At 37.7% G+C, this 72,089-nt stretch overlaps 1 protein-coding gene and 2 long non-coding RNA genes across 3 annotated transcripts; 1 reads left to right on the forward strand and 2 right to left on the reverse strand.

Moving 5' to 3' along the window:
• Positions 1–5,928: 5,928 nt before the first annotated feature.
• LOC110059465 (uncharacterized) lies at positions 5,929–22,913 on the forward strand. The gene is made up of 4 exons (XR_002297767.2): positions 5,929–6,016; positions 6,126–6,185; positions 9,447–9,544; positions 16,327–22,913. It is a non-coding gene; the product is annotated as an uncharacterized LOC110059465 (long non-coding RNA).
• Positions 22,848–30,503, reverse strand: LOC110059429 (uncharacterized). Its single transcript, XR_016202374.1, has 3 exons — positions 30,348–30,503; positions 29,148–29,223; positions 22,848–28,574 (listed from the first exon to the last, which is right to left on the reverse strand). It is a non-coding gene; the product is annotated as an uncharacterized LOC110059429 (long non-coding RNA).
• A 2,133-nt stretch (positions 30,504–32,636) lies between these two features.
• Positions 32,637–56,560, reverse strand: LOC110059445 (golgin subfamily A member 2-like). The gene is made up of 36 exons (XM_089274885.1): positions 56,454–56,560; positions 56,226–56,363; positions 53,846–53,892; positions 53,409–53,463; positions 52,168–52,220; positions 52,003–52,036; positions 50,896–50,928; positions 49,741–49,794; positions 49,532–49,612; positions 49,372–49,410; positions 48,269–48,331; positions 47,334–47,427; positions 46,052–46,158; positions 45,346–45,404; positions 45,152–45,212; positions 44,689–44,769; positions 43,270–43,359; positions 42,525–42,632; positions 41,908–41,995; positions 41,640–41,755; positions 41,266–41,291; positions 41,027–41,152; positions 40,788–40,854; positions 40,303–40,416; positions 39,608–39,682; positions 39,112–39,186; positions 38,700–38,774; positions 38,050–38,124; positions 37,780–37,863; positions 37,241–37,337; positions 36,813–37,090; positions 36,389–36,550; positions 35,830–36,021; positions 35,518–35,620; positions 35,204–35,310; positions 32,637–34,778 (listed from the first exon to the last, which is right to left on the reverse strand). Exons 1-36 carry the CDS (start codon positions 56,499–56,501, stop codon positions 34,329–34,331), a joined length of 3,555 nt encoding a protein of 1,184 aa, XP_089131011.1. The 5' UTR covers positions 56,502–56,560; the 3' UTR covers positions 32,637–34,328.
• Between the last annotated feature and the right edge of the window lie 15,529 nt (positions 56,561–72,089).

Raw genomic sequence — 72,089 nt, forward strand, 5'->3', positions numbered from 1 at the left:
AGGCTAATTTAACGGTTAAAGTTAATGGGGTCAACCAATGTGCCAAGATTAAATCAACCGGTAGTCTGGACATTGCGATGGATCACATTGTCATGCAGTCAGTTGGGTTCAGCCTTTGTTTTCCACAAGGTTGAAAGGTTAAAAGTTATTTATGTAATTGATTAGTTATTGCTGTCGGAATTATTTCTGGTATTGGGTTAACCTTTACTTAGGGCACTGGGTTTTGGGTTGTCAAAGTTATCTACCCTGGGTTTCAAATTATTAGAGGATCTGTTCTGTGGAACAAGATTCCATCGGAAATCAGACACCTATCTAGTTTAAAACTGTTTAAAACCTTACTGAAAGGGAAAGATTATTTTTAGTACATTGTAAATTAGAGAAAGTTTTATTACATAGTTTTTTTACTGTAGGCTAGTTAATTCAGTAGTTCGTTAGTTAATGTAATGTAATGTTAGTTAATCCATTCCTGTTAATATAATTAATTTATTCTTTGTAATTTTTTTCACGACTCCTAGGAAGACCATTTTTATGATAGGATTTTCGTGCTTAAATAAAGATTGACTGACTGATTGATTATGATCATCGCCGGACAATTCAGGTTGATTTCAAAGTTATTTGTGTCGCCAGATTCAATGTGACTGGTATTTGGCTGCTAGGTTTAAAATTGTTTGTTTCATAAGGCCAGCAATTTCATTCGAGTTCAAAATTATTTGTCTTTCTTGCTGGACCGTTAAGAATTGATTTCTTCATGTGGGCTTCAACTGACATCATTTTTTTTTTGTAGTTCTATGCATGTCCAATTTGACGAAATTTGAACGTAAAGTTAAAATCGTCTGTTTCAGTGTCTAGCAATCTTGTTTCTCGAACATGATTGGTGGAATCATGGACAATCTTAGATTCTTTTGTTTAAAATCGTGCTGCGATTGTTTGAAAACCCCCAGGTGGCCCTGTTGAAGTCGTTACACTGTAAAACGCTTTGAGATTTACTGAAGGAAAATCTGGGAAGTCAGTGTTCCTATTTCAAGTTTGCATTCTTTTGAGGATGCTATATTGTGCAAAGACTGTTCTCCAAAGCTTTTTCATTCTACTTGAATGTTGCTTTTTGTAACAAATTCTGATTTGTTGATTGTTTTAAATAAAATGGCATTAATTGCTGACCTACTATGTTTGCTGACCACTTGAATGATAAACATCTATGGAGTTTGCCTTCAGAGAAAGTTTTAGCAAGCAATTATCTAGCGGCCTAAAGTTGTCCAATATCTTGTAGCAGTGTTCTTGCTAAAAGTAGCTCAACTGTATAGTGTAGAGCTTAAAAGTGCTCAGTTTTGTGCTAAAAGCTTAGTCAAATCTTGCTACAATATGTGCAATTTTTCAGTCTAACTTGTACAAGCTCTAGCTGAAAGCTGCACAATTTGTGATGAAGTGCGCAATTACTTGCTAAGAACAGCGCAATTTCTCTCAGCTTGAAGTTAGCAATTGCTTAGTTACCATCTAAAAGCTGCGCAACTTTTTGCTATCCATTTCTAGGTACAATCTGGGCAATTCTGGCTTAAAGTGGCGCAGTTAACGCTGAAACGTGTGGAACGTCTTGCCAAAAAGTGCACTATTTTTTCAAAATAACACGCTCTTTCAGGCTAAGATCGTTTATTAAAAGCGACATGACATTCTATAAGTTGTCGCAGCGTAGCACTGCTCAACTCTAGCTAAGTACCAGCCAGTGCCTTTACAAGAGCGGCGCAATATCTTGCTCAAAGCTTTCCCAGTTCTAACCGAAAGATGCGCAATTTTCCTGCTAAGAACTGCGCAGTGTCAAGGTAAAAGCTGTTCAATTTCTTACTCAAGCTAAAAGATGCACAGTTTCGTAGCTAAAAGCTGTTTAACTGGTAATATATAATTTATTTATCTCTATTTATCTGCTAATGTTTGGATCTTCTTTCTTTTAGGCTATCATCATCTCGAAAGCTCGAGAAGACGACGTTAGAGAGAACCATTTGCGTCTCCTTTATTGGTGTTAAACTGTTAAACTTCGGCCCGTTATACATCAATTCTGTCAGTAGTTCAGCTTCCTGATTAAAAGTTTCTTTCACAATGTTGTAATTTATATAACGAAATACTGCAAGCGTAACTACAGTAAAGTAATTTTCTTGCAACTAGCGTTGCAATTTTAAATTGGAAAAGTGCGTGAATTTTGCTGCGACAGCCAACTCTCGTTATAGCGGACACCCTCGGCGGACACCCTCGGGACCGTCATTTGTTGTCCGTAATAGCGAGAGTCCGTGATAGCGGGGTGTGGTGAAAATGACTCAATATTTGGTTAAAAATATTGTCACGTAGTGCTATAGCCTTTTGCGATGTCCAATTACTTTTGATTTTTAGTACATGTTAACTTTGTGTAATAATCATACAATATAGGTAAAAAATATTGATTGTCCCTTACCTCTTGTGCTGGGTGCCCTTTATTGGTGTACTGCACAGAGGTGGCTTTATTTGTCATGTTAAAATAATAATAATAATAATAATAATAATAATGATAATAATAATAATAATATAAGAGTAATAATAATAATGATAATATCAATAATAATAATAATAATAATAATAAAAATACTAATAATAAAACAGGGAGCCCACTTTTGTCTTTGTTGGGTTTTGTGTGGGCAAGTTTTGGAAGGTAGGCGGGGTTCGATTCCCTGGCTAAGTTGGCGAGATGGCTACATTCAGTAGGAGCTCCCTACCTTAGGTGGACCCATTTGCGTTAGACTTGCACTGTATCCTCACGATGGATGACACTGTCAGTCGGCAGGCATTGCACCGCCCTCAAGGGAGTCTGGCCGTCTACTTTAAAAACTAAAAACTGTCCAAAGACTATATTTTTGTGTCCAAAAGACTGTATTTTTTGGTGGTAGTAGTTATAAAGTAGTAGTAGTGGTAAGGTAATTCCCTTGAAATTGTTCTGCTATCAAACTTTTTTTCAAACTTGGCATAATTAACATTTATGATATGAACATTAAAAAAATGCAATAAAAAAATGGGATCATCGTGCTTGTTAACGCGTCAGTAGGCTCTTAAAATGGGTGTATTTTTACTGGTTGCGCGTTTCAAATTCGAAACACCTTCATACTGAATTAAGTCTTGGTTACTTGAAAGATACAAAATTTTATCTTGAAAGTAAAGCTTTTTTTACTCACATAAGCAGTATTGCTTCATTTAAGCCGTTTTTGATTGTGTGATTGTGGGAGTATTGCACTTTTTCGGACAGTTCCGTGGTTAGCTTGGAGTCCTCGCCTTGGCCAAAATACGCGCAGTACGGAACTATTTTCCAAAAAAAAATCATGTTCTACTATCAAACTTTTTTTCTACTTCAAATATGTTCTTTATCAGACTGATGCGAAAATCGTGCGCAGTAGGGATGCGCAATGCATTACTAAGGAATAACCTTGTGATTCCTTAGTAATGCATTGCGCATCCCTACTGCGCAAGATTTTCGCGTCATTAGCGTGCGCACATGAGCGCGTGCGCGTACAAAACGTAAGAGATGTCCCTCAAACTAAGCTCGATAGCGAAATAAATGCTCCTTTTCTCTTAAACGAGCACGGTGACCCCCACTTTTTATTTCATAATTTCAATGAGAACAATATCCTCAATAACTGGGAAAAAAATTAGCAGAAATCTATGGCTACTTTTTTTGGCAAATGAAATAAATACTACAGAGGGAGACATAACGGGCCCAGCAGCGCATGTCCAAATTATGTTTCCTATAAAGGACAAAAAAATGCAGGGTATTTGAACACATTTTTTCTGGGACGTAGAGGAATAAACAATCAAAGAAAGTCAAACTCTGTGTAATATAACACGCGGCATTGGAAAATAATCGAGCTTATTTGTTGCACAAGGAGATTGCCAAAAGTCACCTAAATAACCGTATTTGTCAGCATTGTGGTGTGAAAACAAACACGTTGGCCCCCTCTTTTTGTTACATTTTTAATATCTCCTTGTCCTGTAATAACAGCATACCAAGTTTCATCGGAAATCTATGGCGGGTTCTTTTACTAGGGAATCACCTTAAGTTGCCAGTCCTTGTGGTACATAACGTATATTTGCGTATGCGTATCAGGTAAAAAGCAATATCCTTTATAGTTATTTAAGTTGGTGGCTCTTGTAGTACATTATACAGAAATACTTATTCCCAATAGATATGCATCACCGAAGATTTTCTTTTTTGCGAAATCGCATGCACATGCATCAGATTTACCCTATTTACAAAATCTTTCACGCTATAAGCGATAAAACACCTTAGCTTTTGTGACACTGTTTCATCTTTTTATTTTGGGTTTTGAATTTTCAAGGAGCCTGGAGTATGGCACTGGCCACTCTTATTTATTATTTGGCCATTTTGGTCATAAATAGAGTATGGTTTTTGCACTCTAGTCTTTTCAGCATTATCGAACAGAAAACCAACAAAAGCCCTTCACAAATTCTGATTACGGCAATTTAACTTTAATCTGAACTAGGGAACTCCGTAAAAACTAAAATCTTAATTTAAGATTTTTCGTCTTACCTCAGCACCAGTACAAAAGCTGCCGTAAGTTGTCAGCTATTGTTCAGGTTAAGGTAAGACGAAAAATCTTAAATTAAGATTTCAGTTTTTACGGAGTCGCTAACTCGAACCAAAATCGATTTCCCCTGGATTTCCGTCATACATTTACAGTAATTTTATCCTCAGGTAACTTCGAACACTCGATAATTAACTCGAACCTCCCGCTAACTCGAAGCAATTTTCGTTTCCCTTTAGGTCATTTTATTATTTAATTTTACCCTCAATGACTCGAACCATGTCTGTCAATACGTGACAAGTCAAAACAAACAGTGCACTGTAGTCCAAAACATTAAATTTATTTTGAAACAGCCGTGTGAACTTTTTTCTTTCTTTTACATTACACAAAACGTGTCAGTTCAGTTCAGGTTCCGCTGGTTTCACAAAGTGATGCTTCTTAACTCCTTTTCCAAAAAGTCAATAAATCTCTTGGCTCCCTTGAAGTGCAGTTAAATTTGATTCGTACACTGCATGAATAGAAAAACATTAAACACCGTTTTTTCCTTATTTCCGGTCATTTGTTCTCAACTCCGATAACTCGAACCCCTGAAAACTCGAACCTTTTTCAATTCCCCTTGAAGGTTCGAGTTATCGGGAGACGACAAGGCAAGTCTGAAACAGTGTTTTGATATAAGGGTCAGGTCATAAATAGGGGTCGAATTTTTGGTCAGGTCATAAATAGGGTAAGGAAAATCGCAGATTTTGGTCATAAATAGAGTGAAGGTTTTGGGAAGCGGACCTCACGCCCCCATCCAATTTTTCTGGGAGTAACCCCCCTCCCCCCTCCCCCCAACACACACCCGAGCAAAATACCGTAAGTCCTCGAATTAGCTCCCGGGGCGCTTATTTCAAATTTAGGAGAAGATGGGGGCGCTTATTCGAGGGGCGCTAAATTGAGGGGGGCGCTTATTTCATTTCTCCCAAATCGCGGCCTGACATGATCATTCTTTTAATACATCATCTGCGCGTAGGCAATAACATAAGCTGTTTATCGACACAAAAAGCTGATCCTAAAGTTTAAATCGTGGCGCCGTTAGTACTTAACGTGTTCAACGTGTTCACTTAACGTGTTCACAAACTGAAACAATGACGTACAAATCTAATACTACACACGAAAACCATGCATCCTTTATTGGCTCAGTACTCGTCCACAAAATGGGGGAAGGGGAGGGGGCGCTTATTTTAATTTTGGCCGATAGGAGGGGCGCTTGTTCGAAGGGGGCGCTTATTCGAGAGGCGGGGGGGGGAGGGGCGTTAATTCGAGGATTTTCGGTATGGGTTACGCGCGAATATTGTTACGACACCAACTCGCGCGGTTAACGCGCGAGAGAGTGAACGTTCCCAGCATTCTTTGCAACAACAGTTCGTCCATGTTGTTGAACCGCGAAAGTTGAACGAGGCTGAGAAAAGGCAGACTAAAAGGTTAATTTTTTCTTACTCACCGTGTATTTAGTGCTTTTCCTTGTAGTGCTTTCATGCTTTGTTTGTATGGAGGACTTTCTCCTTATCAGTGTACCTGTTGTATATTCAGGGAAGAACTTCGCTTGGAGCTGGAAAGCTTTGATGGCGAGCGATTGAACTCGGATTGCAGGTAAACGTCTTGGACAAACAGAATATATTTGATTTATTTACATTGTTAGCTGTAGTAATATGTATTTCTTCTCCTTTTGATCGGGTTCCAACTTGCTTCTAAGTTAGCTTCGTTGTACATGAAACAACATGTAGGTCCCCCCATCATAAGTGTATTTTCGTGAGTGTTGCCCCCCCTACCGGCGGTATCTTCAATATTGTCGCGAGTGTTGCCCCCCCCCCCACACATACACAGCAGACAAGATCAAATAAATAGAATGCCTATATCTGCCTTAGAAGGTGAATAATTTTATCTCAGATGAATTATTTGTCTTTGTTTAATCATAACCAGTGGTTTCATTAAGGGCTGGGCACCGGGAAAATTGACCGGCTGAGAGGGTGATTTTGGTTGCCTGGTTTGACCATGGAGAGGAAAGGTTTTCTTGTAAACAAGTTCAATTCAAAACGTTTTGCTGCCTGTGAAAACCAGTTGCCCTGTTGCTGCAAATATTAATGAAACCCCTGCATAACAAGATTTTTTTGGAGCAGTTTATCTGGAATGAGACAACACATGGCAATTAAGCTTATGTGTAAACTGTTATATGTTTTGGAAATTAATTTGTTTGATATGCTCATATTTGTATTGTACATATTTGTATCAGTCAATTTGAAACCACCAGATCCCCTCCCTATGCCCACAGGGGAGGGGGTACTCCCAGAAAAATTGGGTGGGGGCACTTCCGAAAACCCTTACCCTATTTAAGAGCAAAATTGACTTTTTTTGCTACGATTTTTCCTGCCCTATTAATGCCCTGACCAAAAATTTGATACCCTATAAATCAATACCCTAGCTGTTTCAGACCAAGCAACATTCAAGAATGTTTTGTATATGCAAGGTTAAGCTTGCAAGCGATGTTACCATTTCAGCCAATTTTTTTAACAAGATAGGTTAAATTAAAGTAAGAAATTTCGCCAACTACCACATGTATTCTACAACTTTTCTCTAAAATTTTTCTCGATGCTGATTTATTATCTGATATTTTGTTGGGTGTGTTGTCTGTAGTCACCAACTGCCAAATGCACGATTTCTTATCCAAAAAGAACATCTGCTTAAAATGATTGTTTGCAGTCTGATATGTATTTTCAATTACAGTAACTGATCTTAGAGACCAAAAGACAATTTTACTGGAAATTAGACCTACAGCCAAACATTTCTGGATCAATGTTGAAGATAATGATCACGGTGTGAAAGGTCAAAATGTCAGGCAATTAGCTCATGATAAGTGCCTAGTCTTCAAGATGCTTTCAATTTTTGTGTTTTATAATTTCACTTTTTGCTTTGCCAAAGCTAGATTTGCAATGAAAACTTAGATTGAGGGTTTCTTTTAACCAGGAAAATTGTTTTGGCAGGTACGTGTAAACCATGTACCACGAAATTGGTCCACAAAATTGAACTATATAATATAACTATATAATTGATAATAACTATATAATTGATAATTGAACTATATAATTGAAGCATATAATTTTGAAAATTCGATGAAATTTCAGGTTTAAATTATATACAAATCTGACAGTGCTGAATAACTGCTAAGAGATGATATGCTAGTACTATGGGTTAGCTTTTCCAGCCACACTTATTATTTTGGCTTGCTAGCATTTGTAAAAAGTGTAATTTTAGGGTTGTGTTTTGCTTTTTGCAGGGCAATACATGTATATGTACATGTAAGGCTGTCTCAACAAGAAAATAATATTCATACAACCTAAAAGTTACAGTTTTGAAACAAGTTACTGAAAACCCTCTTCCTGACAAAGTTTGAGAAAATCAATTTTTTTTTTCTATCCTGCATAGGTATAGGTGATTGTTACAGCAAGCTACCCTTAATATCTGGTCACAAACACTTGATTTTGGATCTCATTGGTGACCAGAGAATCCCTATTTTGAGCCCTGAACTCATTACAATAAGCAGATATTTAGTAATTGTTTAAGTTTATGGCATCCATAAACTGATGTTAATGAGACCTGAGAGACAATATCTCAAAGACAGGCACACACATTCTGAATTGTAACACTTTATCTCAGAAACATGTATCACTATGAGCCTCTTGTCACGCTCATAGGTAAATCCCAGTAACATGAGTAACGTGCCACCAATTCCTGATCTCAAAATCCATCACGGATTCCCAGTTGAAAACAATCACCCCCTTTAGATATCACAACAAACCTTTCATTTCCTAAGTAAGGCCACTGTTATCTACATCTGTAAAAGACGGTGCGTCAATGGTTCCAGTCATGTCTCTCACGTGTCCACCTCATGCGCCTGACCTCTAGTCAAGCACACGCTCCTCGTTGTACTCAGTCGTCTTGTTTGTGCCAATCCTTTGCCACTGATTTTTCTTTTTCCCTCCCAACACCCCATGACTGGGGCCCTTGCTCTACACATTTGAACCCCCGATACTACGCTTTAGGACCATCTTTAAGTGAATAAACAAAATCATTTAGATCTATAGAAATGTTCGCCAGGAATAAGGCTAATAATTTGTCTTTCCCAACACACACACACACACACACACACACACACACACACACACACAGAAAGGGGCAAGCTTTGACGCTACAATTCAGAACGTCGTGGATAGATACTGAATATTACTATTCTGTTACTTGTAGAAAAACATATATCCGTATATACTAGATATCATTTGTTTGTTATACAAAAAAAAATTATACCATTGATGGTTATAGGCTACAGCTATCTGTCTCTTAGCAAACCTTAGACCTTGTCATTCAGGGTGCAATGAACAGAGACTTTGTATTTTGGTGACTTTCTGTTGTTTGTTAATGAAGGACGGTGGCAGGGAAGTGCACCCATTAGCTGCACTTTACCCCACAGTAAGGCTCTAGCCCACTGGAGACAGGTCCGGAGAAATTACCTATTCCAAGGTGGCTACCCCTGGTACCACCTGATCTGTACTCGCCCCAGGACGGGCTCCCCCTCCTGGTTCCCTCAGTCCCCTGGGACTGTGGGATATGGGCCTCACCCCTGGAGGCAGGTCTGGAACTTTTATTCCCCCAGGAGGGCCCCCTTACTGGGCCCCTACTCCCCAGTCGTCCTTCCCTGCCACCCAAATTTTACCCACAGCCAGTGTGTTATTTCCTAAATGTAGTATTGTTAGTGGCAGCTCAGACCAGGCCTCGAAAGAGGATCATTAAAGTACATTAAAACAATGATACATGTAAATTAAAATCACAACAAGCTAAAACTATTTGACTTTTTTCTAGGTAACTCCAGACCCTCCTCTTTGAACAGTGTTAAAGGATAGTCTATTTGAAAGATTTCCATGGACCTTAAGGGGACAGTGTAATGAATTGTGCATGTGGTAAGTTTGGTTTACTTAAAAAGTTTAGGCTGAATTTTTCAAGTTTGTTTGACAAATTGATTTAGATCTTTAAACTTGTATGTTATTTCTTGCCAAAGATCAATAGCCATAAATGAGATCATTTAAAACACACAAACAGTTAAAACACACAAAGTAACTCTAAGCTAACTAAGAATGATAAGGTTATATGGGAATAAATTTTCCTTAGCAACAGCTCAAAAAGATCGGTTAATGGGCCTGTAAAACAATGATTCTAGTAAATTAAAATCACATCAAGCTACAATTATTTGACTTTTTTCTAGGTAACTCCCTCCTCTTTGAACAATGTTAAAGGATAGTCTATTTGAAAGATTTCCATGAACCTTAAGGGGGCAGTGTAGTGAATTGTGCTTGTGGTCAGTTTGGTTTACAACTTAAGAAGTTTAGGCCAAAATTTTCAAGTTTGTTTGACAAATTCAAAATGGTGATGAGTCGTGGAACAAGTGGAAACTAGCCGCGGTGTGTGACTAAGAGGCAACTGCAATCAGGAAAAGGTGTTTGATGAATATGTGAAAGAAGAGTAAGCCTTCATAAGCTTTGCATCCAGCTGTCAGTCTTGAAAGCATTGTGAGTGAAAACTTGGATCAGTCTCTCACTGCTGACATGTAACCCCTGTCAGAATTAGTAATTAAAAATAAGTTTGGAGCGGGTTGGTTGGGCTTGCTTTTTAAGTGATTCTCAGGAATTCCCCTTTTGCAAAAACATTTGACAAAGTACATGTAGTTTCACAGGTTACGTAGCCTGCAGAACAGGCAGATTAGTGGGGCAGAGAGTGAAACGCAGTCATGAGTGCGAAGCAGGAGACAAAGAAAATCCGCCTGTAGTCACATCATTGTTTATGCTCTTCCAACTGTTCGCATGGCGAATGGTCCTTCAAAAACTCTGGGTCTCGCAAAATTTAAGTTGAATTTCACGGGTCTTGCATTCTCATTTTTTAGCGGTTATGTGAGTCTCACGATCTATATTTTTATACAAAGCTGTCTCAGAGTTTCGATTTTTCGCAAGGCTAAGGGTCTCCAAGTCCTGATTCGTTCGTTTACCTGCTTTTGTTAATGACTTCTTTTGGTCACTTGATATTGAATTTCAATTACAAATTTCCAAGAAAAAGTTAATCCTAACTTCTCCGAAATTGTCTGAATTCCACAAAAAGCTACAAAACCTATCAAAACATTGGTTTTGGCACCAGAAGAAGTCATTTTGCTCTAGGATATCATAACGTAGTGTGTTATGTTTGAATTTCCAGTTCCAGCCAGTTTGAAGAAGCTGGTTAAAAGCTGTCTAGCTCCCAACTAAATCTGGGGCTTGAATTTTAAGAGTCTGAATGTCTTGCGCTTGCACTTAAAACACTTTGAAGTCTCAGTCTCACAATCTCAAAAGTTAAAATGTATCAGGCTCGCAAAGAAAAACGCTTGTGTTGCTGTCTCGCAAAGTCTCGCATTTACCATTTGCCACCCCTCTGATTGGTTGCTTTAAGCCACGTGAAGTCAGACATGAGAAATGACAAATAACAAAATGTGTTAAATTGGGTGACAGGCCTAAATGGCCTCTGAACCTTTTATTTTGCTCCTCATTTGTTTCTGAAGGGTACTTTTTTTTATTAGGAGGACTTTTTTAAAAGTTGCATACATGTAGAGCCATTGGACTGTTAGAGGGCAGAGCTCTGCATGGTTTTAGCTCTTATCTACCGCTTTGTAGAGTTTGACACCGCTGTAATTTGCCATGTGCCAAGTTAAGTGTGGTTTGTCTTGCTTTATTTTTATTGCAGAAATGTATGTTCTATCTCAGTCTGTTTAATAGTTATTTTCTCTGGAGGGACAAGTCGGTGATCATGTTGATTACTTGCATTCTATGTTGTGATGCCGGGCCCGGTTGTTAGATTAAATATGTGTTAAGTTGTGTGGCTTGTTACCGTGGATCAAGTTTAGCTTTGTCCAGTGTTGCCAGACTGCTGTAGTGTTACTTTGAGAATCTTAGAGATCCGTTCTGTGTTGTCAAAGTTATGTTTCTTGCATCCTGAATCTGTCCGAGCTTTTTGTCTCCTGAGCTTGATGTTTAGGTTTATACCTCCATTGTTCGTTCTGGCACCACATGATTTAAATTTAGCTAAATTTGGATGTAATATATCAAATACGAAAGACTGTGTTTGACCACGTTTGTAAACACTGAGAAAAGAGTTGAAAATACAATGCGCAGCAGAGTATTTTTGATGAACTTCGAGGTGTCTGGAAATGTTTTTCAAACACGGTCTTGGAAAAAGGTAAAGTCTGCATGCGAGCCAAGTGGCCCATCAGGCCGGAGCTTATCCCGGTTTCTGTAGCATGAAGCGACTAGGAATATTTCTACTCCCCCCTGGATGGGATGCTAGTCCATCACAGGGTTACTCCCAGCATTAAATTTGCCGGTACCATTTATACACCTGGGTGGAGAGAGGCACTGTGAGAGTAAAGTGTCTTGCCCAAGAACACAACACAATGTCCCCGGCCAGGGCTTGAACCCGGACCGCTTGATCCAGAGACGAGCGCACTAACCATGAGGCCACCGCACCTCGCAAAAAACACGGTCTTGAGTGTTTGATATATCTTCTCAATTGAAACTAAAACTAAGGAGAAAACAGAGAAATAAAATTGTAAAAATCTATGCTAATTAAGATCAGATATCCAAACACCGTCATGGTCATGATTTCCTTTGTTTAAACTTGGTGAATTATTAATGAGTGCGAGAAGTTCTTGTCTGTTGACTGTTTTGCGTCATGTATACATTTGTAAATTGGTTACTTGAGCCATTTTTTCGTGCCAGTAAATTCTCATTCTTTCATGCCAATCATTTCAAAGGGATGGTAGAGCATAAACAGTGGTGTGACTACAGGCAGATTTTTTTCGTTTCGTGATTCATGTTCGTGGTTGCACTACGTGCTCGTGTATCATGCTTTGCTCTCTGCCCTGCTAATCTGCCTGTTCTGCAGACTACGGGTCATGTAACTAAGTTTCAGGTTAGAAAAGGAGAGAGAGAGTCAAAGGGTGAATTTGGGTATAATAGGGACTTTAAGAAACCACGACGGCAACGCGGAGGACAACGTCGCTTAAAAAATGAATTTATATTTTACCTACAAATCTTGTGATACTTTAAAGTCATTTGTTTTGTTTCTTACTGTCAAAACTAGCACAAAGCTAAATCTGAAACCCAGTGATAAATTTGCAATAGAAATTTAAAAAATTAGCCGTTGTGGTTCAGGTTTTCGAGACAACACCAAATTTGGTCATTTCATGTTGTTGTTGTGCAGAGGATGGCAAAGAAATGTACCTGGAATTATAATGCACGTGCACAGCCATTGTATTGCTCATTAGATCTTTTGTTTAGTAACATTCCCGTCGCTGTTACTGTTGTGGTTTTCTTAAACTCCCTTAAATTTAGGTGTGTGGACGTTAGAGAGGGCCTTTGTTGTAAAGCAAAAGAAAATTTTTGTAGGGAAGGTGGCAGTTGAATGATTACTGAATTCCTAAGCATTGTGGAATTTCCAAAGCCAAGAAGGGGGTTTAGATGAAGATGGAAGGACATGGATATTTTCTTGAATCTGCACCCATTGCATGTATCTTCATTATCCTAAGAATCTGCATTCATTGAGCTTTCAACTGGTGTATTAAACACAGAATTCTGTAACAATATTCAAGATTTCACACATGCCTATGACACTGTCCCTCTATTTAACAATAAATCAGGGGTTTCATTAGGTGCTGGGTTGCAGGCAAATTGACCGGCTGTGAGGATGATTTTGCCAGTCTGGTTTGACCATCTACAGGAAAGGTTTTCTTGTGACGAAGTTCAGTTGAAAGAATTTTGCATGCCTGCGAAACCCAGTTGCCCTCCTGTTGTAAATGTTAATGTAACCCTTGATAACAACAAAATGCATTCATTCATTTGGTAATTTCTTTATTAACACTTAAAAATTTTCACTTGTGAGAGGGTAAATTGCAACACATTTCACAAATCAGTTGATGCCAGAACTTGACAGAGAAGTAAATGTAACCAAATAGATCAATGATTTAAGTGCTGGCACCTCACTTTGAATAATTAATGATCTGTCATATTGTATTTATTAATTGTCACTGTATATGTATTTTCCATCATTGATCACACGCAGAAGCATATCATATGCTTCTGTCACATGTGATACGTGTAGCTGACTACAGTGGATGACCCAACTGTGAAAACTTGCATCAACTTGCATGGAAATTTGATCTTGACCAATGTGAGTGCAGGTCAACGCAAGTGCACCCAAGGCCTAGCCAAATGAAGTCGTAAGTAGACCCAAGTTTTGAGCCTGCCTCTATTTGCAGGTCCGTTTGGCCAGGGCTTTGCTTTTGGAATGTCGCCACTTTCAGCATGTGTCAACAGCCATGAAATTTAATTGCTTCTTTCATAGGGGGATCATTACCTTAAGTTAATCATGTTTAGTGCAGAGTGCACTATTGGGATGGTTTGGAGGGCTGCCATCCGCTAAGTAGCTATGGAACTAAGGAACTATGGCGCTAAGGTGTAGACTTTAATGTTTGTTTAATTAATTAATTTCAATTAATTAATTAGTCTAGAGGCAAGGAAGTGGTGTGGGTGGGGTGGGAAAGGTACTTGTGTACTCTACGTAAAACATGTTCCACCTACACCAGTTGAGTATAAACATCACAAAGCTATATATTTGTTTCAGGAAACCCCTTGCTCTCCTTGTGGTACTATTCTCTTAAGAACAAAACCAATTTGCTCAATACGCACATGCAGATTAGTTAGCGTTCACATCTTCAATATATTAGGCAGAGGATACATTGCATATGGGATCACACACAAAAATGTTAAGTGGTTTTCCTTATGGTAGAACCCAACATGTAAGACACATGTTTTCTAGCATCGTTAGTGTTATACACTATGTTTCCAACGCGGTTTTTTGTTATATGTCATGTGATGTGACTGAGGGGGGCAGTTATTTTTCAAGTAGTGCCACTTCTCCCTCTTTAGAGCAAAACTGAATTGTTACTGTGGCTGTGTATCTTTTAGAATTGCCCAAAGGTTGGTTCAAAATTTTCAAACTACCATAGTGTTTGTCAGGGTTCAAATAAAGAAGGGAAACATATTTCTTCCCCTTAACAGCTCTTTTATTTCTTGCCTTAATTGCGTCTGTAAAAGAGAACAAAAAGTTCTCGAGTTAGTGGCTTTAATACTCTTCAAATTGTAAATTTGTGACAAAAGAAACCAGGAAAGTGCTCAAATATTGCTGCAGACGCCATATCACCTAATGAAAGCGCAAATTAATTTAATCAGTCTTTGACGAGACTCTTCCTCCATTACAGAATATAATATCGGCCAAGTAGTGCTGTTTACCTTCAGTACTTCCGTTGAAACGCTTCTCAGTTGTATCAATTGATATCGTTGTGTATTAATTTTGAATTGTCTTAATGTTAACAACAAAGGTAGCACCGGCAAAAGAAAAAGAACGTGGTATTCCGTGACTATCTGATAATGGAATTAGTTCTTGCTTATCGGTGAAAAAAAAAAAAACGTTTTGAGTAAAACAAAATTGTTTTTCTTCCATTTCTTCATCAGATATTTAACTTTCTTTCATTTATCTCCAGCAGTGAAAGAAAAAACAAGCACATCTTCCGCGTGTTTTGGAGAAAACAAGTGTTTCATTTTACATACCATTGTGATGAAAACCAAAGTATCAGGTTACAAAGTTGGCGTGAAAAGCTAAATTGTCATGTTTGCTGCTTAAATGTAATACTGAATTTAAAATGAACGAAAATCAACTTAAAACACCAGAGTAAAACTTAAATACAGTCGTGACAAACAGTAAGTGTAAGTAATTCTTGGACCTTGAATGAAAATACAACCATGAAACATACACACTGCTAAGGGGAAAAGCCCTAGCAACTACCAAGGTAAATGCCAACTGCAAGTGAACTGAGCAAGGGTAGAGTACTTGTAGGACTGCCATGCCAGAGCTATCAGTATAATTCCACTCTGCACTATCTGAAATTGTCTCACTAGTTGTATAGGTTATTGTGACTACATGTATAATGTACAGGTTTAATAAATCTTGCACATAACTCAAATTATTCTTAATCCCATGGTTATTGCCATTTCGTCATGTTAGTCTAGTACAGTGGAACACCACCTTATGGTCACCTTGTTATTATGCCACATTTTTTTGTCCTGGTGAAATGCCCATGCATTTTTCTCATAGAAAAACCCTGTAAATGAGGCCAACCCTTTATTATGGCCAAATGCCCATTATATAGTAAATGGTTTAAACCTAGGAATATCAGTAGTTCGTATAGTGTGATTGTCCAGGTGAGGGTTATATTTATCTTTCCAGTCTAGCTATTGTATGAACTGACTGAAGTTTCAATTTTTTTAAAATTCTATCTGCATTCCAGATTTTTATAAAAGAACAGTTGTTCAGAAGTGCAATTGTGATATTTAGACCAGTCATGAAATTTGACCCTACCCCAACGGTCAACCCGTTAATACGGCCAGATTTTCATCCCCTGTTGGTGACTGTATTAATGGATTTCTTCTGTAGGTTGCTGGTATCCATTAATAAATTATCCTTGGTGAAGTAAGTGCTGTGTTGAAGATCATAACTCAAGGTCATTGGGAAGGCTTCTTAATCTGGGGACCATTTCATCTGGTGTTATGCCACTACACCATAAACATTTGTACAGTATCTAAATTTTTCTATTTCTTCTTTTGAACAGCTGAAGACAAAATACCTGAGGACAAGACAGGAGGAGGATATCATCCACAAGCTTATTCTAGAATAATGATTTTTTTGTTTTTTGCAATCCAGGACCAGGTAAACACTTGTGTTCTTATGCAATGATCAAATCAAAACTTAACCTGGTTTCTTCAGGGGAATCCCCCAAGGGCATCCCTACAGGGTAGCCAAGTCATCAAATTCTACAGCAGAAAAAAAGGAGTAAAAATGCACCAATTTTTTTTCCTTTTTTAATTGATGCACTATTATTATAGGATCCAAAATAGTCAGGGAAATTTTCGTTTTTCAAAATCAGGGAATTTTCAGGGAATAAATGGAGAAAATGGGAAGTTTCCCTTTTGTACTGTACCTGTAAAAAAAAAAAATAACTAGACCAAACTACTGAACTAACTCCATTCAAATTAAAACCTGCAGTGCAACACACTCTCATTAAGTGACCACCAAACTAAGACCAGACACTACTCAACTTATACCCCTACAGTAGTCACTACAGTATTTCTTGACCTCAACAGAACTCACATGATGTTCTTGAACCAGTCTCAACACAAACTTCACCAAAAGTAAACCAGTTGAATCAGACCATGACTGATCAGTCACTGATTACTACCTTTTCATAATGGCTTGACAGCTTCTCAAAGCATCAGTGCTTTCGTGCTAATTAAACTACTTAATGATACTTGCCCACTTTTTTTCTTTGTTTTTGGCAACTTGACAGTTGTTCCTTTGGGCACCTCAGAATGGGACATACTGTAATGACTTCCTCAATACGCCCCCACTCTGCCCCTCCCCCCCACTCTCCAACCTTGTTATGATTCACTATTATTTCCCATGGTTCCCCAGGTTAAGGATTAGTTTTGAGTTGATCATTGCACTCCTTGATGTAAACCAAGTTCTGCTTTTAATTTTGAAATACCACAGACATGTAAATAAAAAAAATGCTTTCATTGGCTCAGTAAGTAAATTAGTTCTAAAGTGGATAACATTTCATTTGGTTATATTTTATGTTTTTACTGTATTTCCTCCTTGAAACCCCTGTTGCCCATACAGGCACATGTATATAAGGACGAGAAGCTCTTTGGAAGAAGGGCTTAATAGTAATATCAAATATCAAAACTGCAATTTGTAGGTTCAAAAGGAGATTTGGAAAGACTTCCTAATTGGAATGGAGACTTGATGTAATCAATACTTCCAATTCAAAGTTCTGGGATTGTGCAAAACAATCAGATGATCTCTATAAATTTATCGTTGACACCACCAGGAAATTCTGTCCTTTTGACCTCAACTGGAAGGGCTTAGAAATTTATGGCTGAAAGAGTGCTGAGCTGCTGTTTCACTGCTACACTGTAATATGATCACCCACCATATGGATCAAAACAGGAAAAAGAAAGAGATTGGGGCTAATTATAAGGGATACTGGATAGAAGGAGTTGAAAGGAAATTCTGACTAAAATTCATCATTTAACACTCCCATCCCCCTTCCTTCTCCTGACCCCCTTCCAAAAAATTCAAGCAAACTGCAATTTTTCATCGTTGCTGAAAAATTGTACTGGGCGAGGGGTTAAGTTGGTGTCCTTATACAGATGGGCCTGAGGATCACTGGAAGAGATTGTTCTGTGATAACGTACATGTACCCCTGATTGGTTTCACATTCTAGACAACACCCTGCCATTTAGATCATTAGAATCAAAAAAAGATTGGCATAGGAGTAATTAGGGGGGGGGGGGGGGGGGAGGAGAGGGGAGAAGCATACTACAACATGGCAATCTTGCCAGTTCATAGGTACATGTAACAAACTACACCTGGGGGTATGTACATTGTATGCTTTCTTGCCTTCAGAAAAAACTACGAAATTTCAATTTCTTATAGTTGAAGGGTTGCAGATCAAACTTTAAGGCAGGTTGTCAAGAAAGAATTCCATGGATGGGTCAATAAATCTTTGACACAGAGATGGAGAGAATATTTTCTTAGAGGGGGGGGGGGGGAGGTGGGGCTGGAGGGTATAATTCTGCTTTTACCCCTGATAGGTGTACTGAACAACAACTAAAAATAAATGGGCAGGTTGGACTCTTTACAGAGGGAAAGGGGCCAACTGAGGAAATACAGTAATTTTTCAGGAAAGTGAGAACACTTCTGAATGTAGATGACTTATAATTTCAGTCATTCTTGTTTTACATGTGCATGCATATTTTAAAATATTTCTGCAGTGCAATTGGAAAGAAATTTTTTTTCCAAAAATTTCCTTTCTAGCTATTGAAAAGTGAAACTCAGCATCAGAAGTCAAGGGATTTTTTTCAACTTAAAAGAGGTCACTCCAAAAAGCTTACTTTTGCCTTCGCCTATAGCAAGTAAACATTCAGGTTTTTTTCTTTCATCGAAGTTTCAGCCTCTGAAGTGCCTGCTATCCTGAAGAAATTTGTCTCAAAAGAAGCGACTTCAGAGGCCGCCATTTTGAAACTGTACTTGGCAGCCATGCCGTGTTTATGTGACGTCATTCCATTCGACTTGAAATATGCGGGAAGGAGAAAAACCTGCAACTGACTATTATATTTTTAGTCCAGGGCCCCTCTGGATATCAGCCTCGTCGCTGAATGGGCCACCCTGGCGAAATAAAGTTTACTTTTACCTTTACGTTTACCTTTACTTGCATCAAAATGTATTTTTTCCAAGCGATTATCCACTTCACTATCTTCAATGCTATCATTTCCTAGTCTGGAGCATGTTTGGCTCAAAATAATATGGCTCAAGAGCAGCCTTAACCCAGAGTGGCAGTTAAAAGGCATGTCGGAAGCCATGTGGACAAAATATCTTGGACGGAATGACGCAACGGAAATGCAGCCTGACTGCTGAGTACTGTTCAAAATGGCGGCAACGATGTCAATTTTTTTTCCTTCCTTGGAGACGAATTTCATATGGAAAACCTGGACTTTAGAGGCTGAAACTTCGTTGACTTGCTAAACTTAGTGCTAGGTTTTTATTACCGTTGACAAAAAACATACGTTTATTTACGTTTTTTTTTTGGAGTGACCATCTCCTTTAACCATTTGAAAACAACAAACAACAAGAGACTTCATTTTGTAGTCCAATGAATTTTTATAGACATGCTGAACAAAAACTCTGCTGTTGTGGCCACAGTGTCTTGATAAATTAATTGCTGAGAAAGTGAATATAATTTGGCAAATTGATAACTGAGTAACTGCTAAATTGAAGACTCCTTATCAAAACATATTAAGGACCGACTGATTTTAGCAGTGGTTGTTACAGTTGACAACTATAATAAAATTGTTGAGTAACTAATATTATTACTCTCTGAAAAGCTGGTTTGCAAATTCTATGGCTTGCCTGTAATTTTGTTTTGAAGAATTCTTTGTTTATGTTTATTTACATTATTCACATTCTTCCCTGAGGTGTTATCCACTTTCAACAAATTTATTTAGAATGCATGTTTATTGTTTGCGATGTCTGTTAGTTTTCATTTGACCTCTGTTTGGCTATGCATGTCTGTGGTATTTGTAGTTACTGTACAGTGGCCCATTGATACAAATATGACCTCACCATTGACATTCAGTTTATTTATTAACACTTATCCCTTCAGCATGAGTTTGAAAACAATACATTTTGCAAGTTACCCAAATCTGCAAAATACTTGGAAAATATGACGACTGGCAATGAAAAAGTTTGAAATATTTTGCTTTGTTCAATCTGTTAATCACCAGTTAAGTGCAATGTGCAAGTGTTAAAATGAATTGTCGATGAAGGAACAAAAAAATAGTAACTGCACTTTGATATTCAAAAGTTCTGCAGGGCAGGGGGACGAGCGTGTTCAAGTTCCAAAATGTGAACTGTGCATCCACTCAATCAAAGAGATTTATTTTCGATTTCTACGGAATTCCAATTACTTTGACAATAAGGCTTTATCAAAACGAATTATTGATCAGTAGAAAATGGAAATGATGATTCCACTTTGCTTATTAAGTGGTCCTTCTTGTGGAGTTTAAAAACGTTGCGAGTTTTTCAAAAAGATTTAATTTTCATTTCTGCCAAACTCTCGTTACTTTGACTATGCAGATTCATTACAATGCATTATTGATGAATTTAGAAATAAAAATTGGGATTTCACTGTGTGATTCAGATATTTAATTTCGTTTTAAAACTAAACTCATATCTTTGTTTGAACTTTTGCTGAAGTGATAAGTATAAAATAAATGTCAATTACCTGTTCTATTTATCGATCCCTTTGAAACTAGGCTATGAAATCGTGGTTGTTTTATGGTCCAGAACGCGCGGAAAATCCATGAAAATAATTACACCCCATTTGGGCTGTGTTTTAAGTGAAGTCACTTGACAAAAGAACATGGGCCACTGTAAAGTTAGTGATGTGAGGGTACAAGGAAATCGCTGCTGAAATGCAATGTATGTTATAAAGCTCTCAGAACCACAAAGACGCACTACATGAGGATATAGCTGTCTCTACATTTCGATACAATATAATCTCGAAGTCATATTTACAGATTCTCTTGAAATATTGCAAAATTCTTTATTATAAATTTACACTTACAGAAAAAAAATTAAAAAGGCGCTTAATGTTCTTGCGGATTTAGCCGTCCTTAAACTTGGATACAATTTAATTTGTAATTCATGTTAAAAGATTGTCTTGAAATACTTAACACTTCTCAAAATTATTTGAAAATTTACATTTACGAAAAAAGTTAAAAACATGCATTTAATTTCGTTGAGGATGTAGCCGTCTCCAAAGTTGGATACTATTTTAATCTTTAGTTCATGTTTTACAAAATTAATTGTCTTGAAATATTGCAAAATTCTTAAAAATTATTTGGAAATCTACTATAACAATTGAAAGTTGCATTAAATTATCCAGTGTTTTTTTTTTTTTTGTAATCCCGTTTATAGTGCGTCTTTGTGTTTAATACCTCATTTCATTGCTGTATTTGTGAGGCACAAAATGTGCTTAGTTGCTCAGTTTGGAAAATGGCTTTTCTGGATTATTACTTTTCTTTTCGGGACCAACGCTTTTGACGTCAACATCGGGCAAAAAAGTCATTGTCCCGTTCCGCGCGTTTTCAGAAAATTAGCAGTTTCTTTTACATGCTGAAATTTTATCACAGGGTTTGTTTATTTTCAAGGAGCTACAGTGAGTTACAGGTTCATATATCGCAAATTCGAAGGGATTTTCAATCGCTCGTGCTTCTATTAAATTAGGACAGGCTAATTCGAGTTTTTGATGTTACGCATTTTCACGCCTGTGAATTGTCTAGATTTCTGTTACGGAATTATAGCGTGACATGCAAAGACTTGCGTCACGCTTACGTAGACGTTTGTTGACAGTTACGCAAAGTGTGAATAGGGAGGGGCCAACTTATTTTAAAGTCGACTTCTTGAGCAACTAAGTACAGTTTGCAACTCGCAAATACTATAGCGAAAACGCGATAGGAGTACAATGAGAGTTTCATGGCAGACATTATTTTTAGGTAGTGGTTTCTTAAAAGCAGAACTTGGTTTGTGGTCCTCTTATTCAGTGTAATCTCTTACGCAACTAATCTCTTAATGTTTTCGATGGCGGCGTGACAAGTGCGTTGTATGAAACATTGGGTCGTTTATCATACCGTGTAAAAGACAGAATTTATGCGAGACAGTTGCTACAGCGGTTGGAGAAAGTTGGAACTTAGTTCTACTTTGTGTAACTGTTGAAGCGACTTTTTTTCGCAAACGTTTTGTCCGTTGCGCGTTGTGTTACACGGCTCGATGTTTCATTGCCTTGTCACGCCGTTTTCGAGAAGATTGCGGGACAAGTTGCGTGACAGATTACACTTTATATCAGGACTTAGTCATGGACACAGGTGTTTACCCACAGGCGTCCCAAACTCACGATTCGAGGAATAGATTAAATATCAATGATTTATGTACGCGTATCGAGTGAGACGTGACTGCCTTAAGTGCGCGGTGTTGTGTTACACATTGGGCCGTTGAGAATTTGAGCGCTCTACAAGGCATTGCATGGAATTTAAAATAACGAAGGATTAAATCGCGCGATGAAATAAAATGTTAAAATAAAATCAAGAAAGTATACTCACCTTGCGCGTTTTTTTTGTCCATTTGGCCCATTTCGTCGTTTTCGGGGGGTTTTCAGGTGTTTGCCGCAACCAACACCTGAAAACCCCCCAAAAACAACGAAATAGGCCAAATGGACAACGGAAACCAGGCAAGATGAGTATATTTTCTTAATTTTATTCAAAAACAAGTAACATTTTATTTCATCGCGCGATTTTATCCTTCGTTATTTTAAATTCCATACAATGCCTTGTAGAGCGGTCAACTTCTCAACGGCCCAATGTGTAACACAACACCGCGCACTTAAGGCAGTCACGTCTCACTCGATACGTGTACATAAATCATTAATATTTCATCGATTCCTGAGTTTAGGATGCCTGTGGTTTACCTGGTTAGTTATGCTGGACTGCCGGGAAAAACGACAACACACAAAACTGTCTCTTTGTCTCTTTATTTGCACTTTTATTGTGTTAAAAAAAATAATAAAAAAAATCTAACCGATCTTGTCCCTGCTTGTGGGTTGTTTTCACTCTGCTCTGAGTGGAAGTGTTTCTTCTGTTCCTCATTAATATTCCAACTTTAAAATCCTGGTTTGTTTATCTGCTCCGCCATCTTTTATGTCGACACTTGACCACTTTAATGATATGGCCGTTTGCTCTCAAGTGGAGATGGCATAATGAAGGAAGTGAGAGTTTGCTCCCCATGCCTCCTCGGTTTCACTCAACTACGTCATAATACCACACCCTTTGAATTGGACTTTTTATTAGCTTTGAGAGCCGTAAGTAATGCACGAAAAAATTAATGCCAAAATAGGAGAATTTAAGATGCGTGTTCCAAGCACTGTATCTAGAAATTTCCGTTGGAGGGACAATTAAAACAGGAGCGCTAAAGTACAAGTCATATTTAGTAATTTCCATGGATGCCAAGAAAAGAATCCAACGCAAAAAATCATTGATCCGACTTGCCGACCAAACCTCCTGTCGACTGTCCTCCCACAAACTTCACCAAAAGAACACAAGTCACCTGAAACTCTACGTCCAAACTGATACAAGTTTAGGAATTTTCGCTTATGTTTAAATAAGATCAAAGTTAAAGCGATGAAAGATTAGTAATTTGTTTTCAGATTTAAGCGTATTTTGCTAAAGTAAATAAATACTAATGCGAAAGCAAACGAGCGAATTTCGTTCGTTCACATCACCTAGAATTGCGTTAACTTTGTTTGGATATTTAATTTCAGTCATTTAAAATCGATCGAGTCTAATTTGTACAAAAATATCCAAATCCTTTTCGAAAGAATCGTAGTTTAAATATTCATAGTAAATCTTATTAAATATTCACAGTTAAAATCGTCTTAAAATAAGGCAAACACGGTGGAATGTTGAAATTTATTTGTGCTTTTGTTATTGTTAATCTTGGCTTTGAATAACATTAAACAACGAAGGATCCTCGGAAAAAGGGCAGTTAGTCGGAAGAGTCGACGTAAACCGAGCGGCAAAATCGACCCGACGAAAGGTTTCACCGCTCGGTTTACTTCGTCTCGTCACGATTAACTGCCGCTGCATCCCCGAGGATAACGAAATTGAGCGAGTATTAGAAAAAAAAAAAACGATGAGAAACGTTTCCTAGGATTAGTTTGTTTAAGACGTAAAGATGAACAATTGGTCTACGAAATCAAAACAAAAAAAGAAAAAAACCCCGAAATATATGCTTGGTTTTAGAGGTTGAATTTACAGTTTTGGAATGCAATATTGATAAGTAGCTTACAGTTTTGTACTTAGTCAAAAAATAAAGTTTCCGCGGTAAATCTCAAGTTTTGGAAATCAATATGAGCAATTGGCCAAAGTTAAGTGAAAAAAATTAAATACCAACTTCAAGATTAAGTAAGTTAAAGAAGGCAAGATAAACAATAGGATCACAAAATTTAGATCGAACTATGGATATGTTTGGTTACAAAAGGTTAGTTAAACATTTTGGAAGTCAAAATTAACAATTGGCCTAAGCTTTGAACTATGATCACGGAAAATGTAACTATATGTTTAGTAGCTAAGATTAAAATTTCCCAAAAAGAAGCCTCCTTCATAGGCGTTATTTGTATCGTCACGCAACACTCCGGGAAGAAGTGTTGCGCGACAACTCAAACAACGCCAGCGCAGGAGACTGCTTTTGAGTTCTTTTAGGTCAACTAATTCCTGCAGTTAATCAGAAAAAAAAAGCCAAAGTTGTAATTCCAGATAATTTTAATTTATATTTTAAGCGGTCAATGTTCTTAATTCTTTGAACTGTGGACTGATAGTGTTAATAAATTCTGTTCTTAATGTAATTGTGACTAATTTATTTTTATTCAATACCTAACTTGCTTTTATCTTCAGAATGTAAACGAAGAGAAAATTATTATTTTTAATTAAGAAAAGCCCTAAACGAGGATCAGCTCTTTCAGAAGAATCCCAGATGACTATCGCTCAATCTAGTGTCGCTTGTGAAATTACAGTCAAGCCAGATCAGTGACCTTCATTGTTCAAAACTAACCCCGACATCCTGGAAATGTACTACCCATGACCTGCACTAAAGCACTATTGTTTTACGTCCTCAACAACAGAACAATTCTAGAAACACTGATTGAAAACAAACATCTTTCAGGGCAATTGGAATAACGGTGTGGTTTTCTGACGTAGTCAAGTAAAGCCAAAAAGACATGAAAAGCAAACCCTCACCTTCCCCCATGATGTCATCTCCACTTGAGAGCAAACGACCACACCATCAAAGTGTCCAAGCACCTCCATCAAAAAATGAGCGGAACAGATAAACTCACCAGGATTTCTCAGTTGGAATATTGCAGAGGAACATCAGAAACACTGTCCTCAGAGCAAGAGTTTCCACAACCCTGCAGGGACATCGATCGGCTAGATTTAAATCTGACCATTTGCGTTGTGTGCGGGTGTATGGGCCATCTCAGTTCCTGAAAATAATCTAAAATATACTAAGTTCAGTGGAAAATATCAAATCCACAAAGAAAAAAACTAACAAGCTCATTAGCACAGTAAAAAAAAGCAAAAAAAAAAAAAACTATTCACTCGAGTTAAAAAAAAACTTATACCCTAACTACCTAGTTCTGCTATTGAATTGATACTTGAGTAGAAATAATATTTAGACATACTCCATCTGCCTTAGTTAACGGTTTTTGGAGAAAAGTAGGATTAAAAAGCCCGATTCTCGAAGTGGTTTTGAATTACTGAAAACTACTGCATTGAAACCCTAACGAAAACAACCATAAGGGTTAATTTTTCTCTCTATTACACATGTAATATGATGCCAATATTATGGCTGACTAGGAATACCTACTAGATCTGAAGGGTCTGTTCTACACCCCTGGTCTTCTGACTATCCCCACGTTTGGCCTATCTTTAACACGTTAGTGTCAATGCTAATGTGAAGACCTTATGACAACAAAATTTGTAGTGTTTTCTTAGCTGAGTTATTTAGTAATAATTATTGTTTACTTCTGTGCTAATGAGCTTGCTGTGGCACCTTTAAACAAAGGAGGCAACGAAATTATCTCAGAAAAAAATTCCTTTTTTAAAATCTGATCGAGTAAGAAATACCAATTTTGTATGACAATAAATGCAGGTTAGTTATATAAAGTTGTGAAATCCAACAGATTGGTATTGCATCGATTTCATAATTTCTTAATGATCCCACAATTGAATATACTTTAAATGCATTATTTTGGAAAAATGTAGCTCAGAATTTTTCGTTTTACTGATCAAGTAATAAATAACAATTTTGTATAACACTTAAGTAAATTGAATAAATTTGTGAAAAGCAGCAGATTGGTATTGCATTCAATTAATAATTTCTTGATCAGCGAATCGAATTTACTTGCATTACCACAAAAGCGTAGTTTTAGGAAGCTTCCTTTATTTAAAGGTGATAAAAAACAATACTATAGTTTCAAGCACCATCATGCTATTGATCTTAACAAAAAAACACTCTTAGTGACAAAAATGAAAATGTTGCTCACCAAAAGAAAATAATTGTGATTAGTAAGAACTGAATTAGCCAATGATTTTAGAGCATGATGCACGTTGAAAGTACAAAAAAAAAAAAAGTAAAATATTTTCTTGAACACAAGTTTCCTATTGAGCAGCTACTTTCCCAAAACAAGTTTATTTGGATTACAAAAAAAGTATTTTATTTTTGAATATAAATACAGGAAATATTTTTCTCGAGAAAAGCAAATAGCTTAGCACTCTGGCAACCGTATTTTAAGTACAACATACATGTATATATTTTTTTTCAAATCGGAAATAAAAATGAAGAGAATCTTAAAAGGTTTCTTATGTTGATGTTGGCAAAAGATATTGTTTTTCAACTCCACACTCAAATTAAGATTTCCGAGGAATACCAATTGAAGTGAACGGATTTCACCATAAAGCTGCTCAATAGGAATCTTGTGAGAAGGAGAAACTAGGTTTTCATGAGCAAATAAGTGGCTTCTGTAAAATCCAATTTACTGTAATGATTATATCCTGCTGTGTGACTTGTTTAGTGGTACACCAAAATGCCTGTACATATATCAAAAAAAGTGTAACTTCAATTTCTTTTTAGGAAATGAAATAAATTGCCGTTAGAACTCAATAGAAATATTGTTAGCTTTGCATTGCATCCTAGAATTTAATCTGTACACATGTGAAAAATAGATAAAATGGTAAATAAGTTTTGACTGTATTTTCTAGTAACAGAGGCTTTGGACAAACAATTAAGAATAAAAATTAGGGATAATAATTTTGAATGACCCTTTGATGACTCATTCATCATTTTCAAATTCGTAAATTTAAATGCCCGATTCTTATGAGTTCTTTATATACCTGTACTAAAAATGCGTGTGAAAGTCTTGTTGCATCTGATTAAAAAAACTCCAATGTGGAATGTAGAGAGTGTTAATTATGAACTAAATAGTTTTGCTTTGATTGAGTCAGATTGGGTGTTCAATTTAGGTTTCTTTTCTTGGATAAAGAGCATTTCATAAATTATTTCTCATTGAAATATATTTTGGTTTATTTGACAATAATAATTGCAAAAATTTACTTTTTCAGGCAATTTTGAACAAAATGTCAGCACTTTTTTGTTTAATGTCTATATGCATGAAAATACAACAAGAATTACCAAACTTTTAATTTACAGAAACAGATTTTACCATAACTGAGTTTCAGTTAATTTTTAGTGATGATTGCTATTGGCATAATTCCCAGCTCTGATATAATGAATTGTAAGCAAGCCACTTATTTGCAAATGAACGACACCCACACAACACACTGGTCAGTTCAATACTCTCTTCACATGGGTACTAGTTACATGTGCATCAAAGTGATATTAGAATACAATGTTAAAGATCTTCAAATTGCAACTAGATAAATTTAAAGGTTGGTAATTGCTATTTTAGACAGTTACATATCCTGGGCAATCGAGATATCAAGTGAGTTTTTGATTGATTAAATGATTGGTTGATTGATTGACTTGGGAATTTCCCTTTACCTATGATTAAAAAAGATATCTTTGAAAAAGACAGAAAATAAATAAAGCTTCTTCCCAATTTGCTCATTGACTAAAATAACAGCTGCAAAGGAGACTGTAAAACCACATGTGCACATGTACCTAGGAAATGAACAGAGAGTAATAAATTGGTATTCCAAATGTTTACCTTGAGTAATCAAAGAATTTTTCATCTCAATCAACCCACAGCAATGTGTCGCCAATTTTGTTAAATTGGAATTTGGAAATATTGGTTTTTCAGTAGTGAGGGAAACCGGAGTACCCGGAGAAAAACCCTCAGGGCAAGGTGCACTGTGCCACCTTTGTTGTCGGTAATATCTCATATACCTTAAGATATCTATAATTCAACTTATGAAAGTTCACCATCCAAGGCTTGCTTTCATCCACTGTCCTTGATCCCCAGTTGTCAGTCCTCAGTCCTATCCTTGCTCCTTCATACTCTGTTCTGAGTGCTCAGTCCTCTGTCCTGGGTCCTCTGAGTTGGGTCCTCTGTCCTGGGTCCTCTGTCCTGGGTCCTCTGTCCTGGGTCCTCTGTCCTGGGTCCTCTGTCCTGGGTCCTCTGTCCTGGGTCCTCTGACCTTGATCCTGTGATCTATGTCTCTAACAACGTATCTACAAATCCAATATGTAACTAATAAGTATTTTGTACATGACTTTTGCTAAACTTGCATAAAAACAATGTGCAAATAATTCTTTTCTCTTAAAATTTTGCGTCAGAGTCTTAAGAATTTCACGACCTCCTAAAGGATCACCCAAACATTTCTACCCCACCAAAACAAACTAATTCCTTGAGTAATCAATCAGTGCTTTTGAAGCAGAATGTTAGCCTTGAGCCAGACAATGATGTTGGTTGTTGGGATAAATTATTCTGAACCAGATATTAACTCTGAAGCCAGAGGCAAGAAATTCTGATTCATTCCAAAGAATAATATTGACTCAGGAATAAATAAACTTGAAATGAGAACTTAAAATCCTCTGAACTGGGGGACATCTCAATGAAATGAAGACTCCTCTCTGCTCATTACTCTCCTTATTATGACAACATAAAATTTAAATAGTTTGCATACACATTACTTGCAAAAATTTTGGACAAAAAAAAGCCCAAAAATATAACCATCTGAAATTTTGTAAATGCCTCAAATTTTAAGCATCCAAAATATTTACAGTACAGTATAAAGTACATACTTTCTTCTTGGACAGCACCATCACATCCATGATTAAGCAAGAACTTGAATTAGGACTTGCTTGTTCTTTTTATCACCTGAAAGGAACATTTTTGTGTCTTTTATGAGGATGTAAATGTATACAGATCAATTCCATAAATTTTCCAGTCTGACTCAAGTTTTGTAGGCAAAAATTTAACTAAGCTATGTTCTAGCAAAGCTTTGCAAAATTAAATGTCCATAATTTGTGAAAGTAATGTACCTTTGGCAATTATTAAAACAAAATGAATGCTTATCAAAAACATATCACAGTCAAGCCTGCAAATAACAGTCGGTAATCTCCAGTAAATTTGAGGTTTTACATTTTGACAGGTAAAAACTTAGCCTGGTTGGACATTCTGATCGGGCATTTCTGCTACAATGAAAACTAGTAGAAATCGTAGATTAAAGAGTGCATTCGAGTTTTGGTAGGTTTGGTACGTTGAAAAAGCAAAAATTCTAGGAACAGCATTTTGTACCTGAGCTGTTGGGTAGACGTGAAATTGGCCTTTCTTCAGCAGGGGTGAAAACAAATGAATTGATCGCAAAGCACATACACACGAGAGGGTTTGTTCTCGTTTATACATGTATTATGTAAAATTAGTTACGACCGGTCAGTACAAAACACTGACTGCAGTTGGTAGGCTGCATTTAGTTCACAGTCCTCATTTTACACCTGAGTCCATGTTTTATACTCAGTCCGTAATGCTTAGTCCGCGTTTTATACCTAAGTCCATAGTCCGCAGTCCGCAGTCCATATTTATACTGGCCGTGTAATGGTACATTTTGCTGACCCCTAGTGCATGGACTACCCCGATGGACCTGGTCCACGGACTAATTGAATGGACTTAACCAATGGACTACCCTAAATGGGCAATCCTGAACCCGAACCAAAGTACACAACTGTTTTTCACTGCTTATCTTTTGTGTATTTTGAGATTATTCAAACTCAAAATAGAAGGCCAAACAATAAAAACAGAGAATCTCACCGCAAAGTTACAAAACTCAAATCAAAATTCTCGTCTAACCTGGGTTAGCTTCATCGGGCTTTGAACAACCCGACCCAGGAGTTTCGGCCTTGCTATCGCTAGATATAACTAAGCGCTCGTTTTTGAAAATTCGGCGCGAAAATAAGTCGTTTTCACATTTATCAAACACCAAACACGACACTAACAGTTCCTACCTGAAAGAAGTGTAAAAAGACCTCAACGCCACGATAAGGCAGTTCTTTATAGCAAGAAAGACGAAAAACACACTCTACATGTAAAACCGCCATTTTGAAAGCCAGAGACTGGTGACGATAAGGGCTTCCCACGTGATATGATTTAGAGTGCAGACAGTTAGAGCACAGCAATTTTGATGACAAAAAAAGAACAACTACAAGATAAACAAAAAATAACTGCCGTATCGTACCCCGAGAGTTCAAACACCGTCATCCCACATCAGCTTGCACCATCAGTCGTGCAAGGAAATAACTCAATCTAACTCGAAATAGAAAATTTATAGTGGGGGCGAACTCGCCATGGGGCGAAACCGGTATCATTCCTCGTGAAGAATAACATCATTTTTCGTGTGTGTTTTTGTGACGCAATTCAGTTGGCAATCTTGACATCTTATGAAACAATTGATCCATGCTTTCACCTGTGCATCATTATTGAAGTTCTTAGTAATTTTCTTGGGAAGTTTGGGGAGCACTAAAGAAGCCAGACCGAGCTGCTCACAGTTGCGACTCGAGAAAGTCTTGCGCTTCTTTCGTGCTCTCCGAACTAATCAACTGAGCGAAAAAGAAGCTAAAAGGAATCAACTGACCAAAATTGTTCAGTAGCGGAACAAAATAACGACAGCAATCGACCATGGAGCTCACGGTAAGCAACTTCACTGCGCATCATAACTATATCTGTGTCTGTCATTTTTCCACTTCCTGGGATGGACATGACTACTTGGACTCTCCATCTATCAGCCGGTCACTGCCGAGCCCCGTCAGTGGTGCACCAATACCGACGGGACCGATTTGTTTTAGGGAAGAATGAAGTAATTATTTGTCACACACGTATCAATCGCTCACTTGTGGGAGAAACAACGATAATCGATACCCTTTGAGAGCTCAACGAGAGTTTTACCCCTATTTACCACTGTGGATCACCATTATCTCCTCTCCTCCCTCCAATTGGTCACGTTCTCAAACCAACACTTTCTGCTAACTGTGAATAAGATAACACAAGAGTTTTTTCGGTTTTTTTCCGAAGAGTTTTGAAGATATTCCCTACGAATGCGTATTAGTAAATTACAAACCGGTTTATCAGCTGAACTTTGCTAGCGTCATTTTTACGGCGATTCTGTGTGAAGAAGGTAACATACTAGATACTAAGATCAGATTAAGGTCAAACAAATGTTAAGGTCGAACTCAATTGACTAAGGGACTTAGCATACAGAGCTTCAAAGAACGATATACAGAACCATTTCGAGAGAGCCAATTCTCGTGGCGTAGCTGTTTTCTAATACCCAACTAAACCTGAAGACGTAAAGACGTTCGACGAAAAAAAAAAAATAGATGAATTTCAGTACGGGAAAACGAATGCATGACAGTAATAATTACGTAATTGTTACGTAATTTCTCTCGCCGAAGGTGGGAAAAATAATCTTTGTCAAGAGTTGGGGTTATTGACAAGCATTCATGTTTCTCCTTGGCTCGTTACCGAAGCAAAGAGCGAGTAAAGGAATAAAATAACCTATCTCCATATTACCTTCCATTTACGGCTAGAGCTCGAGCGCAATCTATAAGACAAGTTTACCGGTTGCTGTATATTGTAGCCGCTAAAATTTATGTAAACTTTCTTTGAGGTGCCTAAAAAGAGGGGAGAAGGGCACTCCACAAAAGGGCGTAGGAGGGGAGTGATCACAGACCCATTCCTCGCTACAACAGGGGAGGTGGGAACTGCTAACTCTCCCTCCTTATAGGGGTGTGTGTTGGGGGTGAGAGGAAAGCGGCCCCTGATATTGATGAGCATGCGAACTACAAATATCCGAAGAAAACATTCTAACAACACTATACTTCTTGTGCACTTTTATGGCCAATGAAGGACACTGGATACCTTGTAATTTATTCCATCCCCAACCAGATTGTCTGTACTATCTGTTGACAAGAACGAAATAATGCCCGCGCACGAATTCGCAGGAAAACGTCTCGATCTTCACCAGGCACATAGTACGGGGTTCTACCGTTCGCTGTGCTTGGCCTATTGTTTGTTAGTCATTTCTACCAGCACGGAGCGGTTTGTTTGACACAGTGGTGAAATGGACTGCGTTGGAAAACATAGTACACCGAGAGTGAAAAAATGTTTACGACCCAACTACTGACTGAGCGACCGAGCGAGTGAGTGGATATTTCTTCCCCACCTAACTGCTACAACGCATTCTAGCTACGCTATCACCCGTTAAAAAGAAATGAAAATACACGCACCAAAACAATGGATTAAGTTTAAAACTACTTTTACTCAGTTTTCCATAAAATTATAATTTAATTAGTAGCCGACCTGACTAAATTCGAAATACAGGAGTATACACCCTTGTTGTGCACTGCTTTCGCGAAATATTCCACGAGAGATCTGAGTTTCTTGGTCAAAATAAACCCAAGGCTTTAAAGAGGACATAACAAAATTTTGTCACGAATGGTATAATCACGGTGTGTTAAAAGAACACACTTCAGAACTATTTTATTTCATGCCCACGAAACGCACTGCAAGGGCAGTACATAATAGCAGGGAATAACACTGTACACAGCCCGTACGATACCACCGAAAAGGGCCTGTACTGTGGGAATATTCACGTTTTCTCGCCTTCTGCTAACTGGCAGTGACGGCCGAGGCATGAGATAAATATATAAGATTTTTTTTGTTTGAGAGAAACACCTTGCAAAGTACTTCACTATAAATACGTATATAAACATACTACGGTATTTACTCCCGATTACACCCCATGTCAAGGTAAGGCATCACATACGCATGTATTATTCCCCAATAAATAAATGATTTATCTCTACGGCTAATTTCATTTCAACGTGTACTTGTGTTTTTCTATTTTACACATTTCTACGCAGTATCGGTATCAGCAGTTACTCTGATATGAACAGAAAAAATAATAAAAAAAGCTACTTTCCCGCTACGGAGGAATAATAATACCAGCTGACTGAGCCCGCGATTTGAAGGTGTAGTAGTAGCTAAGTAACATAATCCGTCCTTATGGCAACAAGCTGACGCGACCTCTCGGGGAGTACATGTTACTGATTTCCTGATTGCTTAATTACAAACTAAAACTCGGAAATAGTTTGAAAAATAGATGAAAATTTGCCAAAACGGATGCCAAGTGCCCAGGAACTTCGCGTCTAAACTCAATTAATGGTGCTCTTCACTCAGTAGTGAGGTGAAACAATAACATTCTTTTGTGCAAAGATAAGGGAGTAGGTCACCAGTGAAAAAACGAAATTTCACTATTTTACGACAGAAATTTGGTGTGTGAATTTGATTCAATTTATCTGAAATAGCTTCGATTCAAACTGTGACTATTTTGTAATATTTATTTCCTTCTATTTCTCAACGAATAGAAGTTGTGAATTGGGTCTGAAGAATAATCTCTCGTTTTAACGAGCAAAGCTAAGTTCAGGGTTCAACCTCTCATGTGCTACGAATATCAAGGGTGCTCGGTCAAAGTTCACTTTGACATCGGGTCACGCTAACAGCCAGACCAGTGTGAAGTCTGTAGTGTTAGGTATCCCACGGTATACAGCTGTTTCAAGAAAGGTTGTCCTAAGAAAGCGTAAAAGCGTACGCGACAATGTCGAAAGGTATTATGGGTAATGGTGGCCAACGGTTGCTTGATTGAAGCTAAAGGCATTTCATCATAACAGAAGGAAATAGCACAAACACGTATATTTATGCTTTTTCTTCCTGAAACACTGTCAAGCTCAATCAAGGAACGCCAAACTATTATTACCCATAATGCCAATCGGCATTGTCACGTACGCTTTTACGCTTGTGTGGGACAACCTTTGTCGAAACAGCTGTAGTCATGACGACCATGAACTGATCGGTCACGTGTCTGACAGCTCGTGCCCAGTAATTCTATTGTTATCTAAAATATTTCTACTCATGACACCAGATTTATACGACTACAGTCTGAGGACGCGGCCTCCGCAAGATCGACAAGGTAAGAACTCCCTGCTCCGTACATCGGGCGATATCCAACCTTTATGAGTACCTTCCTCAGAAGGTCCTAACTGTTCTAGAATCTGTAAAATTTGACGAGCGGTGCCGTCGTTTCGATCTAAATCCTCAGTATTGTCCAGTTGACTAAGTTCGGTTTCTGTTTCTTCGAGGTAAGAACTTCTCGATCGATCGCTGTCGTCTAAGTTTTGACTGTTCGTTTCGCTTTCTACGCTCACTTCCGCCTGCGGTACAATGACCTCGTCGCCATCGTGGTATGCAGAAATGACAGACTCGTGTTCGTGAGCAACCATTCGACTGTTAATTACGTTTTGTAATTGATGTTGTTGGATTCTTAGTTCTTTTCTTTCGTCCAGCATTCGTTTGACTAAGTCTTGTAGTTGATTCATTTTCTCCTAGAAATCAAAGAGAAGAAAACAAAGGAAGATATTTTAAGGCGTAGTGTGAAATTAACAATTTGACGTCAGTTTTTTATGCGTCCGTCCTCTTATTGATGATAAATTGCGTAATAACATAGTCAAAGTGGGTGTGGAACCACGAGACGCAGGTGAGTGGTTCCGCAGTAAACTAAAATTTATTGTAAAATGTGCATTCGCAGCTTTTTTTTCCCGCAGTAACCTGTTAAGAGCCAGCGATAATTTCGGTCAGCATCAAGATCGGGAATGCAGATCGTAAAATAAAGACAGCACAGGAAATAAAATTTATTTCACCGAAATATTATTTTGGTTCCCAGAGCTCAAAGAATTAAATGGAAATGAAATAGGAGATTCACACATTCCATATTGAGACAGAGAGGGTTAAGATACACGAACACACTGACCTGCATGTTGGCTTTCTCGCTAGACAACTGAGCAATCATTCTCTCACGATCTTTGTAGTAAGCCTTTAGAGCATTCCTCTGGGTTTGATAAAGAGTGATGTACTCTCCTGGAAATGGCAAAGAGAGGAATTCATCATTCAGCAAATACCACTGAATAAAAAACGTTACCTCATAAGGAAGAAAAACGATTGAGTCTGATGATTCGGTTTTATTCTTGGGAACAATCACTGATGAAATCTGGTTTTTGGTTTAAATTCTCAACCACACTCCAAACTTAAACAATTTGCGGAGTTACCATCAGCATAAATACTCACCGATAGTTTCTGTTTCGTGAGACAGTTGTACCGTGATATGTTCAAGTTCTTGTATTCTCTCTATTAGCGAGGCTTTTTCATTCATTAACTTCATAAACCGCGCCTGCAACAAAATAAATGGTACCAAACAATCACCGTACTGCGGAAATACTCTATTATTCAATCAGGCAGTTAAATAAAGTTCGTTCGTTCGTTCGTTCATTCATTCTGTTTGATTGCACCAGGAGGCGTCGGAGCTCTTAGAAAGAAAGACAGCGTCGGTGTCACGCAAGCCACAGAGAACCTCTAGAAACCCCCGCTGATGCTTTGTACCTGCAGTTTACTGAAAGCCATCTTGATTGCGTCGTGTGACAGGTCTCCCTGACCAAGCTGATCAAGTGGAATGTTAGGCAGGTCAGGTTCTTCTTTTTTCTCGATTTGCGCCTTTTGTTTCTGCACCACAGCCTGCAGCAGTTGAATCTTCTGCTGCTGCTCATGAAGCTGTTGTTGAAATTGCTCCTGCACCTGCCGAGGAAAAAGAGTGGTTACAAAATTAGTAGAAATCTCGTAATAAGAGACCCGGTCCCCACATTTTAGGCAGTGGTGTCACGCTGAGTCACGAAAGTATAAGGTCACGTTTTTTTAAGGGGGTATGTCACGCGCGACCCCCTGTCTCGCTAGATACGTCGCGCTTGATCACATTGTTTTAGGAGATTCCCTCAAACACACAAAGGTTCAAACCTTAAAATATTGGTTGAAAACTCCAAAAATACACTGGAATATTAGGAAGTCAAGGAAGAAAAAAGATGACCAGCACTTTTAAAGTTTTAAAGCGAGTGGAAAACTTGTAACCTGATTTTATGAAATCTTCTCTCCTAAGGATAAAATGTACCTGTCTGTATTGCTGTTGAAGTTGCTGTTTAAGCTGCAGTTCCAGATGTTGTTGCAATCTCTGAAAGTCGTCGTCTTGTTGATCTTGAGTTCTGTGTAAAATGTCTGCTAACTGATCTCGCTCCATCTCAAGTTGACGGATGGATGCAGACAGTGAATCAACCTGTACAATCAAAAGAAAACTGTTGGAAGCCTTTAAGTAAAAAAAAATACAACAAAACACAAATGAAAATTTGGAAAGTAGAGTAAGGCCCTTGAAAGACAAGTTGAAAATAAAGCACTGTGTACTTCATCCAAATTCTGATTCTTTGTTAAACCAAAAAAGAAAGAAGAAAAAATATGAACAAAAGACTATTTGCAAAGATTCAAGACAGAAGTAACATAACTACAGTCCAGTACTAAGGCATTGTTACGTCTACTCGTACCATGTCCTCCCGGTTGGTGTATTTGGACAGAGGGGGAGGGGGTGGTATCCTGTGAGGCGCCATATTCATATCCTCACTGGAGTCCGTCTCCACAGGACTCTCTCCCTCACTTAGGTTTCCATTCATGAACGGCGGTTTCTCCTCCATTATGTGCTCTGTTGCCTGTACCGGGATAACGTCTGGAGGAAGCCTCTTGATGTGGATCTCACCGTCTTCATTGTCCATGTTACCGTTGGGCATGTGGGCATCAACAAGGCCTTTTTCGTCTTCGTCTGAACCTGTGGGTGAAATGAGCAAGTTCAAAGGTTAAATGATGTTGGTACGAAATCTGCCTACACAACGAGAGGTCAGGGATTTGAAATTCGGGACGCAACATCATTTTAAGTGATGTAAGGACGTATTATACTTATATTAATATACAAACTTACTCTCGCTTCCCGAGGGTTCCACGCTGCTGAGGTTCTCAGTGGTTGACAACATTTCCTTCAGCTGAGAATTTTCCACTCTTAAATGGCTGATCGTGTCCTGAAGATCAAACAATCACCGTCAGTGTACATCTAAATAAACTGCTTTTAAAAAACGCGAACTTTACCGCAACGTCATCAGGCAACCTCAACAGATGCCGCAATTTCAATTTAAAAGGACAAGATTTGCCCAATAATTTTGGCAAGTACATGTATGTTTACATAGAAATATTTTAAAGTTTCGTATTTGCCAAACCTTGCAAACGGTTCACTGAAAGTGTGTAGAACAAAAAGCTTTTCTGCCACTTGGTACAAAACTTACACTAAACGTGATCTGGCTTACACCTGACTTAGGTTACTAACTTTTGTTGTTGTGATTTGCGTCGGTGTGATTAGCTACGGGTTTTCTTTGGGTTTAGAAGCTTTAAAACAGCACACGGTTTCCCCACCCCTACTTACTGCTGTACAAACAAATGTATATAAGTATTTAGTTGGTATCTGACCTGCGCTAACTGCAGCTCTTGTTGTAAGCTATTGGCAAGTTCAGCTTGATTCTTGTTCATGTGACTATCTTCATTCAAAAGAAACTGAAAGTACAAACAAAACAGTCCAAGATTCAATATGGTCTGATGGAAAGACAGTCGTAAGATATTAACAACTTCTGAGAGTGCAGTAACCGTTGATAGAAGAATAAGATCGGCATGTTTATTTCCATGTTGAGTTTACTGACAAACAATGATTCGGGACAGGACATGAGTTGCAATATGACGTACCTGTTCAGTCAGCCTCGCCTCTGACTGGCTTAGCTGATCCTTCAGAGAAGCCAATTCCAAATCCTTCTTAGCCAACTAAAATAATAAAAAAAGAAAGAAATTCAGCAAGAAAACCAGATTTTAAACCATGCACCAGAGCAGCCTTGTGTTTCGAAAGATGTAACCGAAAGAAGCCAATCAAAGTGCTCACGCGATAACCATAATGCCACTCCCCCTCCCTCCCCACCCCCAATCCCCGTCTCGACAAACACAAAACAACAGTGAATAGCAGTTCCGTCAGGGGAACGAGTACTAGTCGAAGGTAACATGCCGTCTACGAGAATTGACAACGCCCCCATATTTCATCCCAAAAGTTACTACTAAGCAGCACGATTATCATCAGTCTAGAGTGTGACTCTTTGCTGTGAAGTATTTGTCAGTACTTGCGCTAGTTGAAATTGCATAAATCGAATTGAAAACTCTTGAGTTTTGTAACGAGGACGTGCCAAAAATGAAACTTGAAACAGCCAAATCTTAAAATATGGAATTGACTTCCTTGATAGGTTTGCTATGGGACAACATGAGGTTTGTAACTTGACAAATTAAAGTTTAAAAAAAAGAGATTGTCGCTTGTTTCATTATGTATGGGGAATCATCCTCGCAAACTTTACCTGTTCTTTCAGCCGTTGAGAAGACTCATCTACTTCGCCGCGGACCGTCGAGAGTTCAAACTCCTTCTGCTTAAGCTGCAAATAAAAGAATGGTATACAAATCCAACTTCTGTTACGTTCCCTGAGCACAGCTACAAAAAGGACTACCTCAACACTAAAAGCAATAGTAATAGCTGAACGCATAGGGAAACGGTACCATAGGAACTCTACAGCAAGAAACAGGTTTGCATCACAGCTCAGGATAGCGTATAATCTTGTAATCACGACAAATGTTTCAGTAAGAGTGTCATCATAGCTGTGAATACATATCGGGAGACAGAAGAGACTCCACTAGTTTAACTTTTCCTTGCTAGTTTTTGAAGTCTCTGCGCTCCACATAAGAATATTGTTTAGGTAACAGCAGGCGACAAACCTGATCAAGGAGTTGCTGAGAAGACACGTCAAGTTCGTCTCGGAGTGAAGAAATCACACTTTCTCCTTTGATTACCTATCAAAAAAGACACCAAGATGAGTAAATTCCAGGATCGTGCCATGAATTCTCCCAACTGATCGTCACATATATCTACTAACTTGAGTTCCGAGAACTTCGTGGTACATCAGGTCCACACCCTCTATTTGACTGTTGATAATCTTTTTCATTCTGTTCACGTGTCTGCCTGACAGAGTACTGATATTGTAGGAAGCGAGAAAGCGTTTTTGTCGAACAAGTCAAAAAACTTTCCACGACATTGTTTCCCAAAGAAAATAACCGCTTCAAACTTTAATCTTGGCTACTGTGTGTGCACTGCTGAAGTTTGCTAACAGACAAAAATAATACTTACAGCACTATTACTTCCACTACTTACAACACAAGTCAGTGAACTGTAGCTGACATCGAGATGATTATCGCAAATGACAAATGCGCTCACCTCTTCTCTAAGATTGCTAGAAACAGCTTGCAGCTCTTCTGTCAGTGACTGGACTTCGGCATTCCTTGTAGAAAGCTAAACACAAGGAAACAATAAAAGTGCTAAGACTTTGAAGTATGGTGGAAAATTATGAGACTTCTTACCTTCTTGTGAAACATAATGCCAAGGGTACAAAGTCATTAGGGAGACAAACTCTCTAATTTTAATACTAAACGCAAGTTAAAGATTGAAGGGGGAAAGGCATGGACAATAATTGAATCTAGGCAAAACTCGATACAGTATACTCTATAAAACTACAATTGTGCATACTATAAGCAGACACCGTACGTAACATAGATAGTACGTGTTATGGACATTAGATTTGGTGAGGCGTATTTCTCTTGACCTGTTGGAATTCCTCAATTACACCTTGCCTTTATTAAGCTATCTGAAGACTGGATGTTCAATCATGGCCTTTTGACTTTGTAGGTCTAAAAATGCAGCTTTTCTTGTCAGCCACGACCGAGGCCATGATTGAGTGTCCATTAATGTGTGCCGCGATAGAAGAGAGGCTACACAAATTGCATCCAGTCATTTGAAGTGAATACAGGAAAAATCTTAAGCCTATACGTTACTCAATTATATCCTGTACGCGTTGGAGGACTAAGTTAGAGAGCAAATAAAACCTTGTTGATTTCTAGTCTAAATCCACTCACCAACTGTTTAGATTCCTCCAGTTCAACTCCCATTTCACTGAGTTTAGCCGCTAGTTCTTTAGCCATGTGCCGTTCTGTTTCCAAAGTAGTAGTTAGCTCCATATTTTCTTGACTCTGTCACATGAACAAAGTGTCAATTCACAATTCTTAAAGTCTAATACCTGTTATTGTGAAGTGGCTCTGTCATCATTTAAAACAAGAGAGATTTTCCATTTTGCAAAATCATTATGTACATGTACACGTACACCTGTACCTGTTCGCTGTTACGTCACGAAATGGAATGATCACGTAATCAAGAGTATGTGCACGCACGAAAAAATACCATTATCACTTTTTTTGCTTGAAAATTGATACACTCATTAACGTCTAACATGATGGTAGAAATCTTAGTAGAGTATATTATTATTCTTGGCACCAGCATGGACTGTTTTACTTCATAACACAAAAGGGTCATCAAATACATTTTACAATTAGGAAATTCATACCATCGTTATAAATCTCTCCTCTAACTCTTCAGTTTTCGTTTTCAGTTCTTTGTTCTGTTTCAAAGCTCTGCAAAGAACAGAAACAGTTGAGGTGCTGAGATATGTCAACCTTCAGTGCTACACGAGGTATATAAATCCTAGTATGCAGACAAACTACTGCCATAAACCATAGTTTGAAAGGAGACTACTCCGATCAAGAAACAAAATTGCAGTTTTCTGTTTAGTCAAGCCCCCCTGACCTGCTTATGGTCTCCTTATCACTCTGAACACTTTCCAGGAGGGTGGCTCTATCAATAGACTCCTCTCCCAGGCGAGCCACTACTGTCTCTAACTCTTGTATTCTCAGCAGATATCGTTCTTGCTCCCTAAGGTCGATAAAGAATAAAGCATTCAATGAGTGACACAGAGATTGATAGTGGCTCATAAGTTTTACAACCTTTACAAATAGAAAAGTGAGTACTTTGAAAGAAATGCATACCTTAAAAGTCTTGAATTTTCCTTGCCCTGCCAGAATGAAAAGAAAAAACACCTTAAAAACTCAAGCACAACAAAGAAAAGAATGCATTTCCCATCAGATTCTACAAACTGGTGATGAGTTACCTGGGCCAAAAAGTGATGCTAATGAGATGCAACAGATCACAATACAGGAACAATGTGTGTAAATCATTACAACAACTTGTGAAAAAAGTTAGTAGCCACTGCAAACACTGCACTGTGGAAACTTTACTCGGGCTTTATAATGTGCACACAGGCAAAGTTGAGGAAGTTAAAGCATTCTTTTAAAAAGTGAAAAAGCATGAGAAAAGAGGAAAATAGAGTAGGGAAACAAGTCAGTGTTAATACAGATCATACCTCTTGCTGTAAGTGTTCAGCCAATCTTTGTTTATCCTCTGCTAATCTTTCAATCTCAGCTGCGGCAAGTTGAGTGGATTCCACTTGTTGACTGGCTTCATCGTCTTGCAGATCAGCTTTATACATGTATACATAAAAGCAAGGATGTCAATAAAATAAGTTTGTAGATTTAGGTTACATGTGCATGAATGCATTACTTTTCTACCTAGAGCCCAGAGCTCAGGAGTTTGACTGACATATATTATTATTTTTTATGACATACATGTACCTAGTTCCTTCTGCAAACTCTGAATGCTTTCTTGAAGTTCACTCTCTTGAGCAATCAAAAGCCTCTTTTCTCTATCATGTAACTCCACCTTCAACAAAAAAGAATATGAGAAGCATTAACCTACGAGCTTTCTTTGTTTCCAGGAAGTGGTTTGGCATGGCAGAAAGTTTACCATTTCCATATTTCTACAATATTATTGTTCAATTGTATTCCTTTGATTGAAAACCTTAAGTGTCCTGTAGAATTTTATATGCAATTTTTTTTTAAAATGAAGTCCCTCCCCTTTAATGAGCACCTTCCCTTCTTTATGACAATGCAGTGTCAAATAATTTCACTGAAATTAGACCTCTAAAATACTCAACGGTTTCAAACTAAGATACACAGCAAACAATTTATTGATCAACTTTGAGGAATGAATTGTTATAAATCTTTGAATGCTGGAAAATGATGACTTAAGCTCTCTGCACTTGTCTGCAACACTGAGTCAAGGTCTGTTGGAAAGTTAGCAATCAAATGCATGGAACCCTGAAATAATTATATTGGCAGAAATAAACCAAGCAAAGGAATTCCATAAACATCTTAATCAACAGCCATGTATTTACATAAGATAAACTGACCTCTTCTGTCAGTGATCTTATTCTTCTCTTGTACTGATCCACTTCATCTGCATGCTGCTGTAAAAGTTCTCCTTTATCAGCAGCTAGTCTTTGCACTGTGGCATTGATCTGTGATCATGACAGATGAATAACGACATCTCTTAGCTCCTCAACACTCCTTAATATTTTTCTTACATTTTTCATCAGTTTGAGTCTCTGTCAAGAGATTTTCTTAACATGATAACATGCTCTGTTCACACAATAATGTGAAGGAAAAGAGGAGATGGATATACGTTGTGTAGATAATTACAGTACACAGTAGTCTCTCTAGTATGGTACAGTTCTTCAGTCTTGTACAGACCTGCTGTTGGTGACTGAAGTTTAGACCTGAGCGGAAAGTACCTTAAATATCAAGCTAGTGAATTGTTTTTTTTCTTTGTTAAATTAAAATAATCATTTGGTTTTGCTGTGTTCTTATCAGTTATAGGAACCACAAAATTTGTCACAAGTAATTGGTCAGTTCTAGTTGAAGTTGAAGTTCTACATGTAAGTAGTTTCAATCCACTTAGTCTCATTCTGTTTGAGGGCCAATTGTTGGGTTTGCTTATCTTGTGAATAAGCAGTTTGTAAGATGGTGGTAGTTATTAATTCTACACATAAACACAGCATACCACTACTACAATATTGAAGCTGGATAAATTGCTTACCTAAACCACAGACCGCTTAGTTTAAATTACAGAAGTGTGCTGATACATGTACACCTTACCTGTTCTAATTTATTTTCAAACTCTGCTTTCTCGTTTTGTAACTGTTCAACTAACTTCTGGCTCGCTGAAGAGTTTGGCTCTCCTGAAAGCTGCCACAAAACAACAGGAATTATTTTTTTACTGCGCCTTTCAATAACATGTGGACTCTAACATTTAAATTTATTTATTTATTATTAAAGCTCAATCGACAAAATTAATGTATTTTTCACTACCATCAATCAAATGTTCGGTGGCTCCTCCCAGCTTCCCACTACTGCCAGGCGTGCAGTAATCAAATCGTTGAGCACAGTTCAGACAACGAAACAGTGTTTGGAAGTAGTCAAAAACCGGGAGGAGCCACTGAACATTTGATTGACGGCAGTGAAAAATGCTTTTGTCGGTCGAGCTCTGAATTTTAGAGTCTGCATGTTATTGAAAGGCCCAGTAATTAGAGTGTGTTGAGAAATGTGAGAACTTAGAATCACATGTACGTGTACAAGCCGTCACTATGATGTGGTAGGCCAAAAGTCATTCTCACTAAGCCCTCTAAAATGTCTAACTGGAGTGACAAATTAATTTAAAATTAACTCATCATGACAACTACATCTCTTATAGAACTTTGGTAATTTGAATTGCCTCAATGAAAAAAAAAAAAAAAAAAAAAACCGAAAAATTGTTTGTCCATCAGGTAAGCAATGCACAGAACCATTAACAAGACCACAAAATCTACTACCCCTGGGCTATCAAACATGAATTTTTGCAGTCAGTAGGAATGAGCAAAAACTCAAAAGATGCATGACACTATGCAATAAATTAAATGCGAGGCTCAAAAGGCTCTTAAAAGTGTCAAATAGTTGCTTGTAAACTAAATGTTTCAGGCTTGGCCCTTCTTTACCAAGCCTGAAATGCTCAGTTTACAAGCAACTATTTGACACTTTTGAGAGCCTTTTGAACCTCGTATTTAATGAATTTTTGCATGCTGCCAAGTCAACCCGGTGAACAAAGCAAACCAGGCAAACTGGGCAAACCAGCCAAGTAAGGCAAATGAACCAGGTAAACTAAGTGAACCAGCGAAGTGCACCATGTGAACCAACTGAACATGACAAGTGAACCAAGTTAAACAACTGTATCAGCCAACTGAACTACTGTAACCAGGTCAACCAGCCAAGAGAACAACAACAGCCACAAGTTTCTTCTGTTTCTCACACGTATGTCTACTAGCACATACTTGCTAGCTTTAGGATCAAGTTTTTGCTCACAAACTCTAAAAGCCACAGACCGACTTTTGTGGGATTACTAGTCTAAGAGGAAATTTCAAGCTCTACATTATTGTCACCCAGCTGTACTACATTGTATACCCAAAGTTATATGAGCAATACATGTACATAATTATCCTTCTTTCAAAGTGCAGTAAATCTTTTTTCAAAAAACTGACAAACCTGTTGAACAACAAGTTGTGCTTGTTTCAGTTTGAATGACAACTCTGATTCAGTCTTCCTTAATTCTTCAAACTCAGCAACCTGAAAAGTTAACAAAAACACTAAAATGAACGGTTTGGTCCCAAGCTGCAAGTATTTGTTTGTCTCCTGTATAGTGCATAAAATATGTTTGGACTGCTTTAAATACATGTATAGCCTGGATGTAGCATGTTCAAAGTTACCGGTACTATTCATTATTTAAACTAGATGAGCCTTGCTGTCCATTTATACAGCCTGTGGTATGCATCAGTGTATGTATCATTTTCCGTTCTGCACAGCAGATGTCATCACATACTTCATGTAATTGCTTGCTTTCCTGGTAATAAAAATAATCTGTACATGCGTTGTGCATTTTGTTGAGGTCTGAAACAGAAACAAGTGAAATTGGTGATGTTATGCTTTAAAACTGACTTGGTATACACACCTTAGCTTCTAACTTTACTCTGAGCTCAGCATTTTGTTGTAATAGTTCTTCTTTTTCCTGACTGAAAACAGATTCAAAACACAACAATTTGATCCAATTGCATACTAGTTACATTTAAAATTCAAAGATTATTATGAGGATTATTATTATACTACAAGTACACACATCAAAATGGTAATGTCAAAGAAACATACTTTTGAGTGTAATTTGCTGTCTGGTATTTATCCCTCTCTTGCCGAAGTTGCTTTGCATCCTTTGAGAAAACAAATAAAACATAAGATTGAGCACTGTATACAGTTAAGTCCTGGTTCCACTACAATATACAAGGTTTTGTTTTGTACCTGATCAAATTGTACTAATTGGTCAAAATATGGTCATAGTCGCATGCACAAGTTCCGCATGGTAGAATTTCATGAAAGGTACACATGGCATGCTACAAATCATACCACAGTAATCTATAGATCATTACCTGTAGTGTTTTTTATATAGGTAATCATACAGTTTCGAGTTCAATTTGGAATTAATTTTCCCAAGTGAGCTTTTTGAAACAATCACAAGTGCAAACTAATTCCAAAATGAACGAGAAAAATGGTATGATTACTTATAATCATATAAACATGAAAAAAATTGCTTGGAGGAAGTGAGGGAAGATCTTTCTTGAAGCCATTTTTTCTCATTTGACAAAATTTTCATCATCATTTTACGTGATATCATTTGCTTAGAAAATTTCCTTTTTCTTTCAGCCAATCATAATCCAGAATTACATGTATAATTTACACTGGTGTTACATTTTGCACTGCTCTCAGCCAATAAGAACTGAGTAATTTTTTCATGTATATTATCAGTAAAGTTACATGTTACATGTACATGTGCCTTAGATTCACTAATAGAGATACTTACATCTTGGTACTTATCACAGCTTGCTGTGACATTTGCCAGATTCTTCTCAAGCTCGGCTGCTTTTTGTCGCACAGTTTGTAATCTGCTTGTTAGTTCAGTATTTTCACCTGAAATCAAAAGAAATCAAAGAAAACGTTTCAGGAACAATAAAGAAATTGAAGAGGATTTAGTTTTATAGACAGAAATAAGCTTTCCTCCTAACATTATCTATTGATCAAGAATACTTTCTTTTGTGTCCAAATACACATACTCTTTATATTGGAGGCATTATATATATAACATTAAAAAAAACTCCATAGTCATTATACATGCACCTACATGTAACTGCCCCTTTTTAGTATATTTTGGTGGTGTATCAGGTGAGTTTGGTCGAGCCATGGCAAGACATAGTCAAGCCAAAATAGCCATGGTGAGACCAAACGAGCCTGATATCCAGCCTAAGTGTACCAAAAAGGTATGATTAGGTATTTAGTGTACCCAAATTTGGCCAAATGAGCATGATATTGTAGCCATATCAGGTCAGTAACCTGATATTGCAGGATATCAGGACAGTAGACATAGCTTCCGATTGGCTATTTGCAAATCTGGGTATAATAATTACCCAAATTAACAAAAAAAGAGGCCTGAACCATGCATTATACTGTCATGAAACAAGCCCAAAAATTTAAGAAACAAGGGAATTTAATACACATGAGCTGCAGATTGAGTGTTTTCTGAATTTCTCACACTCCCTGTGTGTGTTATAAATTACTATAGATGGTTTAGGCTTCTTTATTTGCTTTATGACATAGATTATTTAACATACATGAAAAATGCTTTCCAACATGTTATATTCTGACAAAACATAGCATTAATTTTTAGCCAATCAGAGTGTACAGAAGATCCATACTGTATTGCATGTATATAAATAAATAACACTTCCATCACAAAGGAAGGTAAGTAACACATACCTACGAGTAGTTTTGACTTCTACACATGTACTGTACATCACATGGCAAGAATTCTTTTTATAAATGCCTATTGCAAATTTAACCAGTTTACAGAACATGGCTTTGATGATTTCAGTCTGAACCTTGAAATGAATTCTCCTAACTACATGTAAAAGCCATACTTAACATTTAATTGTGATTTTGAGAATTTGGTGGCATGTCGAGACAATAACTCCCTTCTTACTAATTTTAGTTGTTTTTGGTTACTTGTCTTCAATCACACTTGTAACAAGTTGAAGATGCTGAGCTGTCTTGCAAAGAATAGGCTGTGATGTTAAACAACGGTGACTTACTTTGTTTGATTTCATATTTCCTCTGAAGTTGAGATACTGTGCTTTGTAACTCCTGCTTTTCGCCGACTAGAATTCCTATAGTCTGAATATGAACCTACAACACAAGAAATACAGAACAGTGATCGATGTTATCATGAAAAAACCAGCACAAGGCTACACAGTGAAATACATAAAGTCCATAATTTCAACATTTAGAATACAAAATTTTGCAAAGTTTATTTGAACCATAACAGATTTAAAGTTCATCTTATAATAATAAAAATAATAAAAAAATGAAAATAAAATTCAAACCCCACATTGTATTTCTTCCAAATCTGACTGTAATCAGACATTGGCCAGCTGATTTAAAGGCCTAAGAAATTATAGAATACCAGCTACTTGTACTTAAAGGTCTATAGCTGTGATGAGTTGCATATTTTAATAGCCATATAGTGTTGCTAAGAGCCACAACTTGATCCAAAAATTAATACACATTGCATAATAATTATGTTCTTCTCTACATAGAAAAAGCTACAAACAAATACTAGAAAAACCTAACACAGCTGAAGTAATGCAATGCACATGCAGGCCTCTCTTTCTGATTATCAAAACAGAGGTTTGACACTGTACGTTGCAGAAATTTCACACTTATACATGTATTACATGCATTATTCATGTACACATATACTTTGTGAAAAAAGTATACAGTGTATATGTGTCTAGATGGGCTGACTGATTTTGCAGGGATCAAGGTACACAAATGTTGAACAGACTCACAATCAAGACATTTAACTAAATTCTAAAATTAGTACATGTGTCAAATAAATTTTAATTTTAGTGATTTGTAATGCCATCTTGTAACTGCAGATAATATTGCAATGAAATAAAGGAGAGGACAATTTTTCCTTAAAAGCATACTGTAAAATGCTACATGTAAGAGTAATTTTTAAGCTCACCTCAAGCTGTTCTTTGAGAGATCGCTGTTCTAAAAGTTGCTTGTTTGCTAACTCTGTCCTTTCCTGAAGAAAATTAAATACATACAATGTACCATAAATGACAAAATTAAGCCCCTCCCCAACCTTCCTGGGGCTTATTCAAAAATTAAGCTTGCTTGATCTGGACTCCAATGCAATGACTGTTAGGTCATTGCCTACATGTAGGTTTATAGGCTATAGGCTTGGTTCTTAAGTAACATGTGTATCATGAATGCACCTGGTAAATGGCCATCTTGAGTTTCTCCATGTTTCTCCATGGATCTTCTGTACGTGTGTACTCCGATTGGCTAAAATATTCCATTATTTTACAGCATTTATTATTATGCTGTAAATAAGTATTTATCAACTTCAACATTCCAACATCTAGACCAAGACTTTGATTTTTATTGAATTAATTTTCTTCTAACACAGAAAAGGAAGCTTAAAGTTGCCACTGTACAAATGGATTGTACTTGCACTTTTCATGTGGACCATCTGTGGTTTACATGAAAAGATCACTAGCAAGGGTAGGTTGATTAATTACATGAAAAGATCACTTGCAATTGATAAACCAACCATGTCGACTAATTCAGCTTATCTGCACAAAACGCAGGGCAGAAAAACGATATTGTGGCTAATCTTTCCCAAGTGGTGGGAATAAGATCATGATTAAGAGTACTGCTACTGTATTAAGAAATAATGTCATGCTAAGCAATTTGCTCCCAAGCACACATAGACTTGCTAATAATTATTATTTATCACTGAGCAGTAAAGACTGGCAGAGCAATGGCAATCCTTAATTAAATGTACTTATTACAGTAACTGTAAATCACATGTCCAGCTGTTCGAAGGTTTTATTCAATGCTTCAAGCTGCAACTGTTTTGGTCTCCATAGCGAATGGAAAAAAAATAATAACAACTAAAATTGCCATGAAGGTTGCCAATTCAGTGAGCCATTTTCAATACTGAAGAAATGAAAAGTTAGACAATATGCCTGCAACATTACGTTGTACCAGTAAGGTCACCAAAAGGCAACTTAAAAAAAAAAAAATTCAGCTTGGAGCCCTGTTAATTTCATTTCTTACCCTTTTTATCTGTTCTTGAAACTGGATTATCTGTCTTCTCTGCAGTTGAATTTAAAAAACGTTTGTTTTCATTAAGTTAATACAGCATCCAACTGCAAAAACATTTTTACAGTCTGTGATTATAAAACTGACAAGTGGAAGAGTTTACAAGTTACAGTACCTGTTCATTCACTTGATTGTTTAGTTGTTCATTAGATCTCTTATATGACTGTACTCTATCCTCAAGCTCATGATTCTTACTCTACAATTGAAGACAGAAAAAAATATTTGCCATGCTTGGTAAAATTCATCATTTTCATTTGACCCTGGAAATAAGAGTTATAAAAACCAGATGTTTGCAAAAAGTTACAAAAATGTGCAAGTTCTTACTTCAAGAGACTTGATTTCATGGAATACTGGATCATCACCATTTATATAGAGATCCTGCAAAAGAAAATTCATGTTTACAATGCATTAAAATTATATCTTTTAAAAATAAATAATTACAAGATGAAATGACCACTTTCATGTATTGTAATGTGTGAGCTAACTCTTTGGTTAAGTCTGCAAATGAGCCAAGTGGCCTATCAGGCCAGAGCTTATCCTGGTTGCTGTTGCATGAAGCGACTAGGAGTATTTTAACTCCATCCCTGGATGGGATGCTAGTCCATCGCAGGGTTACCCCCCAGCATTAAATTCACCGGTACCCATCTATATACCTGGGTGGAGAGAGACACTGTGAGAGTAAAGCAATGACCTCCGCCAGGGCTCGAACCCAGACTGCTCGATCCAGAGACAAGCACACCAACCATGAGGCCACTGCCCTGCCTGAGCCAACCCTGTGAGCCAACACTAAAACAGACAGTTTGTTGAAAAATGATTGTCCTACCAGGTGCATTACCAACAGCTTTTATCAGATATGTACATATATATTTTTAATCTTGGGCAAAAGTATCAAGCTTTTAAGTGATGATAAATGTTTACTGTGTGTCTAGTATGTACATTGGCCAATCGTAAGTACATGATTGTACTGTACATGCAAATGAAGACTGACGATTCCTTTCATGTAAGGCATTTAGATACTGGACATATTTACTCCTAAGTACTTAACAGTAACAGAAACTCAGGAATCTAATGGTCACTTCTTGCCAATCTGGGTTATTGACCAAGCATAAGGTCAAGATTGCTGGATATTGGGCTCATTCTTTTTTTTGCATGTTCATGGACCGAGACAGAGTCAACATCCATAAACATGCAAAACAATGAGGCCATTCCCAATATCCAGCCACCTTGACCAAACAAGCTTGGTCAATAAAGAATTTATTATACGGAAAAAGAACACTTTTTTTTTCCCATGACACAGAGGGTAATCCTGAGCGGGCAAGATAGCGCCATCTTACTTGCTCAAGTAGCCAATCACAGCCCAGGATTTGGTTCATCTTGACCGCTCACAGAGCTGGGCAGGTATAATATTGATTAACTACCTGCTATCACACATACAGTATTCCTAACTACATAACATTAACAGAAAGAACTTTTTATTACCTGGCTCACTGTAAGTCCATTAATTTGAGAACACTGAATATGAAAACAAATTCTAGCATCAGTACTTTTTGAGTGCACTGTACATTCAATAAAAAGTGTTGAAGATCAGGTACTTTTTCAGCTGCCTTCTAAAATATACAAATGTAGGATTCATAATTCTGAGCTTTCAAGTCTCGTACATGGAACGTGAGAAACACATAAATGAATGCACACCCAAACACTAAAAGTAGTAATAAAAGTTTTAAACGGTTCATTTCAAGACAAAAATTACTTTTTCAGCTGCCTTCTAAAATATACAAATGTAGGATTCATAATTCTGAGCTCTCAAGTCTCGTACATTGAACGTGAGAAACACATAAATGAATGCACACCCAAACATTAAAATTAGTAATAAAAGTTTGAACGGTTCATTTCAAGACAAAAATTAGCCACCAATATTTAGGAAATAGATAACATGTATCATGTTTCTATCAAGTTATAGAAACATGAGTGGGAGTTTGGGGGAATGAGAAATGCTGTGGGAACATGAGCCACAGGCGAGTGTTTCCACAGCTTTTTTGAGTTCTCCCAAACTTTCACAAGTGTTTCTATAACTTGATAGAAACACGGAGAACATGTTTTCTATTTCTTTTAGAAAACACCATGACAAAAAAAAGGAAAACAACTTGTTAACTTTGATTATCAAAATGTAAATTCTCTTTGCTTGCGCCATCATCATGTCAACAGCTCGTGCTAGTTCTGTGTTTCTATTGAGTTATAGAAAATGGTTTTTAACCAGTCAGCACACGTATTTTCTTAGGACTGTTTTCTAAACAATTATATGTACCTAATATGAAATTCACTTTAAGGTACAACATTGCTAGAAAAGGTCATATAACTACTTCAAATGCTTTAAACAGGGTCATGTTGTTACTCATAATCAAGGAATCATATCTAAATAGCTTTGATTTTTCAAAACTTTCTGGGGGTGCATATCAAGTCCCCTCTGAGAAGGAAAGAGTGAGAAAACAGCAAATCTGTGTCCAATTCTCACCCTCACATTTACTTAATAAATTACTCCTTGTGAACATATTTTAAGGTAACATTTACAATGATAATAATACTCACAAGTTGTTTAATTTTTTCGGTAGTTGAGTATTCCCTGAAAGTATAAAAGATTACATTTTGTTCAGATAATGAACAACCACTTACATATACATAGAACTGAACTTGTCCATTTATGACCACGTACATGTAAATCCCATTAGGAAAATACTGTACTCTCACTTTTACCTGCCATTTGAACTGGATGGATTTGGTTCAATATCTCTACCATTGTCAAAAGCCTTAAAAAAAGAAACAAAAGGTGGTTTGATTACTTTAAACAACTGAAAATTATAATTAACCATCTTTCACCTGAATCAAACCTTAAGTCAACTAATCTTGTGTTTTTCTGTGTAACCATTCAGATGATAGCTGTTGATGAGCACTATACATAATAAAAATAGAGCTGTAACCAGGATAAGACATATTAAAGTGAAAAAACATTCTCTGGTTAAAAAAAATCAAAAACATAAGCTTTCTGCTATCAGTCTTTAGCATCACCCAACCAGTGGACTAATGCAAATCCTGCATTTTAATTGGCTACGCTACTAGAGGACTATTAGTAATAGTCCTCGAGTAGCAAAATTGACGCAATCAAGCGTGACGTTCTCTTTCGTTTTATTACCAAATAAATATTTCTTCAACTTGCATTTGCTAACTTTATTATTACCTTTTCTGTCCTACTAGTTGAGTGATACTAAAACAGTTGGACCCTTCGCCCTCAAGGGCCACGGGTCAGTAGCCCATTTGGCTTTGCCTCATGGGCTATTGACCTGTAGCCCTTGTGGGCTGCGGGTTCAATTGTTAAATAGCCTTTAACGAAAGAAAAATGTAAGCATGCGAATGGCATATATACGAAAAGGGGTGTGAAAAAATGTTATAAAAATAGAATACAAAAAGAAGTGTGAAAAAAGATACAAAATAAAAATGTAAATACATGTAAGGTCTAATTACAGTAAACTGAAATATTGCCTACCCAACGGTTTTAAGTTGTTATCCGTATCAACGGTTTTAGCTGTGTGCCAGGATTCTAGTGTTTTTCGAACGTGGTAGTTGCCTTTGTCAATAACACAAGCATTATCGAAGTCCACGGAGTGGTTGTTTTGCCATGCATGGTTTGCAACATTTGAGCCCTTTGTATAGTTCTTCAAATTTTGTTGATGTTCCGTTTTGCAGGTTTGGAAGCATCTTCCGGTTTCTCCTATGTAGTTCCAAGGACAGTCTTTGCATGGGATTTTATAAACAACATTACATTGGAGATCTGAAGGTTGTCTGAACTTCAGAGACGGGAATTCTTCTTGAAGGGATGGCCGAAAGCTTATGTTTTTAATCTCTTTCAACCAGAGAACATTTTTTTCACTTTACTATACATAATATTCATTCCTAAATTTACAATGTATGTTAACAGCCACTGGACTTATTTTACGTACATGTACATTAACTTCATGTGGTGTTTGGTTGTTGTACTCCTCTGGAAGGTAGGTTCTGTAATTTAAGCAAATATTGGTGATTATAATCCATCAAATATTTTTGCAAACTAGAGTAGTCAAATAGAGTTGCAAACTACTGAATGTAACAAAGACACTTGTAACTTGTTTTTCACTGAATGACTGTGGTACACGCACTGTATATACATGTAACAGTACATTTCTCCATGCAAGCTTGGTAAATACAATGTACAGTAGGACATTTATTTGATTGCAAGACTACATGATTGAAAAAGGGTACCAGAAACTTTACCCAGATGAATAATTAGAAAGCGTTAGGACTGACGTAGTTAAGCTCACAGCCTCTTTAACTGTTTTGTTATGTAAGGTTTAAGCTGTTTATCTGTATCAATCAAACTTAAAACAGTGGAAGCACTTACCCATTTAAGGGTGGTAATGATGATAGGTCATGTGAGGCTGTATTTACCTTTAATAAAAACAAAACCAAATAGTCACCCAAGAAGCCATGTATTAGTAATAGACGTATTAACAAACAGCAAGACAACACAAAAGGTTCAAATGAGACTGTTGACTTGGAAATAATTACACACTGTTTTACTTGTTTCTCTATGTAGTCAACACATTTAATGGCTTTGTTGTGAGTTAACTACACATGAGTGTAGATGTTTCTGGTTTGAAATTTTATTTTTAATTCCATTTTCCTTAAAATCAAACTAGTTTCCAAGCAAAAACAAAGATAAATCAGGATGACAATACTAGCCTCCTGCTATAGTTGCACATGCACATTCGTGAGGCCCTATTAGGGGTTTCTGGAATATGGAACATTCTGGTCAAAATTAGCAGGATGAAGGATACTTGGGGGCAAAATTAATGGGATATGGGATATTAAGAACAATATCCTGGGATATCGAGTCGAAAAATTGTTAATTTTTACAATTGGAATTACCAGGATACACATGTATGTAGGCCAAAAATTAACAGCACATGGGATACTCAGACACCCCCTGAGGGGACCTCGTTCAGCCTTTGTTGTGACAAATTAACAAATATATATATAAAATCTTCTTTTTGATTTATACATGTACTTCCTTAATGATGCAGGAAGAAAAAGGGTGATCTATGATCTTACACAACTAGTTTTAGTTAAATTGCTGAATGGCTACAAGGGTATAAACATGACAGTACTTAAATTGTCTACTGAGAGACTTTGCAATATTCTTTCAGCTGTGTAAATACTATTTTACCATAATGATTATAAATACCCTTTGAATCACAGACTGGTTTGACCCAGCGGAATAATGTATTTATAGCATTAGATGTACTTTGTATTTGGCTTAGAACTACAATAATTAAACCAAAACACAAAATAGTGATTTCCACAATACTGCAAGCCACTGTAACTTCATTTTGTCTTTCGCTTTTTGTACTGACTGTATAATGTACAGTTGAATTTATTTAAAAGCATTTTAAAGAGAATCCAATTCCAAATTATTCGTTCCAAGTTTTTAGGCAAAGCCCTCATCTGGATTGTATTCCACGGAGCAGCATTTTGAGAAATTTGTCTCACAAAAGTAAAACAATAAATTTAAAACAAACAGCATGAAGAACTTCAACCTGAGAATGTGATGGTCAGGTTAATATCGAGAGACCATGCCCTGATTAAGGAGTGAAGCATGGTAAACAAAAGACTTTAAGAGATATCGAGACCAATCTCATTTTGCTAAACCTCTGAAGACTTTTTTAGCCTTAAATAAAGAGAAATTGAGACTCTGAAGTGGTGTTGTGAAAAACATATTTAGTTTTTATTATAGCATTTTAGCCTTATTTTAATTTGTAGTTTTTTATTTATACGCTCACTAGAATCTTCAGAATTGAAGGAGGTGAGTCGCCCAGGAAGAAGAAGAAGACATTGAAATAGTGAGACCCATGAAATTGGACTATTCTATGAGATGTATACTTTTAGAAGAACCATTTACCATCCTCTCTAGATAATTAATCATTTTATTCATCACCAATCTGCTTGGCAATGCTTTTCATAGTAGGACATAATACTGTTTGCAAGTAAGATCCTTAAAAGACAATAGAAGACCATATATGTATGAATCACAACTGAACAAATTGCTGGCTAATTAATGTTATGGTAACTGTCATACATCACTTTTTACTAGTTTTACCAACCCTACAATTTCATTTTAATGCAACAGCATTTTAAACAGAAACTTAAAAAAAATTGCTTGAATTTGCCACAAATAAATTAAAATACCTATCATTTATGCGCGATCACTGGGGGCAATGGATCATAAACAAAAGTATTTCGAAACCCTCAAGTGAAAAAACAGGAGTAAAATTTTAGAATTTCGTTTAATATGCTCCAAAGAAGTAAAAAAAACCTAATTTCCCGACACTAGATCAGGTTTCAGCGAAAGTCTGAGCTGCGAATAGGTAAGCCAACCAGGATTCGCCAAATCGTCCTACAATACGAACTAATGAAATCAGCTGAGGATGAATATAAACAATGAATAAAACTATCAAGTTCTGCAATAAAAGCCATCCATCTGTAACAGGAACAAAGCTAACATCAACTAACACACATACCCTCTACTGGGATAAGCAGCAATTATGAAGGCTGGGCGATTTAATCTTAGCTCTTGGAGAATATTGAACGTGTGTACACATTAGCTTATAATCTTGTCGCTAAAGACCCAAACACTACAACATACTCTTCGTGATTGAGACTTAAAAATTGCGGCAGCTTTACATTAACACTTGAAATAGACACAAAAATAACTGAATACTAACAATGTTTTCTGCTGTTGAGGGGATTCCTTCAGACTCTGATGAACTCGGCGAGTAAATCGAAGAACAATCTGCTCTATGTTTCACATCTTTCACAACTGGACTCGAGGAAGGGGTCCGCTTTTGTTGAAATCTCTTCAACTAGAACGTACAATAGTAAAATCAGATGGCCTCATACTAGACTAAAATGAATTTTCTTTACGAATTAAAGCAATAACGAAGTTGTCGCACCTTTTTTCTGGCCGCAGCCAGCTTTTCTTCGCGACCGCTATCAGCCATTTACAGGTTCACGACATTTTGCCACATACATACAAGCTTTGGAGCCTCGCTTTCACAAAACCCGTCATGCTGCGCGAACTTTGAACCTGCATCCCTCTGCATGCTACAAGCTCCATCAAGGATCAAGAAACTCCCCATCTCTACACATCTTTTGCATCCATGAACACGGTTTAGACTCGGATTGTTAGTTGTATAACCCTCAGTGTTTTTTCAAGTTGGGGTTGTCTGAAGAAATTCGCGACGCCCCTGTACTGTCTTCTTGAAATGAGGAAAGACGAATAGACCTGTAATGTCTGTAAAGTAGCTATTTAGGCTAGCTAAGCCCATTTGACCACGTTAAATTTATTTATTTGAAATTTATTACTTAAAATTGAAAATAGATCACAGATGACGACAAAATGTGGTAAGCTCTTACGCAATTTTGAAGTCATCTGTGATTTTCACAGAACAGACGTGCGGCAACATGTTAAATAATGTCCTCCAATCTATAGATCGTAAGTAAGAACCAATCAAAATGCGAGGATGATTTGCATTGTTATATTGAGATTATAAAGGATGGTTTGGTCGGCCAGTTAGTGGGTAAAATGCTTTGTCGCCTTTCCTCTATTGATACAAATTCGTTGAAAACCGTGCGCTCAAATACTCTCCCATGCCTGCTTTGTAAGAAAACGAACAAAAACTAAATCAATTAGTTGGACTACCATCGCCTATGACGAAATCGCCGGAAGAATAAACGACAAACACAGAAATGGAATCGCTGCAATGAATACATGCCATCAACCTGGACATTTTGTCACGTGATTTTATCATCCTAAGTCACGTGACAGAACTTCGCTTGCACGCTATTGGTCAAAATCAATAAGAGTTATAAGAAAATCTTTATTCGAAACTACAGTCGAACCTCATGTAAGCGACCACCCAAAATGTCAAGCCTATGTGGTCGCTTACGGGAGGTGGTCGCTTACGAGAGTTAAGACCATATTGAGTCAAAATTTTGCCTCATTGGCTTTTTGTAACTGCAGAGACTTGCCCCATGCGCCAATGCCGATGCAATGTTTTATATATTCGTGTGAAAAGTTAATTTCCAGAAAAAAAATCCGGTTCTTCCCATTGAGAAATTTCCGTTTCTTGTACTAACCATGGCTTAGAGGAGGTCAAAAACAAAAGAAAATTTCAAACTTTTAGCTCTAAAAGTGGTCGCGGTCGCTTACAAAAGGCGGTCGCTAACAAGAGGTTCCAAATATAGTGATCTGACTGGGAAACTTTTGGTATTTTAAAAACCTAGTCGCCGAGGAGAGGTGGTCGCAGCCGGGAGTGCGACTGTATTAAGTATGAAGAGATCAGGAAACAATTATTTTCGCTAATATCTTTTAATTATGTACTTTAGTTACAAACGTATAACAAGTCTAATGATACTACGCTTTACAGTAACTTGGTCTGATAGATGAATGGCTGTTTTGTCATAAATGAGCACGGTGGACTAACACTTCCAACCTCTCTCTACAGAATAAGTAAAGAAAAATTAGAAACACAGAATAACCAAGTTTAAATTTGCCTTCGTAATTGCCATTCCAAGTAACCATGACATACTTCGTCGATTTTGCCGGCGTGATTACCTTTATGAGAAATACATAAGAATATTAAATCAGGGATAGTCTTGGAAAATTGTCACGCCAACTTTGATTTTTAAATGAAACACGTTTTAACTTGTTTTTTCTTTTCTTCTCTTATTTTTTTAAATTAAGGAACGAGTATCACTATTATATCTATTGAGAATCTAGAGGTTCGTCTCCACTTTCGGCTTCTGTTTAGTAAAAACTGATATAACTTCCCATTAATATGATAGATGAAGATATGAACTGAGAGTAATTATCTTGATTTAACCCATAAAATATCACGAGATCAAGAGATCAAAAAGGACCACGAGGAACGCGCGAGTCGCACGGATTGTGCGTGGGGAGTTGTGAAACTCTATAAAGAAGCTACTGATAAACGAATATATACTGAAGCAGGGACCGATGCAACGCGAGTTGACTTTAAAACTTTGTGTACTATATTTCGCCTGGCGAAACCAGATTTTAATTCTTCAGGCACAATGAAAATTTAAACTGGAAGGGGTATATTAATTACGGTATTGTGTAATACCGCAAAAACGTATCGCTGTCGCGCACTGAGAACTCAGAAACACGATTTCTCGATCACGAACACAAAACGAGTAAAATCCGTACAAAACTGATAACATTAAGCCACAAAAAGAAAATTCCGATTCGAAATAAAACTAATCAAATCTCGTAATTTAAACGATTTAAGAAGTTGCCATCGCAAAATTGAGATCTGCTGCTACGTACTTTGGATACTTAGGGGTGGCTAATTGTCCTTCAACTGAACATGGCTCTCGAAAAATTCTCGTCGAATTTCACAGGGTTCCCACTCACGTTTTCTAGCGGTTATGTGCGTCTCTCAAAAATTATCGCATTTACCACTCACCACCCCTGATACTTGTTTACAAAGGGGATAGCAATTTTCACCGTTAAAAACGTTTCTCCAACACGCGGACACATGTTCGATTCTCTTGAAAAGTATCTGTTTCTGCATACTCCGATTCGCCTTCGCCTACAGGATTCAGAATTCCTTACTTCGCAAACTTCTTGTCGGCTGCATCGACGGGCATATAACAAGACTTCATTTCGCTGTTCTGCTGGCCGGCGTGATTGGCGAGAACGGTCTGCCGTGTTTCTGATTCGCTGTTGTATTGGTGGAAGGGTTGTTACAGCTCTGTTACTGGCTACGTTTCTTCTTTCTGGTGAGCTCGTTTCTTCTCGTTGCATCCGCTTCTGCAGGCATACGGACGAACGGATGGTTTGATGACTGGTCTGTTTTCCCTTCTTGTCTTGAACTTGGTGGAGTGAGTGGAAGTCTCGAGTGTTTGTGATAGGTGAAGAATTTGCTCGGTGGTGTAAAACTCGTCGACAGTTTGATCGGTTAGTTGAATGATAGCTTGATTGGTATCGCTGGCTGCCTCGAGGTTTAACTTGGTTGGGCAAATAGACTTGATAGTGCGGTGAAAATCCTGGAGGTTTTGCGTGGTTGGCTAAACAGCTTGCTTGATGTAGAGAATTCGTATAACCTGGAGAGATTTCGGTCTCTGTGGCATCTCTTCTCGGTGCATTGGGTCCTTGTGTTGGGCTCATTTCAGCGCAGCATGCCGCTCTGTACAGTTTGGCATTTCTTGTTTTCATTCGGTGGACTTGTTGTTTTTGGAATGGGTCGGGTCGAACGTTGCCGTCATCAAAAGCATGAAATTCTTCATCTGAAGAACTCAAGACAGCATCGCTTTCGTAAAACTCCGCTGGTGGAGAAAACCGTGGATGATTTCTCGACATCTCAGGATAAAGAAAGTTCTCTTCCATCTCCGTGAAAGAATGAGAAATACCTGATTCGTGTGCCGTAGGACGCTGCGTGTCATTTGCAAAGCGCATTGGCCGATTCCTCCTAGTTTCATCAGTTTCCCAGCTGTATTCCCGTTCTCTGGCTGCTGTTGGTGCTGTAAACGGGTCGCTTGAGTCATGCTGAGTTGCTTCGAATTCTGAACCAGGCTGGTTTGGTTTCAACATGAACTCGTTCCTCTTTCTGAAGATATTACATAAATCCATCATGGATGGAGGTTGCCGTCGTGCTCGCATCTTTGCTGGTGTTATGTGAACGGGACTCAGGCAGCTAAGGGAGACTCACGTTTAACGCTGCTTATAATCAACGAAATTGGGAGTTGCCATAGGTAGACGACCAAGGTGACGTCTTAATTAGCATTGCTCAGGATCGTGATATCGCTCGTTTTGTGTCAGTAGATTGTGCCAGCAAATTAAGAATTACGAAGGTGAAAATTAATCGAACGGAGGAACAAACGCTTCATGTGAGTGGAATTACTCCAAATAAACAAAACCCAGGTATTTATTTACATATTGTCAGGAAATCCTTTTACTCTTTATTTATTTTAATTTACGAACAGTTTCCAAGCAACTAACACACTCTTTATCATTATAAGACCAAATAAGGAAACGGATGTCTTTATTCGGGCGGCACGGGCGCCTTTGTGGCGGGAATAACACACAGGAGAGAACGTATGTCAGAGAAGAAGCTGATACGGTATAAAATACTTTCATTAACCAATCAAAAACCAAGGGCGGTTATTTGGTGCTCTTAACTGCAAAAAAGATGATGAAATAGCAGTGTGGAACAAAAAAGCCAGCAAAATGACCTTGACCAACAAACACAATGGGAAACGTCAATTAAAAAGAATACTTCAAACAACCGCTCTTAATTACCCACAAATTATCCAATAAACCAGTAATCACTCTCAGTATTGATACCTGGCAAAACAACTAATGAAACTAGCTTCTGATCTGATTAGTTAACTTGCAAAAGTAATTATATCTAAATTACCCTAACATCAATTTTCTCTTGCAAATAATTGTCAAGCAACCTCGAGAGACTAAACTGAAGAAACTGGCCAAGTAAGGGATGTTACCTTGATGTACCGCCATTTTCTCACAACTAATCTCCGAAAAAATCCACGACAGTTAGCAGGATAAATTTATCTTTCGGAGAGGCCCAGTACACTCCTGACTTAACGAGAATGAGGGGTAACTACTAAACTTTTCTTTTAATCTCGTACATAGAGAATCCGTTCCTCTTTACCAGAGGTCAATTTTGTCGAGAGAATGCGCAGTAAAGAGCCAAGAAAGTGTTAAGAAAGACGAGGCTCACACGCGAGTCGCAAGGATGCGCGCGAGGAAATTATGTAATGCTCTCTCGTACGCGCGATATAGAAACCCTTGATTTCTCCAGCAAGATCATAAAACAAGTAAAATCTGTTTGAAAAAGATTACGTGTAACCACAGAAAGAAAATCCGATTGAAACAAAAACTAATCAAATCTTCATAATTGATTGACCCAACAAGTTGAAAAACTTTGGTTCAGCGGCAACATACAGCTTGTAATGTCGGTTTTCACCTTCAAAAACGTTTTCCCAACACTCGTACAAATGTTCGTTGCTCCTGAGTACTATCCGTTTCTTTACATACGCCTTGTCGTCTGCTCATGCGGTTCTCAGCATTTCCTCCTTCGCATACTTCTTGTCGGCCATATCGACGGACACGTGACAAGACGTCGCTGCGTTGTTCCGCAGGTACTCGTGACTGGCGTAAACGATCTGGCGTGTTTCTGGTACGCCGCTGTATTGGTGGTAGCGTTGTTACAGCTGTGTCAATGCAAACATTTCGTCTTCTTAGCGGTCCTGCTTCTTCTCGTTGTGTGTTCTTCTGCAGGTTTAGGGACGAACTGATGGTTTGACTGCTGGGGCACGTTTCATTACTGCCTTGAACTTGGTGGAGTAAATTGGCGCGTTGTATGTTGGTACTGGGTGAATAGCTACAAGATTGTTTGGGTGAATAGTTTGATTGGTACTGTAAAAGGTTTCGAGGGTTTGCTTGGTTGAGTTGATAGCTTGATTGATTTGAACGGCCGCGAGCGTTTTTTCTTTTTTGATCAATTTCTTCGCCACACATGGTTTTCTCGTCTCTTGGTTGTGGACGCATTGTATCGGATGCTGCTGGGTATGGTTCAGCATCTTGTGCCTTCATTCTGTAGATCTGTCGTTTCTGGAACGAGCCGGGTTGAGTACTGTCATCATCAAAAGAGTAGAACTCTTTGTCTGAAGAACTCTCGACGGCATCACTTTTGCAGGACTCTGTTGGAGTTTCAACAAGAGAAAAGCACTGATCATCTGTCTTCTTAGGATAGCGAAGGATTGATTTCTTTTCGGCGGGCAAAAAAGAAATACGCGATTCCTTGGCTGTAACAGAAGGCCGTACTGGTGTCAAACGCAAGGGCCGGCTACTCCGAGCGTCTGGAGTTTCCGCAGTGTTTTCTCGTCCACTGTCTGCTGTTGGAGCTGTAAACGGGTCACTAGAGGTATCTTCGAGTTCTGAACCAGGCTGGTTTGATTTCCACATGAGCTCTTTTCTCTTTCTGTAAATATTGCATAATTCTATCATGGATGGAGGCTGCTGTCGTGCTCGCATCGTTGCTGGTAATCAAGGAATGACTTCATCGATGGGAAGTTACGTTAAGTTATATGCACTGGACGAAACTGCGAGTTCTTGGGTACATTTTATCATAGTTTGGATAAGAACATCGTCTTTCTGTCGGAAGAATGCGCAAAAGTAATAATTAGGACGGCGAAAACCAATGGAAGAGAGAGAAATTAAAAAAATCAATGTCCGTGGAATTCTAGAAAAACAAAAACACAAAAAAGAAACCAATTTTATTATTTTATTTTTTTGCCGCATGAGAAAGGAAAAAATGTATCATTTACACCATACAAACGTACAGAGACGTTTACTTGAAGACTAAACTGCTGGCAGAAAAGAGCAACATGAATTTGTTATGTAACAATACAGATGACGAACCAGGGGAAACTTGGAAAACACATTTATTAATTAATCAAACACCAACGGCATTGTTGTTCTTTGAATTCAATTAGCAAGCAACCGCCATGGAGTTCAGCTTGCGAAGCTTGCCACTGAAGTAGATAATGAAATGGCAGTTTAGCGCTGAAGCGATGGTGAAATCATTTTAAATTGCTTAGAAAATAAAATAAAATAACGAATTTATTAAGCAGCGAACTAAACAGTGATTTGAACAGAAAACATACAGTGGTTACGGTTAATTAGAAAGAATACCACGTTAAATCACCTTAGACAACTCCAAACATTATCCAAATTATCCAATTATCCAAAAATTGCTCAAAAGTAAGCAGTTTAATTATTGGTAATTACAGCTAAACAAACAATAAATTACGCTAATTATTAGCTACTGCCTTAGTTAATTAACTTAGAAGATTGACCAATGACAAAATTACCAAGCAATTTGGTGTTAAAAAAAAACAGAAAACCATCAACTTGGGGATGTTTCCTTGATGTACTGCCATTCTCTCTCAACTAAACTCAAAATAATCGTATGCCATTTGGTAGGGAGAATTATAGTTTGAAGTGAGTAACTACATTTCTTGTACCCAGAGAATGCGTTCTGTTTGACCAGCGGACAATTATGTAGAGAGATCTGGGCATAAAGGAACCAAGAATTCCATCCTTAAACGGAAGGACTAGATAATTTACAGATTGTGGCTTAAATTTGGCATAATTGAAAGCCATGGCTACTAATAAAATGGATTGATGCCAACTTTCGTTTGAGGAGTAGGGTTTACGGAAGAGCATAAGACACAAAACACGCAGAAGGGATCACAGGGAGTTCTTCCTTCTCTCCCACCACGCACTGCTCTCGTTCCTCTTTTATTCCACAAACTAATCTGCTACAAATGAAAACAGGCTTGTTTTGTCGTTCCAGAAAAAAATATACATATAACCTTTTTTTACCCTCGGCAGTGAATCAGAGAACTTTCTCTGATTCCTTCTGCGTGTTTTCGGTTTTGTGTTCTTTACCCTCGGCCCTGAGGAGCAGATGTTCCTCAGAGCCAAATGAGTTCTAGGGCTCTTTCCACTCGACCCAAAATTCCGGTGTGAATTGGAGAAATTTTCTGGGGCGAATGGAACAGAATTTTCCGGTGGACTAAACCAGAGTGCAAAGCGATAACTCACACTTTGTTCGTTTTGAATTTTTCAATGACTTCAAGGGTTAAATCGCTAATATAGAAGCATATAGAGCACTGATACGTCAACACGATGACGGCAGGGATCTTATATCCCGGGGTGGGTGGGGGGTATTCACTTATACAAACCACAACGGCAGCGAAAACGTCGCAAAACAAAGGGTTTAATGAGTGATACAATGGCTCTGCGCGCGTTATAAGTGTTTGGACATTTCTTAGCCAACCTACGCAAAACAAACAAGTACACCACGGTCCCTTTATTTTTATTGGAATTAAACGCTTTCTTGACAAACTTCAGCCAGTATTTATCGATAGGAAAGTGGCAAGTAAAATATAAATCCATTTTCGAATACACGTCGCCGCCATCTTTTCTGGGATGATCGTGGTGATCGCGCCAAAAGAACTATCGCTGAATAGAAAATTGCGAATTTACATAATTTCCTAAAAAGAGGACAACCTTTCGAGGTATACCCAAATTTTCGAAAAAAATTTTCGGGAAATTTCTGTTCCATTTGATTTTCATTCTGGAATTTCCGGGAGTTCGCTTTTCGGGAATTAAATAATTTCCGGATTTTCTGGAACCTTTCCCAGGAAATTTCCGTACCATTTGTCCCCTTTTCGAAAATTTCGGAATTTTTGGTTGAATGGAAAGCGCCGTATTTTAAATTTTTCACATGCATGTAGGTTTGGTGTTAATAATTGGACGATCTTCTTCGCAAGGTGTGGCCCCGGCAATCACAATCAGCCAATACCTGGTGTATTACTTATCAAATATTAATAGGAGGAACAATTGTAATTGAGCAAATGATGCTCCTACAAAACAAGTGAAAGAGATTGAAATGTTTGTATTTGCCAAGACTAAACACCTACTTTGTGGGTTCGAAATGGTTGTAGATTTAAGGAACAAGAAGGCTGTGCCTGTATGTACGTTTCTCGCTCGTATTGGCGTTTTTTTAAGCACCCTTCACATCGGTCAGAGTCTCGAGGTACAAGAGAACAGAAACAATCAATCTATGGAGTTTACTTGGAGACTTAGTGACTTTAACGCAAAGCAAGGTAAATACTCATGAACCTTAGGATTGTTCTTGTAAAATGATTTCAAATAGATTGAAAACATTCTCAGACTGTTGAAGACCAAGGATGGTTTCATTTTGGGGAACAATTCTTCCCCAGAATACAGGAAACCTATAATATGAAGAGAGGTTAACTAGGTAACTATGTAAAGGATCGAAATTAAATTTCAAAACGGACAAACAAGTAAACGAAAGCGTCTCGTCTTCACGTTTGCAACGGATTCCTCTGCAAGCTGACAAAAATGTTTTTGTAGCAGCGAGATTTCTTTGCAAAAAGCCTTCTCTATCGACTAGTCGGAGCTCATTTGAAAGTTCAAAAAGTTTAATTTTATAGATGGCCTGGGATTGAAGTTGTTACGTTCAGTATAAGTACAATCATTTCTTACAGATTTAGCAAATAATCAATGTGGATCAGAGATAAGAAGCTAGGACGAAACTGAGACTACAATTAATGACGCTGTTTTGAAACTTTTAGTGAATGTTCTGAATAGAGAACTAACGACATGCAAGGTACTAGATCTCAAAGTCTTTTTTTTTGAAAGTCAGTTTGACTTTTTGCATCAAAACCAAGACCTTAAAGTATTTATATACGAAACTGCATGTACATAGACGATAAAATTGTTTTTTATGTTGCAAGAGGGAATAACTAATGATACACCATTGTCAAGGTAACTAATCAAAACGATGTTACTGAAAGGTCGAATTTTATCATTAGCTGTTTCCAAACCTTAATTGATAGGAGGGAAAAAGATATTAATTAAGCTTAATAAAGCTACACACATCGAGAATGCTTTATTAAAGAAATATCAGGATGTTATGAGAAGATGGCAAATACCCTCTAGATAAGTCTTGCACTCGTCCAGTTAAAACATTTCGAAGTTAAAAAATTAGCTACGTGGAAGGCAAAACGAAGTGTTCATTATAGAACAATTACATTATAAATAAATATAAAGCTATACATGCATGCTGAATGTATAGAAATTTTTTTTAAACCTTTTACTGCTCCTTAGTAAAGAAACTAAACTCTTACAGGAAAAGTTTCAAACAACTTTTTTATCCTGGAATCAGGAATCTGTTTCACAGGGTACTAAATATTATAAAAGGACCATAAGAAATGAATCAATTCTGGAGTACTTAATCAATAATTTAAAGTGGGTTTGTCGGAGTTAATGGCTCCAACATACAAAGATTAATGAAACACCACTTGTTAATTCTTTACGCTATTTACGATGTCCAAAATTAAAAGTCAAAATTAATGGAAGTTATGTCGGGGAACAGGTATTCCAGGGAATAATGGCGAGCGCTCTTGTAAATTAATTGGCAATGCTTCTATTGTAAAACAAAGCAAAGACAAGGATAAAGGAAAACATCTGGCAAAGAACGAGAATAAGTGTATAAGTCATAATGTTCATTAAGTGATGTTGAGTTTGCCCAAATTAAGGAAAATTAATGTTGATTAAAAACAAAAGTACTTGTCGATGCCCATTAAAAATGAGAAGTGAGAAAGTTCAACGGAAACAATCAAAGCTTAATCTGTTAAGAAAATCAAGATGTTGGATAAAGTAATAACAGAAGAAAATACAGCGGATAAAAAGGGCTACCAACGCTACAACGTGTCCACTATTTGAAACATTGTGTGCAACGATACGCGTAATATCACAACGTAGTTGCATTTTGTTTTCAGAAATAATTTGTGAGAAGTTTAATTGACGGAGTGTTTTCAATTCTCCGCAAGAAGACGACTGCTCGAATTGAGCGAAGTTGATGGCGGAAATGTCTTGAGCAATGAAAATCTAAGAAATGTGCAGGATATGGATTTCCCGTACAAGAAAATAAAGCTTTTTTGTAACGTATAACAAAAATGCGAAAAATTGTTGTATTTTGGCAGCACTTTTCCAATTAACCGTAAACATTTGTTCCTAAGGGTGTTACTATGTAAAAGTGTTTACTAGAGTGCAAGTTTTTTAATTAACAAATATTTCAGGGTGGGATTAGGGTAAAATCACTTCAAAATAATTTTAGGGGAGTCAAAGAAAAGTTTCAGAAAAACAGATGGATTATTGCTATTAAAAAATCTAATTCTTTTTTTTTTGAGCATAAGAGCACCGTAACACCCTTTGTGAAAGTGCAATGCGTTCCTTTCGCCATTGTGAGAGAAGTTGTACAGAACAAGGATTTTATTTCCTGAGAAACATCTCGCTGAATTCACGAAACTGTTTGAAGGACACGAACTGACCGATAACATCCTAAGGATTATAACACTATTTTTTTCTGACCTTCAATATCCTTTGTGCAGGTGCAATGCATTGTTTTTCACGGTTGTAAGCGAAGTTGTATGGATACATCTCTGAGAAACATCTCGCTGAGTTCACTAAACGTCTGTTTGCAGGATACGAGCTGACCGATAACATCCTAAGGGCTATGACAGTGTGGGATTATTTCGATTGTGTGACGGCTTGTTTGGCAGAACAGCGTTGCTGCTCAGTGAACTACAAATCCGACGACATTCCAAACTGCGACCTCAATAAACGATGTCGACGAAAACGAGTGGAAGATGGATGTATGAAACCGAGAATCAACCACGTTGTTTACTACGAACTATCGGACACCAAAGGACGAGGTTTGGTAAGGAAAGGGAGTATAGTTAGTTATTCTGCGCTCCTTTTATCGATTTTAGAGTTTCTTCTGAGCCGAGTTCTAATTTTTGCCAATTTGGAGACGTTTTTTAGATGTTCTAAGTTACGTGCATGGTAAAACCATAGTGTCAATTTCCATGTATTCTAGAATACATGTTACAGTAGCAAGGCAGGCTAAAGATGTGATAGGACATACAGTGTTCTAATCTAATTCTCAGCCTTGGTTTGTTTGGCCAATCTCCACTTCAAATTTCTATTCTATAAGAATAAAGAGTGCATAGAGTCGAACGCTTTCAAGAGCAATCAGCTGCATGTAATTTTGTGGTAATAATACTTTCCTTTTGTGGGCTTTTTCTGAGCAATGTACCTCAGTCAATCTAAATTTCGAGCGAATGTTGGTTTCTCATCCCACCCTTGACACCAGCTACAGTTTTTTGTTGTTGAGGTGCTCTTCTGTTTGACTCACTAATCCCCTGGTTTGTTGGCCATGACTGAGTGACACGATCATGATGTTTCTCTTAGATTCAGTTTCAGTTTACATTTAAAAATTAAAAAACGATCTTGAAAAGAAAAAAAAAAGAATCTTGACTGTGTTTTGTTAGTTGGGATAGGGGATGCTACATCGTGCAAACCCTATTCAGACAACTGCAAAATAGGAAAGTCCTCGTCGATTATTACACGAATAAATGATGGATTTGCCAACGAAGGATCTTTCCCGTCGTTGTTAAATTCCAATGATATCCTCAGCAGCTCATTAAACTGAGTTGTTACGTTAAGAATAACTTTGAATCAGTTTTGGTTATTTATCAGTTTCTTGCTGTTTTGTTTCTGATAGCTGGAGGATCCGTGCCGAACTTCACCTTGTTTAAACGGAGGGACATGTAGCTTGACGGAACGTTGCAATGGCTACAATTGCACGTGCCATCCACTCAACATTGGGGAACACTGCGAAAGCTGGAAACGTGGTTCAAATCGTTACAACATTTCTCGCCTGGCGAGTAGTTCTTAAAAGATAATACTCCTGTTTTTGAACAAGAAATCTAGATTACAATAGAAGGCTTTCCTTATGACTGTTGGAAGTAAATGATATACGTGGTACTAATTTGACGAGCCTGTTTATAAAACTAATACATGACACTTGAATCAAAAGACCTTATTCATGACATCCGCCATGATTGTTTTTTCACTGTAATGGAAACAGGGCTCTTATTTCCGAGGGGAAATAACATATACTCTACAAATTTTAACTGATTTCTATTGTTTCTGTTACCTTTCACGTCACCATGATGTGTGTTTAGAAATGTAGCACAACATATCTTTTTTAAAGTATTCTAAATTTCAGACATTGTAAATCAATCAATCAATCAATCGATCGATCGATTGCACGATCAGTAAGTCAGTCAGTCAGTCAGTCAGTCAGTCATTCAGTGAGTAGATCAATCAATCAATAAAATTTCAGTAGAACAAGAATAATAATTCGTATAATCTTTCGCCGTGTATTTTTTTTCAAAATTTGGTTTTACAGAGGACGCATCGGATTTCGACCTACAACTTTCCTATGATGCAACAACGCAGAGTTACGCAACTTTAAATTTCGCAGAAACTGAGTACGCATCTGCGGAACCATGGCAAGGTTTTACCGTGTGCTTTTGGGTGAAGTTGGAGGTATGGTCTGAGATTACTCTACTTACTTACTACGCAGCCAGTGAAAACATTGTCTTCAGGGTTTCATACATAGAAAGCAAAGATAAAATGTGGCTCCACGGATATGACAACACCAGGTGAGCAGTGTAGTTACGACAGTGAATTTTTTACCGCTTCAGCTAAACCTCTCCAAATTTTGACAGGACGTACCTCCAAACAAACTGGATGAGAGCACAAAGAAAATAGAAGGTTTAGATTGTCCAATTCTGAAAGAATCAACTTAGCATTCCAAACCAAACCAAGCATTTATTTACAGGCAGCGCTTTTGTATAACGATTACTCCTTTCCAGGCTCATCTCGATCAAGGCTCCAGAGCTGAAAGACAAATCGTGGCACCACTTATGCGCAATGTGGGAGAACACCGCTGACACGACAAGTTTGTTTGTCGATGGCGCGATAAGGGTTCGCGCTCAAGGGAAACGCATCGCATCGTCCATCTCATGGGATGGTGCTCTGCATCTCGGCGATGATAGAAATGTCGCTTCGTTGTCCAATAGTATTCTAACGTGCGTGAGGCTGTGGAAAGGGGCGATAACAGAGGACGAGGCAAACTTAGAGTATGGAAAAAAGAAGTGCGACAACCACGAACAAGTTTCCATGACCTGGCCCCTGTTTAAAAGAGGAAATCTGACAGGCAATGCTGCATGGACAAATTCCTCATCCTTGTTGCAAGAGGATTTAGGTATGAACCAAGTTTAATTTTACTCGCCAAGTTATTTCTTTACTGGAAAACAAAATGGTTTTACTGTGCACTGATAAGGTAGCAAGGATTGTCCAGATTGAGTGTACTTCTCGTTCCATGAGATTATTATACTGTTATAGAGGAATGAACCTGTAATTTTTAAGCCTCACCTGAGCAAGTTGAATTTCTTTCAGTTCCGTTGGAAAGCGGGTCAAGTGGAATCTCAACCACGAGAATACGCTAAATGTTTGGGTGACAGAACAACATTAATTACCTCAATTACGTAGTGGAGTGTGATACGGTGCAGTGCGTAGTATAGACACCCGGGACTCCCTTAGCGCTTGAAACAGTAGTCACATGACCAAGCGTGTGTGTGACTGTGTGTTGCTCGATTTCCTGGCCTTAGTAGTCTTAAGAAGTACTACAAGTGTCTTGTGTGTGCTACTCTTTTCTAATAGTTCGGGAAAATCATGATTAAGCATTAACGTACAAAGTTTCAAAAGGACGGTCAGTATTCACACGGCATGATATCTAGATATCAGAGTAGTAACTTGATATCGTACCCTACCATTTGATATTACGAATGCCGTACCATTTGATAAAGTTAATGATTGCTTGATTAGGTAATGATGTTTGTAACGACTCGCTTTACAGGTTTAAGACTCCTTACTTCAGAAACACTTTTACAAAGTTGCTTAAAACACTTTCATATCCCTTTTGCAGATTTTGAAGTGTCTTTTCCTCAAGTCAATTCGACAGATTATATCACGATGGATTCGTTCTCATTTCCTTCACTGTCAAGTTTGACCGTTTGTTTGTGGGAGCGCTCCTCTACAGAGCAACCATTAAAGATGAGAGTCGTCAGTTATTCCACAGCAACAGAGTACGATGCGTTTGCCATGGACATGGAGGAGGTGTCCGGACGATTGGGTTTGACTGCGAAAATCGACGGAGTCGAGTATGTAAAAATGGGTCGTGTTGTTCACAGCCGCTTACTTTTGGAGTTTATCATTCCCTTTGCACTGCGAAGAAGACTATTATAAAAGCTTCACTTTAATAAACGCAATTTAAGATTTCACTTTAATTTCGAAAAAAAGCCGATATAGAGGGATAATAATGTAAACTATTTAATTTGTAAATAATCTCAATCAGGCTCATTTGTATGCAAAACAAAAATTTATTCGATGGCTATAACAAAATGAAAATTTGGTGCACGAAAGATTTGCTGTGATTTTTGGTAGAGCCGAACACATTTTGTCGGCCTAGTAAAGTCGGGCCCATACAGTCCATTTTGCTACAGTAAACTGGCAAATGATCTGATATACAAGTAACCCTTGATAGGACAGAGGTCTGTTTTCGAGAATTGACGGGTTTAATAGATAACACCAGGCGACGCTACATTTTGCATTTATGTCATATCCTCAATGCGGTGTACGCTGATTGGTTAAGTTCGGCAGCAGTCTCCCTGCTTTCTGATTGGACATAAAGAGAAAAGAGATTTTTTCGGAAAGGTTTACGACAATTTGCAAAGGGGCTCGTGTTCCCGAAGTTACAAAGGAAATCGAATGAAGAGAGCGGAAAGTTTGTGCTTTCCGTAACAGTTCTGCGACGAAATGATCGTTAATCGTGAGTTTCCGACCTTCTAGCAATTACTTAACTGAGTTGCTCACATACTGCTAAAATCAATCCATTCAAATCGCCAGATTCTTCTTTTCACCGGGTCACGAGTGATTCCCATTGAAAATCCTTCGATTAAAGAGGTTTTAACCTTTAACTTATAAAAAGTAAATTAGACGGCTGTTTAGCAGAAATCTAAAAACAAACCTT

Source organism: Orbicella faveolata, unplaced genomic scaffold (assembly GCF_042242905.1).
Source record: "Orbicella faveolata isolate gen_17 unplaced genomic scaffold, um_ofav_v1 contig_36, whole genome shotgun sequence".
In the NCBI taxonomy this organism is placed as follows: Eukaryota; Metazoa; Cnidaria; class Anthozoa; order Scleractinia; family Merulinidae; genus Orbicella; species Orbicella faveolata.

Bases quoted from the DNA above. Each gene is read 5' to 3' on its own strand.
- LOC110059445 (XM_089274885.1), bottom strand. From the start codon at position 56,501: ATGGCTGATAGCGGTCGCGAAGAAAAGCTGGCTGCGGCCAGAAAAAAG. The intron at 44,770-45,151 runs GTGTGTATACCA...TTAACTTTTCAG, and splicing joins GAGTAAAGTTAGAAGCTAAG to GTTGCTGAGTTTGAAGAATT. The intron at 41,756-41,907 runs GTACATGTATGT...ACATGTATAAAG, and splicing joins GAGTTTGCAGAAGGAACTAG to CTGATCTGCAAGACGATGAA.